General features: G+C 30.3%; 3 protein-coding genes across 6 annotated transcripts in view; 1 reads left to right on the plus strand and 2 right to left on the minus strand.

Annotated features, from left to right (window-relative positions):
- Nucleotides 1-282: 282 nt before the first annotated feature.
- On the minus strand, nucleotides 283-4,550 carry LOC109819201 (type IV inositol polyphosphate 5-phosphatase 9). Of its 3 annotated transcripts, none has more exons than XM_020384838.3 (8): nucleotides 4,222-4,549; nucleotides 3,958-4,103; nucleotides 3,721-3,828; nucleotides 2,874-3,216; nucleotides 2,583-2,767; nucleotides 2,121-2,229; nucleotides 1,472-1,623; nucleotides 283-927 (listed from the first exon to the last, which is right to left on the minus strand). In XM_020384838.3, exons 3-8 carry the CDS (start codon nucleotides 3,771-3,773, stop codon nucleotides 792-794), a joined length of 978 nt encoding a protein of 325 aa, XP_020240427.1. In that variant the 5' UTR covers nucleotides 3,774-3,828; nucleotides 3,958-4,103; nucleotides 4,222-4,549; the 3' UTR covers nucleotides 283-791. The 3 variants fall into 3 exon arrangements, with proteins under 3 accessions (XP_020240427.1, XP_020240428.1, XP_020240424.1); XM_020384839.3 differs by having other exon boundaries at nucleotides 4,218-4,549; XM_020384835.3 differs by having other exon boundaries at nucleotides 284-927; nucleotides 3,958-4,112; nucleotides 4,222-4,550.
- Nucleotides 4,551-10,360: 5,810 nt separating this feature from the next.
- On the minus strand, nucleotides 10,361-17,933 carry EDA7 (embryo sac development arrest 7). The gene is made up of 15 exons (XM_020384841.3): nucleotides 17,686-17,933; nucleotides 17,372-17,562; nucleotides 16,627-16,727; nucleotides 16,442-16,532; nucleotides 16,259-16,317; nucleotides 16,007-16,127; nucleotides 15,655-15,723; nucleotides 14,362-14,414; nucleotides 14,164-14,272; nucleotides 13,424-13,594; nucleotides 13,190-13,348; nucleotides 12,289-12,381; nucleotides 11,977-12,165; nucleotides 11,309-11,505; nucleotides 10,361-11,082 (listed from the first exon to the last, which is right to left on the minus strand). The coding sequence occupies exons 1-15, from the start codon at nucleotides 17,816-17,818 to the stop codon at nucleotides 10,737-10,739; spliced, it is 2,082 nt and encodes a 693-aa protein (XP_020240430.1). The 5' UTR covers nucleotides 17,819-17,933; the 3' UTR covers nucleotides 10,361-10,736.
- Nucleotides 17,934-65,774: 47,841 nt separating this feature from the next.
- The window catches only part of LOC109819196 (uncharacterized), an 11,773-nt gene continuing 5,458 nt past the window's right edge, over nucleotides 65,775-72,089 (plus strand). Inside the window, exons 1-5 of one of the 2 annotated variants that reach the window (XM_029269021.2) lie at nucleotides 65,775-67,172; nucleotides 67,290-67,366; nucleotides 67,900-67,945; nucleotides 68,265-68,409; nucleotides 68,633-70,948. In XM_029269021.2, coding sequence (XP_029124854.1) covers nucleotides 66,404-67,172; nucleotides 67,290-67,366; nucleotides 67,900-67,945; nucleotides 68,265-68,409; nucleotides 68,633-68,726 — 1,131 coding nt within the window. In that variant the 5' untranslated portion in view covers nucleotides 65,775-66,403 and the 3' untranslated portion in view covers nucleotides 68,727-70,948. Of the gene's footprint in view, nucleotides 67,173-67,289; nucleotides 67,367-67,899; nucleotides 67,946-68,264; nucleotides 68,410-68,632; nucleotides 70,949-72,089 lie in introns of those variants that run through there. The other variant, XM_020384829.3, reaches the window with a different exon arrangement.

Raw genomic sequence — 72,089 nt, forward strand, 5'->3', positions numbered from 1 at the left:
TTTAATTACTTTTGTCTCCTTAAATGATATTTTCTCTATTATAAGATTTTTTTTATAATAATTTTATAAACTATCTATGTGAAATGGCTCAAATGAAATCTATCTATGTGAATAAAATTATCCACATGTGAGATAATATTAATCACCATTAGATATTTCAATAATTACATGATATTATTAACTACTTGTGTTAAATATTTTAATAACCTTACAACCTCATTAACTACATATCAATAATTGCACACGATCACATTCTTTTATTTTTAACTACTTATGAGACCAATTCTCCGAGTTAACAATAACTTTATGGTAGTCACTCCTCTGTTTAAATTCAACTTTTTTTAAACAAAAATATATTTTTCATGAAATACTAAGTAGGATTCCATTACTTTGATGTGCTTTTTTTTAGCTCTGTTTTTGTTTTGTCATTACATTGGAAAATACCCTTTGTAAGTCCTAATACGAGTTTCTTATGAGTTCAAAATACATTTTAAGCAGTATCATAACATAGTAATACAGAATTTGAACAAATTGCTATGCTTCATCTCCAGGTCTCCATGTTCTCCCTTCAAAAAATATTGAGAACAACTCTTGCTGGGGCTTCCTATGAATTCTGACCAAAAATAAATTACAAATGCTTATCCCAATAGACAAATAATCACGTCACACAAAGAATGCAGCTACCATATGCATGTCTTCCTAGAATTCTAAAACCCCATTTGAGAAATGGTACCGTTAGAACTGAAATCTCTTGGACGAAATGCCTTTGTAAGATTTTGAATTATTTTGAGTCATATACAATTCTCTGAGACCTTAATGTCAGCTGTGAACATTGCTCGTACAGGCCTATGATCAGAAAGTCTTGATTCACTCCTGTTGTATTGGATTTGCTTCATTCCCTTCCCAAACCATATTATTCTATCACACCTGCACCACCATCTTGTGGTTAGAGTATCCCATGCTTGCTAAAACTTCATACTTCATATGAATGATTTTCAAGTGGAACTTTGGTTATCTCGTTTTCATAACATATCATCATATGTAAAAGTAATAACCTGTATCACCTACGAGGTGTTGGTAATCATGTTTTTTTAGGAATCATAAATATTGTGAATAATGATTTTTAAGAATGATTAAGATCTATTTATTTAGTCATACATATTTTTAGAAATATGTATATATGTTACATGAAAATCAAAATATTTGTATAAATAAAAGTAACTCAGAAATCTTAAAGTCTCATCTCATCTCATCTCCACATGAGAATAATTTTGTATAAATTTATATAAAAGACATTTCAAGGAAACAATGTCTTAAGAATGTTATCTTTTAAATAATAAATCAAATATGAGAAACTAATGTCTCATTGTACCAAATGTCTCTTAAAGGAAATTTGTTTCTTTTCTTTCTTATACACCATCATGTTCTTCGGGGAAATGAGACTGATCCAAATTGTTTAATATATGCTTACCATGCAGGAGAACGCCTCTTTTTGCTCGCATGCTGCTGATCACAAGCTTGGTAATCTTTAGAATTTGGCTGGTACTTGTATGTTGGTGGAAACTCTATAGCTCCCTCATGCCAACCTTGAAACACATGGCCCTCCATCAGCTCCATCTTGAGCTATATATAATTTGCATGGAGTTTGAAATCTTGATCTTAGAACACTATTGTAACTAAACTATTTGATAAAAAACTTTGCCATTCAAGAATTAACATAAAATGCCTTAAACCGGTTTTAAATCTTGAACTTCAAGAATTGTGGTAAGTAACACTTTGAATTTAGTCTTACGATCTAATTCAATTCCATAAAATCAATTTATAAAGTAATAATTGTTAAAGTCCTGCATGATTATATTAGTCATATATCTAGTTGGTGTGTGATCTAGACACACTTCCTTGTGCTTAATAACAAATTCAAAATAGACTCTAATACTAACTTAAAATTTGGGATTGAAATCTAATTGAATCCCACAAAATTGACTGATAAAGTAGATACCGTCAAAGCCTTATAAAAACTATTACTATATTAGATGTATCTCCGATTAATGTGAGATCTCAACATTAATTAATCCAAAATATTACCATGCAAGAACTAGAAATAACATGATGAGCCTTACCTGATCATGTTTCAACAATGTTTCCCACTCTCTTGTCTTGATCAATGATTGTGTTGCAGAGTCTTGCATATAGATCCTGTAGTTCAAGTCGCCTAGCCAGACTACTCGGCTGCATGAAACCAGGTACTTATTTTAGATGAAGTTCTATTAAATATGTTCAACTCATCTAAACTGATTATCCACCATACAGGTTTCAATCCCAGAAAAGCTCAGGTTTTTTTTATCAAGGATTTGTTATTACAGAAGATAATATTAATAGTGTCATGGTTTACAGATCCAAAATTAATTAAATGTTTCAAACCAAAAATCAATGTTTGAGGAAATTGGAAATAGTTACAGTTCTAATATATAATGATAGAATATCTTCATTGTTTTAAAAAAATGCCTTCTAGTTGATGACTTATTCCTTCAACTTGAATGATAGTTCCCGACAATAATATACAAAATTCAGAATATACTTACTCATGATCAATAATTTTTTGAGGCATATCATTCAAAGGACCAGAAGGGAAGATTGTTCTGGATAATATATCAGTTGCATTAATATTTCTTTGTCTTCGGTCTACTTCTTTCCCACCAGATGCTAGATGACTACATATAAAGCAGAAGCTTGTTTCATGCAAATAAAATCTAATTGATATTGAACCCTGTATTTTAAGAAAAATAAAAAAGAATTAAGAAATCATATTAATGTTTCCAAACTAGTATCTAAAATCTCAAACATGTATTTATTTGGTTAATGTCAAAACAGACCTTGTTTCCTAAGCAACCCAGGATTCCACAACCAACAGATGAGACACTCAAGTGTCTGATAGCTTGATAGAGGTCACATCTAACCCATATGGTAATGAACATTCCCACCATTTGCCTGCTTATGATGCACTGAAAATATTCTCGTCCATGTTCTCCCTCAGTGCAAATGTGTTCCCTCAACGGATATATCTTCTGAGGTTCAACTATTTTATCTTCTTGAACCACCTTTGTTGGTGTTCTATTGTTAAGGGCTGCCCCAATTAGAGAATTCCATTTACTAGGAACTTTTCTGTTTGGGGGACCTAATACATTTGTTGCATTTAGAGGTACAATTTCTTGGAACCTGGTATAACACACATAATGAAATGATAGGAATATAACTGTTTAGTCCATATGTAGTTTGATTCTCTCACATATGTCTTAAGAGACAAAGACTTAAATATATTTTTAATCTCTCAAATTTATAATAAATTTATTATTGATCTCTCAAATTTAAAATTGATCTTTTAAGTCCTTATAATTTCAAAAAAATTTATTTTAGTCTTAACACTAGCAAAATCACACACAGTAACAAATTAAGTCAATTGTGTAGCATCACTTGGATATAATATGATGCTTTTACAAAAAATGACCTCATAAAAAGAATTGTGTGACAGATTCAATAATACTTGGGTTTTATTTCACATATTCATTAATGATATTTGAACAAAAGAGCTAAAATAAGTTTTGTTTCTTTCAAGTTACTGGAACTAAAAATGTTAATTTTAAGTTTGAGGAACCAAAATCAAAATTATTTGATATTTAAGAGATTAAAGACATATCTAAACTAATAACATTAAAAAATTACCCCAGAACATAAATATCAGCTGAACTATTTTTTGTGTCAAGCCAGTCTTCCATGTCCAAGTTCTTGGGTGGTGTAATGCCTCCAATATTCCAAGAACCAACAAAGATCCTAGTGCACATTCATATTCAAATCAGAGTTGCATTCGAGGAAGTATAATATTATACTAAACAAAGCCAGAACAGGAATAAAGTAACATGGAACAATTGTTTAAGAATTTATACTATTATAACCTCATACTTTTTGGTTTGATGATAGAAACATCTTGATTTTGCTGTTGCTTGATTCAAACTACAACTTTCCTTTTTCGGATTTTTATTTTCTTGTTTGAAGTTATCAATGCTTAAGATCTTTCTCAGGATTTTTCTCTCCTTCAGCTTGAAGCCCTGCATGATCTTTGCATGAAATATATTATATACTCATCAAACATAAAGAAAGAACCAAATTGAAAGGAAAGAAGAGATACTAAAAGGGATCTAGGCAGAGAAAGAAAGAGATACCTACTTTTTGCACTCTTTTGTGTTATGTCTTTGCCAATGGTTTTTTACTACAATACTACCGAAGTATAGAAATGGCATATCAAACCAGAGTAAAGCCAGAAAAGAGAGACATGAGATATTAAGAGAAAGGGTTATGGGAGGAGGAAGGGAATTTATAGGGATGAAGAAATGATTGATATTTGGTTGAGGTCTCATGTGCATGTTTCCATGTGCTTGCTAATACTTGATTGCATATTGTTCCACTAGTATTGTTTCCAAGCATAAAATAAATCCAATGGCAAGTTCAATAGCATACTGCTATGTGAAAGTTAAAGTTTAGTTGCACCAATTTGCCTAGCACTTGTGGTACCTGACCTAGTAACATGGAAAAGTGATTGAGTAAAGTCATTCGAATTGAGACCCCACTTTGCTCCATGATTTTATTTAATTATTATTATTATTATTATTATTTTTAATCATAGTATAACCTATAGATACAACATATTTGTCGCTTGAAGTAATGATTAATATCTATTGAATATCATAAATGTATATAAGATGGATATTTCACTCTCAACATAATATATTTTATACTTTTTTTTTTAATATAATTTATTTATATTCAAAGTCACATATCAAATTCTGATCAATTTAATTATAGTTTGAATAAATATATGTTTGGGTTTCATATCAAGTTGTCAGTATTTTCATTGCACTCCTTTCGACCTGCCCATGTGCAACAATCAACATCCTATCCCTCAAAGTGAATTCATTGTAAGGGACAATCCCATTTGAATGATAGCTAACATAGGCTTAGCTAAAGTTATAGTTATGTTATGCCCAGAATTATCGTAGATTAAGCATTTTTGTTTTAAATTTGTCTAACAATGACATGACACTGCATGCGTCACAACTGATAAATTTTATTTGTTTAGGTACAAAATTCCAAATTCATTGAATGAAAGAAGGATATATAAGTAAATAGTTACTTTGTTCCCGAAAATGATAATGATGTTTCATTGGTCGCCTTAAACTAAAAAAGAAAATTAAATAAATTTTTAGCAGGTTAAATAAGCCTTTTAAATTTGTTTATTCATTGTCATTTGAGTTATATATATATATATATATATATATATATATATATATATGAGGAGGGTTCAAATTGAACAACTTGAAAGTAATCAAAGTGTTCATATTTTAGTATATTTTACAATGTATATGTTACGTCAATTTTGTTTTATGAGAATGAAGTATCAAATCATCTTAATAAATTAAATATAAAATTTGATATATATGATCTAAGAGATATGAACTTTCAATCTAACAGTTGAATTTTCAAAATTCATATTTAATATAAAGTTATTGAGGGGTGTAACACTTAGTAAAAGTTACACCGGTGTCGTTTGAATCCTCCTCTCTCTCTCTCTATATATATATATATAAGGAAGGATTCGTTTATTCCAAGAGTAAGTCTATCTAGGCTTACTCTGTTCAATAACTCATGGTTCTACATTAAATTTTAACGATTCAACTGTTGAATTTAAAGTCTTAAAACATAAATCAAATTTGCAAATTTTAAAAAAATTTGAAAGTCATTTGATATTTTGTTTCATAAATTTAAATCAATATATAAAATAATTTTATAATTATCTGTCGATTTGAATTAATAAAATAAAGTATCAAATGGTTTTTAAATTTTTTTTAAAATTTGTAGATTGAATTTATGCATTAAGAACTTTAAATTCACTAGTTGGACCATTGAATTTAATGTAGAACATGAGTTATTTAATGGAGTAAGTCTAGGTAGACTTACTCCTAAAGTAAACGAATCTCTTCTCTCTCTTTCTATCTATCTATATATATATATATATATATATATATATATATAGAGATGAAGGAGCAAATAACATGTGTAACTTTCACCAACTATTACATTACCTTATAACTTTATATTAAAATTGAATTTTGTCAATCCAACCATTAAATTATAATTTCACATTACCTTGTATATTTATGCTAAATTTTGTTAAAATTAAACAACAATTAAAATATAATCAAATTATTCATGTTTTAATATATTTTAAAATTTATATATTGCATTAATTTTGATCTGTATGAATGAGATATAAATCGTTTAGCATTATTATAAAATTTTGTATATATATATAATATAAAAATAATAAACTTTTAATTTAAAGATAAATTATTTTAAAAAATATTTAATATAAAATTATTAAGTAATATAGTCGATAATAAAAATTACACTAATATTATTTAATTTTATATATATATATATATATATATATATATATATATATATGTTAAATTTTCTATGAATTAGATCACGGGTTTCCATTTTTTTTAGACACAAGATGATGGCTTTGATGTGGAAAGTGTGACTCCATTCATGTTAGGAGTTGACTATTTTTCCAAATTTGGTAGTAAATTATTGCTCCCAATGAATGATTGTAGTAATATTATACTAAAAAATGTTACGAGATATACAAGTGTCAAATTCATAGCCCCAACACATGATATTTATATTAAACAAATCCAAGACATAATTGAACTATGGACCGACCATTTTCTTCTAAAATCTTAGAAAGACAAAAGGGGGAAAATGTTAAACCGTGAGGAATGGTATCATCACGCAAACCCTTTCCTAGGTTTGATATTGACATTCATTTAGGGTTCTCTATCGCAGTGCTAGTTTCTGTATTCCTCCTATACACCTTTCTTCATCATTTTATTATTATGACATGACATAGGAAAACAACCTTGTTATCGTCGGTTCATATCATATAACTTATTTTATTCTTCATATCAAACAAATTTTTACCAAGTTTAAGTCCAATAACATGATATAGAATTGTAGCTGTCTAAACATTCAAGAATGGTCATGTCATTTTTATCAAAAGTCAGCAATAATAATGCCGAACTTGAGGTGTGCACTAACCATACCAGCAATAGATATGACACATTTTTATATTATGTAGCCTCTAGCTAGGTTTCATCATATTCGGAAGTATTCATTCTCCAACACAAGTTGTGTACACTTCACATATATAGTCTCTCTTACATGACACATAACTGCCCATTGTGCCAGCATTAAATTATTAGATTAGCATATAACATAACAACTTTGGTATTGCACAAAACGTTTCTCATAAATTGTATACATATACGAACATTTCATAATCTATGATACAGTCCTATAGTTTCTTTTTTCTTTCCTCGTCTCATCAATGGTCTTTCTTCACCTTGTGGAGTATTTATTACAGACCCTTTGTGCAAAAAATAAAAATAAAAAAAAATAGAGAGAAAGAGAGATCATACATTCATGTTGTTTTCAAGTCATATAGCTGTGAATCACGTTACGCGCCAAATTAATACCTATATCCAAATTTCAATATGTTTTTAAGTTTATGGATTAAACAATTCGTTTGGTTAATTGTCATTTTATGATGGGACAATTTAAATTTTTAAGATATTGTTTAATTTAGTAAGATATTGTTTAATGTTTAGAATTAAAATATTTGTAATAATTTTAAGAATTTGTTTATCTTTTTTAAGACTAGACAATAAATAAAGACTCTTTAGATAAAAAAAATTACCTGATTTATAGAAGAAGTCATCTTAAATGAGATAAAAAAACTTATAAAGGAAAGTTTATCAAATTTTACTAGTAAACTTGTGAATGAGACATCAAATTTTATCAAAAAAATTTGTGAAAGAAGCTTTGCTAAATTTCTTTTGAATACCATAGTAACAAAATAATAACCCTCAACTAAAACAAGAGATGCAAAATCACAAGTAAAAATTAGAGAAATATTTTTGAGAAATTACAATTTCTCTCTAAATACAAGGAGAAAATAATAACACTCTCTCTTATAATAATATAATACACTCACTTTGACACACTCTAACTTCTAACTGAGGAAAAACAATTTTAGGATGGTAAAAATGAAACATGGGAGGTACTTTTTACAGGGACGGATGGAACATGACTATTAATGCATGGTACCTCCCAACAAGCTACTTATAGAAATTTTACAACATATCTCTTCTTTTTGTTGTCTCAAAATGACTCTACATTTATATGACTTCATAGTTTTGCCATAAATCTTTTGTGAAAACTTTTATTTATAAAACTTGTGAAGAAATTTTTTTAAATTTCATCCATAAAATTTAAAAGAAAGATTTTCAAAAAAAAATACACACACATAGATCATACATATACAAAATTTTATATTAATCGAAAATAATTTAATACTTCATTTCTATAGAACAAAATTAACGTAATATATACATTTTAAAATATAATAAAATACAAATACTTTAATTACTTTCAAATTGTTGTTTAATTTTAACAAAATTTGATAAAAATATATAAGATATTATGAATTTATAATTTAATGGTTGAACCGATAAAGTTCATATTTAATTAAAAGTTATTAAGTTGTGTAATATATATATATATATATAATATTTTAAGTTAATGAATATCTTTATGATCGTAAGTATGAGAAATTAAATTATGTTAAATAAATTTTATATAATCTTTTTTTTAATTTTTTTTAATTTTTTATGATATTTTTGTGTATTCTCTCTTAAAGAAAAAAATAATTTTATTTGTTCCCAACATTTTAAAGTTATGATCAAGGAAGACCCTTGCATTATTTGGGAAGCTACGTGAAGTTGAGAACCCAATTAAGGAAGTCGAAATCTGAAGAATTCAAGCTTCACGGTGATTGAGATGCCACCCATGTCTATTATATCATTGATTTTCTTATAAATATTTTATCTTATAAAATATACTTCATCGCAGGGAGTCAAATTCAAATACTATACTATTTCTCGATGATATTAATTATTCTAAAATGTGATGACATGCCAAGGTTATTTGTTTTCCTAATTTACACAGCTTAAGCAATAGCCTTGTGCACTCACAGTTTTAAAACTCAAACTTAAAATTACATATTAAATTAAAATAACTTTTTACAAGTTGATACACGTCTTCTCGTTATGAGTTTTGTTAAATGTGAATATATACAACTTGTTACTTTGTATTAGACTTTATTTGGTAGGAGAAGAAAAATATACCATTACTTAAGCGACTAAAATGTTGAATACAAATATACAATGCACAAAATAAGGAATGGAAGAAAACAATTAGCCAGACTCCTAAAATATCATTCTTTTTTATGAATCCCTATGTATAAAACGCAAATAGATATCTTACACGATAATCATTATAAAAAAAATCTCTTCAATGAAGAAATTTTTAGAGTTTTTTAATTTCATTTTTATTTATCGACCTTTATGTAAGCGAGAATGTTAAACGTGAGAATATTTTTAAAAAAATTTCTAATAGAAAAGAGTTTTTAAGTTTTTTTTTTAACTTATTTGATTCAATTTTTATTTATCGTAATTATTTATACATTAAATATTAATATTTTAAAATAAATTATTAATAAATAAAAAATAACTTTGTACTATAATATTATTTATTTATCTTAAATCTAAAATATAAGTTATATGTTTAAAATACTTATTTATATAAACTTAAACATGATGTATATATTCAAACAATATTTATGTGAAACATAATTTATTATAAATTTTTGTTATATATAATACATATTCAATCTGTACAATACACAAACTAAAATTTAATTTGTAAAAAAAGAGAATAAGACAAAATTAAATAAGTATAAAAACCAAAATATCTTTATTTTACATTTTTTTCATTTGCATATTTGTCATTCTATTTACAGATCTCTTTTTTCTTCTATTTTTTACATAACCAAATAACTTTAAAAATTACTTCATTTTTTTTTCTTTTCTAAACCAATTTCACCTTAGTAAATTTCTTCACCCCACTTTTACCCGCCAGATGTCACACTAGCATTAACCAACTACATAAATTCACATCCGAACCTACTCGATCACTTCAAGGCTATTAAAAAAACCACTTGGCTAACCCCATTATTTACAATATATACCAAAATTATATTATACACAAAAGAAAACTAAAATTACACATACTCCTACCCTTACTGAATAAATAATATCATAAACTTAAAAGCCTTTTCTATTCTCGCCGATAAGTTATATGTTGTGCCAGAATGTACGTAGTGGGTGATTTAATGCATCAATCCAAGTTTTGATGAAGATAACAAATTGTGTTATAATCTCATTTGAAGGGAGCTAAATCCCTATGATTAACATTTGATTACTCATACCTCTTCCCCTTTCCTTGTTTTTTGAAAAAACAAAACTGTAACAATTTAAGGTAGGTTCCACACAATAGTTAATGTTGACTGAGCATCCAAAAATAGGGGGGAAAGAACACAATTGTAAATAATAATTGAACAGTTTAAGATGCTAGGCTACACACGATGCATCAAAGATCACGAGGCCCTGCAGCCATGTCTTCCCTGGGCGCCTTCAGAGCCCACAGGACCATACATGGATGGAAAACTGAGCCATAAAGATCAAAGGAAGAATCTAATTCCAATTAGATTATGTAAATGGTCATTATCGACGTCCACGTCCCCTTCTTCCATTCCCACGTTTCCCTCTCCCTCCTCCTCTCCCTTGACCACGAAACACTGGTTTGTTAGGCTTAAGCCCCAAGGATTGAACTCCCCTCTTTTTCCTGGGTTCTTCCTCGTCTTCCTTGTACTTAGCTGAGCTTCTTGTGGTGAAAGTGATTTCCCGTGATCCTCCTGGACCCTGCTTAACACCATTTGGAACATGAGAAGATTGATGGTCATCTTTGAGAGCTGCCACTCTGTCTCCTATAGGAAGTGAGTCCTCCCCTGCAAGTGATTTTTGGCTCCAGAATGCTTCTGCATGCTGCTCATTCTTAATTTCATACATTCTGCATATTATGTAAAAATGCATCAGTAATTAATAATTAAAAGATATACAACAAAATAAACAACTCCATATTTCATACACATGCGACCAATATTTTATCAAATCTCATAAAGAAAATGTCATTGATTATAGAAATTTTGATAAAATGCTCCAAATCCTAACAGAGCACCCTATTTACCATCATAAAGAGAGAAACCAAACCTTAAAAAATGGTAACAGATTCTCACCTTGGAACCCGAGCTTTCTCTTTCATTCCATTCGTAAGTTCATCCTGAGAGGATGTTGATGCATCAGAATCACCTAGACTTTGATCATCATCTGACATGATAGGTTCAAAATGTTCCTTTAACAAGGAAGTTTGCTTCTTAGAACCCATGGGATGTAAGGCCAGATATTCTTGCGAAGAATCCTTAATCTCAAAATCCTGAAACCGAATAAGTTGTATAACTGTAAGAAAGAGAATATGTTTCATTTAAAGAAAAAGCAGTCATAACAATCAAATTACATGGATCCACAAAATTTCCCGTCATTTGCATTCAAATATATATTTATGCTGGAGTAGAATTTGAAATTTGTGATCAGCAGTTTTAGTATGAATAAATTTACATTGAGCATCCACAAGAAATTTAAAATGATATGCTCAACTGTGGGCTGAAAAGATCAGTCCAACAATGATATATATCTGGATGCCAAAATTTGGATACATCATTAATCACGATACGTGTGTGCTTTAAATCCAATTAAAGCCATTGAGGATGGTGGAAAGATAACATGTTTAAATGTAGCCAGCTTCCAGCTGTGAGAAGTATCTTGAAACTTGTTGAATAATAGGACCGACAAGATAGGATAAAGCCATTAAAAAGACAAACAAATAGCAGATTTCAGATTACAGTACCTTATTTGTAAATATCGCTTTAAATCGCTCATCTTGAAGATCTTGCATGCTAAGCCCTTTCTTTTTCTTAGATGCCTTTTTAGGTTCTTCTTCCTCATCATCATCACCTCTCTTCTCATTTTCAGCTTCTTCACTTTCTAGGAGGCGAGCTGCAAGAGCCCGATTAACTTTGGGCAATTTTTTCCTGACCTGCGAGGAGAATGATTCAGGCATTGCAATGGATTAATATTCCAACCAACATCATTCGATCACCCTTACCTATGTAAAATATGAAAAGAAAACAAAAATGATTAGTGAAGGAATAGATTCTACCGTGATTCGTGAGGCGCGCTCAGCTTCCATCTTTTCTCGTTTCTGCTGTTCAATATAAGCTTCATATTCAAAAGGATCTGCCAGCGCTTTCGCCTATAAAAAAATAGATGCATCAAGATACGATAAAAACGGAATCTAGGTAACATATATATATATATATATATATATATATATATATATATATATATATATGAGAAACAAAGAAAGTACAACTAAGCAGAGGATCAGATATCCTCCAAAACAGAAAAGGCAAAACACAACGAAGGAAAAAATCTAGATATCTAGTCTTTTTGCATACAAGAAAAGTAAACTTCCTTGAAACAGCTACGCGCAAAGCATCAGATAGAACTTAGAAGTCACAAACACAGCCCCATGCAAAATCAAATTTTAAGGGCAAAGAGACATTTTTGAAAATGTGAGCATCTCCCTCCAACCAATACACCATAGACATACCACACACCGACACAATTTGGCCTCCTTTTTCTACCGAAGGCATGGGACGAACCAAGAAAAACTGCTCCAATAAGGAAAGCACTCAATGTTCATCCAACATACCAAACATGTTATTCCAAAGGAAATTAGCCAGTTTACAATGTAAAATTATACATGGCTTACAGCAATAAATTAAAATGAGATATAGGCAAGTAAAGGATCACCATCATGAAGCTTGCTCCAGTTCTTAAATGTTTTGACACATAAGATGCCAATTACTCTGTGTCTTTTTCCACTAAGCTAGTAAATTAAACAGTTTTTCGTTTACTAATTTAACATGATCAAAAAATTCACCGAAAAACTAGAAATGTAAAACATTCAGTTAGGCTCTTGAGGGAAGAAAAGATATCAGCTTTTCAATAACTCAAGACATACATGTAAATAAGAAAATATGTCAAGGAGAACGAACCTTTTTGTATAATGCATGATTAATAAAGAACCCATGCATGTAGGCTCTAAGTAGATTGGTGCCAATCAGGTTGGTCAAATTTAACCTCTCAAGCTCCTCCTTTGTCAAAAATTTGTAGTGATCATAAATAGTTGTTTGTCCACTATTGTCTAGCTCCTCCTGTAAAAATAGTTATAATATCACAACAAAGATAACTAGACCAGAAATCTAATAATCAAAATAATAAGAACATACAGTGAAATTCTCTAGGGAAGAACACCACTTTGGAGCAGGTCCAAGCGAGGGTATGAAGTAAGATGGTATTTGGCTACAGTCCAAGGCCAGCAATATCAAGCCACTACCAGGAAATGTACACACATCATTTATTGTTCCTGTTGCTGGCTCAATGCTAGTCAAGCCTTCTCCCTGGAAACAGATTGATTAATCACACACCCACGCTGATGAAAAATACAATCTAAATGCAGTTATTACCAAAATGTTTAGGAACAAGAGATTCTGTTCTCATTGAAAAATAATATTAATATTTATGCACTTACAATTTAGTTTAGATATTGCAAAAGCATATTATCAAGAAAAGCTCTTTAGTGATGACTAACAAGTGAACAATAAGAAGGTAATAAATAGAATATTATTATAAATTTAAATCATTTTCAATTGGCAAAAATAAACTTTCGTATTTATCCAACCAATTAAAGATTGGAGAAATTTGCTGAAAAAACACCTTAAGATAATTTTGGTAAAGACTATCTCCAAAATATAGAACGTAGCTGTCCCAACATATCACAATTGAATTCTTGAAATCAATCAAGACACGCAATAAATATTATTGATCACTCTTTCTCCTATGCAAAACAGACACTACAAAGCACAATTTTAATGAATGAAAATAAACATGACGCGGGCGTACAGATCAATATGGAGAAAAACAGTTGAACTATTAATCTGAAATATGAGAGTAGGAGCCAATTCTCTACCGTTTCAGGATCCCATATCCTAACAACATGATTATCACTGGTAATCAGCATTGGTTGTTCATAGTTAAGAGTACGATGCCACTTAATATCCAATATTGAACTGCCATACCTGTAAGACAATTTTTAACCCACCAATAATTAAAGATATATGTATTTTTAATACAAACATAAATTTTTCAAATGAGGATGTCAACTTACATATGATCCTGTATTCGTATGGGATGTGACGAGCGCAGATCATAGATGAGGACCTGCATATGCAATATTAAATGTATAAATATCCAGGTTCAAGGGGAAACATACACATGAAAATTTTGTTAAAAAAGTAAAATTGTGTTCCACCAGGACTCAAGGAGAGCCTCTTTTCTGCTAAAAGTGATAAAGATTTGCCTTATAATTAGCATTTAGAAAAAAATACAGAAAACTACTCTGTCCTCTATGCTGCCACAAGCAGTATGTCCTACCTACATTTTGTATTTACTTTTTAAATCAGCTACCTACCCTCTGAGGTTTAGTCATTTTCATACAAGTAGTATGTCCTACCTACATTTTGTATAAATATCCAGGTTCAAGGGGGAACATACACATGGAAATTTTGTTAAGAAAGTAAAATTGTGTTCCCACCAGGATTCAAGGAGAGCCTTTTCTGCTAGAAGTGATAAAGATTTGCCTTATAAATAGCATTTAGAAAAAAATACAGAAAACTACTACCTCTTCTATGCTGCCACAAGAAGTATGTCCTACCTACAATTTGTGTTTACTTTTTAAACCAGCTAATACCCTCTGAGGTTTAGTCATTAGCATATAAATAAACTAGGGATCATGTAAAAGGCAATAGCTTATCTTCTGTCACTTTAAAATCCAACTACTCTTTGGGCCCAGTAATAAACCTCCTGTTAAGTGATATCAAACCATTCTTGGACTTCCAATTAACAACTAAAGTTTTTATACGACTTAGTGCTTGACATGGTATCAAAATCAGAAAAGATGAAATTGTGAATATTTGATTTTTGGTGCCCCTTATTGCTCATTACAAAATCAAATTTCAGCACTAGGTATAGTAGGCCTACACATTATCCACACCTCAAACTCAATAGGCCATTGCACATTACGAGGTAACTTCAAGCCACACACTTCGACTATTGGGGGTTTCTGTATGTCTATTTTATGTCACTGAAGAATGTATGGAGTATAATGTATGTTGTAGAATTCCTTGTCAAAGATATAAAACCATTCATGGAACTCCACTTGATAGATTCAGCTTTTGGAAGAGTTGGCCCATAAGCCCGGCTTGGTCTTAATTGTATACATCCACATTTGCAAAACTATATCATGGGATGAATACAAGCTTTCCTTACAATCTTATATATATATAGTCGAGACTATGTTCAACTCAATCACAAAGAGGGCAGTGAAAGTACTACAAAATTTGCCACAACTGTCCCAATAACGACACAAGTCATACAATCTATCAAGTAAGTAGCATCATACCTTTCCAGCACTACTTCCAACAGCCATTATGAAACCGCCGTCTCCCTCAAACTCCAATGCAGTGACCTCCTACAAATATGGAAAGATTAATAATAAAGATGTTAATTGCACAACAAAATTTACCAAGAAATCTATAACCTCAATTTTGATTATGATATGGAAACGAGGAAGGGATATTTTGTCCTGCCCATTTGAAACTTGTGTGCATAAATAGATGGGCAGCAGGTCACATACATGATTTTTCCCTTATAACAACAGCTCAAGCACATCAAATATAAAAAAAAATCTTAATCCATTCTCACAATATTCTAATGCCTTGAAATATGCTACTGTGAGAGAGAAGAAATGCTACCTGGTCAACATCACCACTAGGTCCAACAGCATCAATTCTACCAACTGAGGATCTCACACGCATGTCAAAGCATTCCACAGCACCATCTTCTCCACCACAGGCAACTAATCCATGAAGCTTACTAAAATTAAGACAAGATTCAATTCCAGTGCTTTAATACATAATTGCAAGGTACATAAACAAAATATGCTAAGCTTTAACAATTGAAGAAAATAAAGCAGGGTAAATCAATATTTAAGTTCCGGTAATTACCTTCGACATACTACATTCAATGCAGGGGACTGTGTGGTAAGTGAGGAGAGAAATCGCCCCTGACAAGTCAGAGAAAGCAGCTTTCCAGTTTACGTATTTTTTCCCCAAAACTCGACCAATATAAAAAAGGTATCTACACACTACTAAAAATGTTATCAAAACAGAAAGTTATAGGCTAAACACCTGCTCTAAATTAATTCTGTACAGATCTGGGGACGAAGCCGCACAAAGCAAGTCACAAGACCAGCAGTCATAAGCAATATCCCTCCCCATCCTACCAAATGACAACAATGAACAACCATTTTTCAGCACAAATCACGCATTAAACCCCAAGAGCAACCAATACACATAAAGCCTAGAGAAAAAACCTTGGAATCCGCAAACTGTAGTGCTTTCCATATTTTGCGTGCAGATTAACAGAGCGATCAGCACATAAAAATGCAATTTTCGAATAGTCATCTGACAGAACCTATACCAGCAAAATTAATAAGTTACCTCAACCAACCAATCCCTCTGTAAAAGATTGCTTACAGCTCACAAAGACAACAAAAACATTAAGCAGGGTAAAGTTGTAAACATAAACAAAAGGAAGCACAAAAATCATGGGAAAATAAACCTATCTCTTCCACAATCCTATTTCAATTAAAGCTACACAGTTACCTCAAACAACCAAACCCTTGGTAAAAGATCGCTTACAAGTTACACGCAAAGAAAACATTCTAATGTAAACAAACAAAATGAAGCACAACAATTATTGAAATTATGGAATATAAACCTAACTTTCTATTTCAATTGAAGCTATGCGGTTGCAGCTACCTCAACCTCAACCAAGCAATCCCTCTTTAATAGACCGCTTACAATTTACAAACCGAAAGACACTATCAATGAATGTAAACATAAATATAACGAAGCACAACAACTACTGGAACTGTTATATAATAAACCTAACATTTAATTTGAATTGAAGCTACGCAGTTCCTCTGTAACTATAAAATAGCTTAGAATTTACAAACGCAGAGAAAATATGAACGAATGTAGATATAGATAAAGTGAGGCTTAGCAACAAGCGGAACATATAAACCTAAATTTTTATCGAGGTTAGTTATGGAGTACCTGAAAATCAACAATCTCGGAATCCAAGTGGCGTTCGAACTTCAAGCCTAGCTCCCTGACCTCGTAGACCTTGACTTGCGGCGGGTAAATGCCGGAAGCTATGATATACTCGGCGTTGGGAGTGGCCTTGATTTTGGTGGCGGCGGTGGTGAAGCGCAAGTCCTCGAGAAGTTGAAGGTTCTGCGTGTAACCTGAAAGGAGAAGGAGGAAGCGTGTGAGAGAAGACGAAGAAGAAGAAAAATGAATGAATGAATGAATGAATGAATGAATGAATGAATGAATGAATGAATGAGAAGAGGTGAGAGGTTAGTTACTTTTGACGTTGCGATGAGATTGCTGCTTCTTAGAGGGGAGCCAGGAAGCGAGCGATGGTTGCTGCGACGCTATGGTGTACATCTTGACGCCGTTTATTAACGTCGACTTCATGCCGCCGTCACGCGTCGCCATTGTTAGTGAGTAGAGTGTCTGTGATTGCTATGGAACGGCCAAGAGGAGGTGGAGGCAGGGTTTCGGGTTTCGGGTTTCCTTGCAGTCGCTGCGATGCCCACTATTTTTTCTTCTTTGCTTTTTTCTCGCTCTTATATTTTTCGCTAAAATATATTTTATTTCCATATTTATTAATTTTTTTTAATAAAGATGTATAATTTCTTTTCATCAATCCTTATAGTCAAATATTTTATTTTTACAATAAAATATTTTTATATAATTAATAAATATAATAATAATCTTTTTACTATATTCTAACATTATGTTTTTTACGAAAAAGATACAAAGCAAATAACGGGAGACTATAATAATAGATGGGAAGACATAATTTTGTTGGCTTGTTTAGCAAGAGATAAATTAGAGAAAAATTTTTACATACATAAAACTTACGATTTTATATTTTTCTGCAAAAATGAGTGAAAATAGGAGGAGAGATTGAGGTTATTTTGTATTTACACTGCTATTCTTTAAAATGTGGATCCCTTTATTCAAATGTATGGTAATTTTTATTCAAATAATTTGTTTGGTATTTGAATAAGAGGATAATTTATTTAAATTTGGTGTTTTTATTTGAATATATTTATTTTATTTAAATGACTTACTTTATTGGAATGTGATTTGTTTGTTATTTGAATAAGTTCTTATATTTTGAAATTTTATTCGAATAAATGACTTGTTTGTTTGAATAAACCACTTCGAAAACATTGTTTTATTCAAATTAACATGTTGCTTATTAAAATAAACAATAATTTTATTGGATACATAACTTAAAGGTTGATATTGTTATTTAATTATAATTTTTTTATTTTTGTCATTCAAATCAAATATCTTTATAATATTATTTCTTTTTTATTTCTTACTTATTTCTCTCAAACCAAATAATTTTATTTTTATCATATTTCTTACCTATTTTTACTCACTTATTTCTCTCTTTTTTATTTTTTCACCATATTTCTCACTTATTTCTCTCATCACAACCAATTACAATGTAAGAGTAACTCTTACGAATATATGTTAATTTGAATTTGAATTAATGTATTAAATAATTTTAAAATTTTATAGAATTTTGAGGTCAAATATTTTTTATAGAAATTTGTAAACTTCATCAATTTGATAGGGACTTTTAACTTTTTTTTAAAGGAGAAACTTTCAACTTTATAAGTGTTGGATCATTCAAAATCAATGTAAACCATAAGTTATTTAATACTAAGAAGTGAATACCTATTATAGGAGTAACTCTTGATACTAAATAATTCATAGTTTACATTAACTTTCAACAATCAAACAGTTAAATTAAAAGTTTTTAATAAAATATACACATTTTTTCAAAGTTTAAAAGTTATATGATACTTTGTTACATAAATTTAAATTAATGGTTATTTCACAAAAATATATCATATATTAATTTAAATTTATGTAACAAAGTGTCAAATAGCTTTTAAACTTAGTAAAAATTTATAAACTTAATTTGTTATAACTGATTATATACCCATAATCAAATATGGTCCTTATCCAATCGAATAAACCACATGCACAATTGGTCAATCAAATACAATACATATAGAATCATATAAATCATATGCGCAATTGAATACGTTCGAAGGTAACACAACACCTCTCTTCAATTTCACATCTAAAAAGATGTGGGGTTCACAACTTAAAATTTCTCACTTGATAAAACTTGCTTGAACCAAATGACGATATTTATTTCGTGCCTCATATTTCTTGTCTCTCCTTCTTATTTTCACATTTTTTTCGTATCAAGAAAACTCAATGTGAGAAAAATATATCTCCTAATGAATGCCATCATGATGACATCATGCTAAGAGGCCAAGTCCTAAAAGAACTAAGAGAAATGGGTTAGATTTGAAGGAAGAAAGTCCAAGTTCTTATTGAACTTTTGGTCACTTTTAGTAGCTTACTTTTTCTTCTGTGTATATTTTTCTTTTAAATATTTTCTTAATTTTGACCTTGTAGTTTTAGGTCAAGTAGTATAAGTATTTATTTCTTTGTTATTAGTATTTTAACAGGTGTAACTAGAAATGAGATATGGAGTTATTGGATTTGAATGGCCCATGAGTACCTTCTTGGACACATGGTCCAAAGAGATGGTCATCCACTTGCTTGAGACAAGAAGGTTAGATGTTACTTTCATGGAGAGGACAAGGTGTCTCATGGTCCATTCAAGACACCTACAAACCACATGACATTGTCTTGTTACACCAAACATGTAAGTAGAGTTGGTTATCTTTAGTACAAGTTAACTAATCTTAATTGCACTTAACCAAGGCTAGTCTAACTTGCACATAAGTTAACCAAACTCTACATGTATCTTTCTCTCCTATGTATATGCCATTTTTGAGCATTTTATGAGAAATAACATTGAGTTTTCTTTTTCAAAAGTCTAGTTCTCTCTCTTGGAGAAATTCTCTCTTTATGAACTTTTATAAAAAAAAACCCTCCTTGTGGCAAGTTCTTCCTCTCTTGTTCATCTTCACTTTGAAGTGATGCACCTTAACCTCCTCCTCCTACACCATTTGCAAATTTATTTTTATGTTTAAAGATCCATGGAAGAATACTGGGAACACCTAGAAGCTAGTTGAAGAGAATCCACAATCATCTATAAATTGGTTTCATCATATTTGTTATCATGAGTTTTGGTTCTTCCTTAGAGATTTACTCTTAACATTTTCGTCTTGTTTTAGTCTTCTTTATATGTCTTGTAGTATGTTTGTTGTTTAGATCTAATTGTTTGAATGATATATGATAGATATAAAATGTCTTGACAAATTTTGGTTAAAATTTTTTTAGTATTAGTTTTTATGAACCAAATCTTTGTATATTACCTTAGGATTCTTGTTCTATAAGTTTTTCTCTTTTTTTTTTTGATGTCTAATATGGTGTATGAAACACGATGCTCTGTTCGTGTGATGTATGTGTCATGTTTCTTTTGAAATATATACAAATGCTTATGTTGTAGATGTCATGTTTAGTCATTATTTTGTCATCACTTCTAGTAGTCCTTTTTGTTTTTGAATCTTGCTAAACACATACTATATTGTGTTGACAAGCTTTTTTTGTTCTTTTTGGTTTATAGAGTTCTTGCATCTTATTAGATCATTAATATATGTTCTTAGTAGAGTTAGGTTTCCGCATGTCTTGTAATTTTCAGTATTTATTGTTTCCTTGAATTTTTTATGATTCAAATTGATTTCAAAATTTGGTGAAGCATTAAAACTCTTGAGGTTGTAGTAGTGTAACATTTAAACTCTCTTTTTGAAGTTCAAAAGTGTTGAAAATTGAAGGCCTAAGTAAAAACAAGAGTAATAACCAAATTGTCACCAATTTTTGGAGTTCTTTTGAATTTTCTCTACTAATTTTTTTGCAATTTTTGTATTCTTATTTTTGGAAGATTTTGTGACATATATACAATACCTAGAACAAAAAGAAAGTTGTCACAAAATAACTCCAAAAGAAATAAAAACAAAAGTGTAAAAAAAAATAGAAAAGAAATTACAAGAAAAAAGAAAAATATTTGTGATATAAAAAAATGTGGAACATTTTGTGAAAAGTTTTTAAAAACAATATTTATCACATTTCATTTCATGTAAATTTGCATTTAATTTGGAAATAGATTTAAGTCTTTCTTACTTTTGTAAGCCAAATTTAGAATCAATCTTAGGACTACTCTTTTGATGTTTTAGCTTCTAAATTGTACTTTAATTTTTGCTTGCCTAATTCTTACAAAGTTTGTCACGCCTACTTCCTAACTTTAACTATTTTTAATTGTACCTTTGTTGATTTTATTCTAAAATTTTCTCTAGTATTGTTTTGTTTTGCAAATTTCTTGCAAAGGTAATCAAGCTACTTGTCACAAGGTAACATCTTGGAATGTTGATAAAGGCCTAAGAGGGTTGACTCCTTGCGAGAAACTATCTTTTAGAAGAGCTTGAAGACCAAACACCCTGGAGAGGAGAGAAAATAATAGAAGATTCTTACACTCATGAGTTTATTCATTGTGCAGGAGAAGATTTAAAGACTTTGAAGACTTGTAGCCTTAATTTGTTTTTGGTTTTTAGCTTTTAATTCTTGTCTTTTAAAGGGTCTTTTATGTGGAAGTGATTTTGAAAGGTTTTAAGTATCTACGCAAAACTTTCAATTTGTTTGTATTTTTGCTTAGTAAATCTTTTAGTGCTTGTGAAAATGTGTTGGGAGACTCACAAGTGTTCACCCAAACTTTCACATAAGAACATGTCTAGTTTGCATTCTTTACTTTCTTTTATTTTTCTTGTCAAATATTAATGTTTAAGAGATTTCAAAACTTCTTTAAACATATTAGATTGCATGAATTATTTAGCTAAAAGATACAAGTTGCGACCAATTATGCTGATTAGTATTGGTAATTAAGATATTGTTTAGTTTGCTCATTTTTCTTATTCCATTTTTAGTAAAAATAAAAATACAAATTGAAAAAGCATATTTTGTTTGCTTGTATTGCGTTAAAGTTGCAGAAGTCATTGCTGCATAATTTATTGGAGTTTTTTATACGGTGATATTAATAATTATTTAAGGAATGTACATTCTAATAATCATATGAAATTTATCAAAAAAGAATGAGCTTCTGTTTTTCCGAATTAGTATCAATACGGTTATTACTACTTTTTTGTGTTTATGTGTATAGATTTTTTATTTTTTCATGGCTTGCTGCAGTAGGGTGAAAAATGTGCCGCAGAATTTGTGGCTCAACTTCTGTTTTAATTTTTTATTTTTCTATCTTGACTGAGGCGAGCGATGCGTTAATTTGATGTTGATTGTGAAAATTTCCCCTTTTTTCATATATTAATGGGAGGGATGCATTGGTTCGATCTTCATTGATTTGGATTCTTTCCCTTCTTCATTAACTGCATTTACATGTTTCAATTTACTAAACGAGTGTTAGGAAGAGTACTATTAACAATTTTCTTTTAAATTAACTTTTGTTTTCAACTAACATCAAGTTTATCCCTGCACAATCTTATGAGCTCATTGTTACATTTATTTGATGCATGTTTGTGAAACAATCATATTTCACCTATCCGTGAGTTTAAGTAATAAAACTGCTTATTTTTCATTCCTTTTAAAGAGAGCAGAGTTAGACTAACTTAAGCTCTAAGGTTTGCCTCTTCATAAAGTTATATATTGTGGTTTGAACTCAATTGTGACATTCTGTAATATATCAAGGCTTATTAAAAATGAGTCATGTTGATAGTCTAAAACAGTTAATTATTGTTCTGTTTTAGAAATAGATGAAGTGAGAGAGAACTAGGGATGGGCGTTGCATAGAAGCAAAAGGAATAAATCCTTGCTGGACATTAACAGTAGAGCCATTAAATATTTACTTAAACTCTTGGGTTTGGATATTCTAAATACTAAATATGCAGTCATAATACTGAGCAACCCAAGTCATCATCTTTGTGCTGCTAAGCTATTGCTATCAATATGATCCTCTTATTAGAATTGGGCACAATTAAAATTTGATCATCATTCTGCACCAATCTATAGCAGCTCGTTCATCCTGAGCTTATTATGTACCATTGATCAAATGAATTGGGTATCCCTTTTTCTAAAGTTTTGATCAAGAATGTAATCTGATGTTAGATAACCATTTTTAAAAAATCTGCATCGCAGTAAAAGGTCTTGTTGAATCACCCTTATTATTGCTAAAAAAAATATTATGTAGTTTGAGATTTGAAGAGTCTATGAATTTATTTGGATACTACCTTAAAAGTACTTTTGAGAATTTTTTTTACTGAAAAATACTAATTATTTTCGGAAGAGAAACTCCCAAAAATGCTTTTGACTAGACTTTCTATCGATTTATAACTTCTTGTTAAAAAATATCACGTGTGGGTCATAATTATTTTATTGCAGTTATCTGTGCTCAGTGGATATATGTATGGAGGATAATTATGTGTTCTGGATGGAGGATCATATTTATTTAACTAAGAGTGCAGACTGAATTAGCTTCTTGAAGTTGTTCTTGATGCTCAAGGAAACCTTTGCTGTGAACTCTTTAAGGTTGTTTCCTGTGATTTTTTCCTTAGATTCTGATGCAACGCTTACTTGACGCCAAAGGCACTTATCCTAATTGCCTAACATGAAAATTACTGAATAACTAAATCTGAATGTTCTTACAATCTCTCTGCTATGGCTTGTGTAGTAATTTCACCTTTTAACAATATCAGAAACTCTAGTGACCAAGTTATTACAGCTATGCAATACTACTACAACTTTAAAATTTGAATCATTCCACAGAAATGTCATGCTTGAAAATGACTTGGCCTTTAGCCATATTCATATTCTATGTTCTTTGCATTTTCTTTTATTTTAAGGAGGATCTCTTTTCTCTAATCCTACCAACTCGTTGTAATCACCTTCTCTCTGTCTAAATATTTTAAAAATAACTTCTGATTAGGGAAACGTGTTCTGTTTTGCTGTGATAGCAATTAGCATCAAGCAATTGTCCTAACCAGAAGATATCTTTAAGAGTTTGATGCCTTTTTCTAACAAGTATCTCTTCTCAAATCCAAACTTTGCTTAATACCTTATATGCTAGTTCTACATGTTTTTCTTTAGCATCACTCTTATTTCAGGCAGCAGAATTTCCTGTATTTGTGTAATGTTTCCGAGTGAAATTAAACTCCTGGACTTACGACATAAAACAGTAACTTCTAGAGCAACTATGCTAGTAATATTGTATTTCCAAATTATATATAACATTTGATCTAAGCATAAGCTTGTATGTTTTGAAATTCTAAGCATAGTCATAAACATTCAATTCTAGATTATGCTTTTCTTTTTCACTTTCTTCTTCACTCGATCAATTTTGTTTTGATGCTTATGTTCCCCTTTTCAAAAATAATACTAATAAACAGTATATGCTTTCGATCTGATTAAATGTAAAGGTTATTCCCATAGTAATTTTCTTGCAGAATCAATTGCGAAGTTGTTGAATGAGCATTTAGTGATCAAGATTCAAGAAGGGTTGAGTGACATGATACTTCCATGCCCTTTTACTCTCTGCGTATACCAATTGTATTTGATAATTGATAATATGACATACTGCTTTACTTCTTTTTGACTTTAATAAGATGCTCTATCATTTCAGAAATAGTCACTAACCGAGTCTAATGTATATTGTATAACCCTTTTTTGGTTTAACCTAATCCATTCTTGTTCACAATCCAAGTTCATTATAAGAAAATTGGAACTTTTCATAATCTTGGAGTTCATTTGATATTCGACAATTCTTTTCATGTATGATAATTATAAATCACGAGAATTATGATTTTTAACATTCTTGCAATACTGTTTAGTTGATTATAAATGTTTTTTTTTTTTTTTGTAATGTTTACAAATCTTATCTGAGAATTAAATTTTTTTTACTTTATTAAATAGGCAAATAAAATTAGCATGACATTTTTATCACATTAAAATTTTATTTTTACTTTGAAAAAGTTAATTTCTCACTTTTCAATGAGAATATTTTTGTAAGAAATTTATGTTTCTTATAAATGTTATTAATTCCAAGTTGTTGAGTACAGAAGTGTATTATTATACATGATTCATTTTCATAATGGACAAACAAATGTTAGAATAGAGTAGATTGAATTTTGATCATCTATTTAATGGGTTACAAACTAATTGGGTTGGGGTATAAATTTATCTTTTCACATTTTATACATAAAATTTTTTGTAACTAATTTTAAGGATGAATAAGTGAAATGCAACTACATACCTCTATTCTTATAATTATTTTTAAATAATAAATTAAACATGGGAAATTAATATTTTTATGTAAAATTCTTGAAGACGTACCAAAATTTGAAAGGTGAACTTTTATTCTAATAAATGAAAACAGTGCCCTGTCAATGAAATTCACTCCAAAATTAATGAAAAGGTTATATAACCACATCCACAAAGGTACATGTGATGATTTGATGTTGCATCCCCAAGCACATTTTATAAAGAAAACAGTATGTAATATAATTGCCCTAGAAATAGGATTGAAGAATCTATTTATCATAGTGTACCGGAATAAGATTAATATGATGTTCCCACTCCAAGGGAAAAGAATAAAGCATGCGTGTAGGACTATATTATATTATTAAATAAAAGAAATTAAATATATAACGAAACGTGATCTATCTGCAATAAATTATAAGGTGACACATCATTAATGAAATAAATTGAGACTAAATAGTAAATAACTAAAACATTTTGTCTTTTTGGAACCATACAACTTACTATGCCAAAAACCAAAAAAGGTAAAGGCAATATGTTAATGTAAGGTCGTTGAAGAAGAATACACAGCACTAGAGGTATTACTGAGTTACGTCGATCTGAGGAACCTGGCCAAACTAGAAGAACAAGTTGAATTGGGTTGACGAATCTGATTGATTTAAAAAAGTGTGAATACGAAATAATTGAGTTAGATATTGGATTTTGTAAATTTCATGATCCATTTAATCCAATTATATTAAAAATAGGGAAAAGAGTAATTATTTATCCTAAGTTTTATTTTACTTTTTATGAATAGACACCATGATTAAACTTTTATTTTATCTTAATTAATCTTTAAATTTATCTAATTTATAAACAAACATCGTGACTTTTAATTTTGTTTCAATTAATCATTAAATTTTACTTCTTTTACAAATAAATACTCTCAACTTTAATTTCATTCTAATTAATTTTGAAATTTGATAATTTATTATTTTTATACAAATTTTATATTATCAATTTAGAGTTAAATTATTTATCTTAAATATTGATCATTTACTAATTTTTTATTTTTGTTACAATTTTTTTTCCAAAATATAATGAAAATATGAGTTTAGAAAAATATATTTATTTAGTTTTAACTTTCTTTTAATATTACAAAATTTGGAAACGACAGAAGAGATTTTAAAATATTTTTAATATAATGTTTAAAATATTTATTTATGTTTTTAAGAAAAGGAATTTCTTATAGAGGTTGGTGGTTGATTTTGACCTTTTATGAAGTCATGTCTTATTCTAGTATATGTGATATTCTTTGCCCCTCATATATAAATTTAATAATATAAAAAAAATATTCTGAAAAACTTCATTAATTAAACATAAAATTAAAGATAAATGTATCACATTCAAATCTCTAAAATAACAAGACTAAAACTAAAAGAAATTAAAAAAATATCAACTAATGTGAAAATGTCTTTTAAGTAAAAAAACTAAGTTCCTAATGCAATAACAATGAAAAATAATCTGTAACTAATTTCCTAATATTACATCCTATTAAAGCATTTCTAGCATAAAACATAAACTCTTCCACAATTAAATTCACTTGCACATACACAACAAAACAAAATAACAAAAGAAAAGGAGAGTAAGAAACATTTCACTTCGGCTATCAATGTAGGAAATGGTCGAGTAGTCACACACATACAATGAACAAAATGTTGAACATACATATGATTTATCAGCAATTATTCCATCCATAACTTATAGTAATCAAGGTAATATTCACCAAGTCACATTCTATAGAATTATCATGCATCACATCTTAGTATATATCAATTTCATAATTCAACATAATGAGTATCCTATGTTCATGTAAGGGTAAGACTCCCTTAAACTATATGCAAGTGGTACCAGCAAAATCACTTTATCTTTGCCTGAAGGTTAAATAACCTAAGAGATCATGTTAGATCAAGCCATCATAACACTTTACATTAGGAAAAAATGCATCAGTAGTGCATTAGGATAACTATGCTGGTCAAGTTTCACCCCATGCACACAACATGACGGGACTTAGGCTCCCAAACCTAGTTATCTCCAAGGTCATGAATCTCTAAACTTTTACATAGAGGGAACTTTCCTGACAACGTATTTCAAATCGTACCTATCACAAAAACATAATGCAAATGATACATGTCATATTGACTCTATGCATGGTCACACAATTCACATTCACAACTCTCATTTACACCGTTTGGTATTACATGAGTCACATCACTATTAGGTCATTCATCCAAACTTTCACATTACTAAGATATATTTAGGCTTAGTTACAAAACCACTTACACTTTTGTCACATATCACATATCTCACAATTTCATAAACTCACACTAACATCATATACTTTCTCAATTTTTCACACTACACACATAATTCACTTATCTCAATCAATTAACCCATATGGCTTGTTAATTAAGGCTATCTCACCAATTAATCAGTTTCACACCTTTTAGTCACAAGCATAAAAAAACACCTGACATGGGGTGACCTATGACAAGTGCGATCGAGTCCAAGAGCCTTTGAAAAAATCACGCATGGTATGACTTTCCTAGCACTTGACGAATTTTACATAGGGAGCCTTAAAGCTCCTACGCCTAACATAACCAAGCTCATGTCCGACGCCCACAACCCTGCGAGCATTATGTTGCTCTCATGCTTGGTGTGCACCTCCCCACGCCCGTCGTGATCATCATAGAGGCTCCTCTATTGCTTCGCACTCAACAACCTCATGTGGCACTCAACGCGGTATCAAAGTAGTCTTTTTTGGCATAATTACAAATCACACTCACCTTAAATCTCACAAATTACACAAATTCATTATAGAAATTTGGGTGTGTATAGTCTAATTAATTCGTTCTATTATAACTGTCTCCTTATCATAATTATTCCTCTAATTATTAATTAATTCTAAATCTTAGGGTTTCTTAGAAAACTCACAAACACTTATAGATTCACATACAGAGTCAAACTTATAAATCAACAACATAATTGCCACATAACAACATATTTAGAAATTAAGGAGACAACAAATACACATTACAATTACAAACAAGATTTAGGTTTAATACCTCATGCATTCAAACACAAACAATGGGGTTGGGTTCAGTCCTGCTACCTATAGCAGATAACCTACACTCAAAGCAAGGTTTTCGCTCCCCTCTTACCTTGATGAATCTCAAAGTCTTGATTGGAATCTCCAAGGTCTTCTCCCGATGTTGCCAATTCTCATTTCTCTTTAAATCACAAAATGCCTGTGTTAAAAGTGTTTTATGAGACAAGTCCTATCCTTATATTAACGTATTTATATAAAAATACTAACCTTATCTCATTAATACTTACTATTAAAAAAATCATTTAATTAATAATTACTATTAAAAATAATTAAGTAATATAATAATAATGTATTATTTATGAAATATCACTCATTATATAATATATAACCTTAATTAATTAATTAAAAATCTTCAATTAATTTATTCTAAAAAGATAGATGTTACATATAAACTTTTATGTTACAAAAAAAATTAAAATTATAAAGATAAAAAACAATTGACTTTTTTAGGGAGACTCTCATAAATGACATCATAAAATTGTCTTGAATCTCAGTTTGTCAGATATTTCCCAAGTTTTATAAGGAGTCATTTCTTCATTATAGCAGCTATCATCAATAATAACTACAAACATCTCTACACGAAGGGCAATATTTAGATTCAATTTCATACACCTAAGTTGAAATTATATTTATAATTAGCTATAAAAAAATAAGTCCAATTATTAATGTGTATATATTTTTAAATTATATATATATATATATATATATATATAGAAACATGTCTAATTATTAGTGTGCATATATTTTTGAATTAACTATATAAAAAAAAGTCATTACAGTAACCGATTATATTTATAATCAGTGTTTTAAAACCCGGACCGACCCGGCCGGTCGGACCGGTTGGACCGGGAACCGGTGGTCCAGCCGGTCCGAATCTGAAGTTAGATCGGTTATGCAGTCGACCCGTTTCAAACCGGATTGAACCGGTCAATTTTCCGGTTCAACCGGTGAACCGGTGGGTCAAACCGGTTCAACCACTTTTTTTTCTTTTTCTTTTTAAATTTTTTTTAAGGGACCATAAATCACAAAAATAATAATGAAAATTGAATCTTTTAATGAAAAAGCAAGGAGTCTTATTAAATATAACAATGACTACTTGTTCTAATATATTTGTTTGCAATATATACAACTTAAATAACTTTTATAATATATTATTAATTTTAAATTATATATTTAATAATGCAGTATCTATGTAAATATTACATATATTATTTTGTGATATTAATTGCAAGTATATTATATATTTACATATTATTTATATTTTTAATTTGTATTAATATACCGTTTAACATGTAATTTTTTTATGTATTTTTTTACAAAATAAAAATAAAAATAATTTTAAATAAGATAGAAAAATTGAAATTTAAAATAAGATATGAATTTATTAAAATTTATAAATATAAAATATATTTAATATGAATATTTTTTTAATAAAAATAAATAAAAATCGAGTCATGCGGTTCAACTAGTGACCCACCGGTTCAACCTTTGACCCACTGACCCAGTACCTTAACCGGTTCGATGACCGGTCCGGTTTTTAAAACTATGTTTATAATCACTTAATATTAAAAAAAAAATCTTCAATTATTAGTGGGTATATATATGTATATATAAATTAAATAATATCAATATAATTTTTATCAACTATTACATTACTCAAAAATTTTATATTAAAAATATTTATTATTAATTTGATACAATTCTGTTAAACATTTTAAATTCTTTGAAAGAAATAAAAAAGGCTAAGAAAATTATTTTGCCGAACATTCTAGGTTTTAACATGCACTTAATATTTGATCAAAGAAAAAAAATGCACTTTTATTTTCGCTGATAAGAAATTTACACTTAGCTAGTATTATTCTTTAGTTCTCCTAATAATATACTCTTTTCGAATAATTTCTTTTTCAAATTTATGTGTTAGCACAATGCAAAATATTATTTATTTGAACTATTATAATGATCTAGTAGTGGAAGGTTAAAATAATATACCTAAAATCTTATGTTTGAGTTTTTCACCGTTACTGTAATTCCTATATTATTTGATTATTGATAAGATGAAAAAGGATACATGCATGAAAAGTAAAGAATAATTTTGGGATTAGGTTAGATTGCGTATGCTCAACTAAATCCATGCATTCATGCAATATTGCAATGCAATTTCTCAATCTATCCAATCCCAGCAATTTCAGAGACGTGAAAGCTAGCTGTGTGACAACTTCTAGAAATGGTACTTGTTAGTGTATATGGGTTACAACAAAAAGGGAATATTTGTTTGTTTGTGCTTTTTGCTTTTTGCATTCTGTGATATCTTTAGGATATTTTCAGAATCTTTTTAGTGGACAACTGTCCTGTCACCTCTCAAATTTTTCTCTCTCTGCTGGTTGCTTTTACAACTGTTTTCTCTCTTTCTCTCACTGTTGTATTTAGAAAAGGTTCCCTATATATTCAGCTCTCCTTGTATTCCTTCGTAAGCATCAATGATAATAAAACTTCACTATTACATTTTACCTCTCTTGATTTTATCTAACATGGTATCAAGAGCCTTCTGATCCTGTACCCGGATCTTAATTTTTCTTCCTCATCTCTTCTATGGCAACTTCAAATAATCCCTCTCCTTTTTCACAATTTTTCTCCAACTCCATAGCTGAAAAACTTGATGATTCGAATTATCTTCACTGGAGGCAACAGATCGAACCAGTCATCAAATCCCACAAACTTCAACGGTTTGTGGTTAATCCGCAAATTCCACCCCGGTATCTGACAGATGCTGATCGTGATTCTGATATTGTTAATCCAGCATATGAAACCTGGGAGGTCCAGGATCAAATGCTTCTCACATGGCTGCAATCGACGCTCTCGAAGTCTATCCTTTCCCGTGTCATTGGCTCCGTTCACTCTTATCAAGTGTGGGACAAGGTTCACGAGTATTTTCATACTCAAACTAAAGCTCGTGCTCGACAGCTCCGCACTGACCTGCGTTCCACCACTCTTGATGGTCAGTCTATGCGTGATTTTCTGACTCAAATTAAAACTATTGCTGATGAACTTGCTGGAGTTGGGAGTCCTGTGTCTCTTGAAGAATATGTTGATGCTGTTCTTGAAGGTCTGCCTCAGGAGTATGCACCTGTGGTCTCTGTTATTGAAAGCAAGTTTGTCACTCCTCCTATTGCTGAAGTGGAAGCTCTTCTTCTTGCTCATGAGTCAAGAGCTAACCGGTTTCGTAAGCAATCCTTTTCTCCTTCAATTAATTACACTCAGGGTTATTCTCGTGGCAGTGTTAGTGGTGGTCACAGTGGGCGTCGTGGTGGTCGAGGTTCGGGCAGAGGCCGTGGTGGTCGTTTTGCTAATTTCCAGTGCCAGATTTGCTTCAAGTATGGCCATACTGCCAATGTTTGTTTCTATAGAGTTGATGTTAATTATCAACCTGCAGAATCCCTTGTTCTGTATGATCCTACCACACTGCAGCCTGTGCAGGTCACTTCTTCTTCAAATCTTAAAGGCTCCAACACTTGGGTGAATCCTAATCCGAAACAGCCCAGCCAGGAGGCTCGTGTTAATGTCACACCAAGTGCTATGGTTGCTAATACTTCTCAACCAGGTGCTAACTCTTCATGGATTCCTGATTCTGGTGCTTCATTTCATGTTACTGGTGAGCCTCAGAACATTCATCAGCTTGAGCATTTTGATGGTCCAGACCAAATTTTCATAGGAAATGGTCAAGGTTTGCAAATCAATGGTTCTGGTACTTCCATTTTTGTTTCTCCTATCAACTCTCAATTTAAGTTTCACCTGAATAATCTTCTCCATGTTCCTCTTATCACCAAAAATCTGTTGAGTGTCAGTAAGTTTGCTAAAGACAATTGTGTTTTCTTTGAGTTTCATGCTAATCATTGTCTTGTCAAATCTCAGGAAACCAATGAGGTTCTTCTTCAAGGTGTTGTTGGTGCTGATGGGCTTTATTCTTTTCCTAATCTAAAGCTCCAAGGTCCCTCGGCATTGGTCTCTTCTTCAGCTCAAATACCCTCTCAGTCTGCTGTCTCACCTTCTGCAGTCTTAGATAGTTTCAATTTCAATAAAAATTCTGATGTATCTAGTTCTTCCACTATGTGGCATACTAGACTTGGTCATCCTAATTCTCATGTTCTTAAGCTTGTTCTTACACAATGTAACCTTCTCTCATCAAATACACATGTTACTGAATTTTGTTCATCTTGTTGTGTTGGAAAATCTCGTAGACTTCCTTCTTCTGCATCTCAAACTATATATTCTGCCCCCTTGGATGTAATTTTCACTGATTTATGGGGACCATCTCACATTACATCTTTTTCTGGTTATCTTTACTATGTTGCCTTTATTGATGCATTCTTTAAATACACCTGGATATATCCCTTAAAATCAAAGGCTGAAACTCTATCTGTTTTTCAACAATTTAAGGCTATGGCTGAATTACAATTCAACACCAAAATTAAAAGTGTTCAATCTGATTGGGGAGGGGAATACCGAGCCTTTACTTCGTTTCTTGCCACAAATGGAATCCAACATAGAGTGATTTGTCCCCACACACATCATCAAAATGGTGTGGTTGAAAGGAAACATAGACATATTGTTGAAATTGGTCTCACCCTTCTTCATCATGCCTCCTTACCTCTAAAATTTTGGGATTTTGCTTTTACCACTGCTGTTTATCTTATCAATAGATTGCCTTCTGCTGCATTAAACTTTAATGTTCCTTTCACTACTTTATTCAACAAATCACCAGATTACAAATTCTTAAGAACTTTTGGTTGTGCTTGTTTTCCTTTCTTAAGACCATATACCAGTCATAAACTTAATTTCAGATCCCATGAGTGTGTTTTTCTGGGATACTCAAACTCTCACAAAGGGTATAAATGTCTCTCTTCTTTTGGCCGAATTTACATTTCAAAGGATGTCATCTTTAATGAACATAGGTTTCCTTACACAGATTTGTTTCAGCCAAGCCTTACACAAAATGTCTCTCCATGTCAATATTTCAATCTCAATCCAGATTTGTCTCCTCCTTGCACCACTTCAACTGTTCTCTCCCAGCAGCCTCCTTTGCCTTCTCAAATTGGTGATTCAAGTGTATCAATCATTCCTTCCGTGTCTTCTTCCCAAAATGTATCTCCTTCATCTCTTGAGTCTTCCTCACAAAATGTCTCTTCTCCTACCTCTTCCACTGCCACTGCCAGTATACCAAGAACCATTAATAACCATCCTATGCAAACTAGGTCTAAATCTGGCTTTCATAATCCTCGGATACATCCATCCCTGTTCTTAGCTCACAGTGAACCTAAAACTGTTAAGCAAGCTCTTGCTGATCCTAACTGGTTCTCTGCTATGCAACAAGAGTACAATGCCTTAATGCTCAATCATACTTGGGATTTAGTTTCTCTGCCATCTGATCGCAAAGCAGTTGGATGTAAATGGGTTTTCAGAGTCAAGGAAAATGCTGATGGCTCTATAGATAAGCTCAAAGCTCGGCTAGTTGCAAAGGGTTTTCATCAAGTGCATGGTTTTGATTTTCATGAGACTTTCTCCCCTGTTATTAAACCTATAACTATTCGCATTATTCTTACTCTTGCTCTCACCAATAATTGGAATCTATTTCAGCTTGATGTAAATAATGCTTTTCTGAATGGCACTTTGGAAGAAACTATTTACATGGTGCAGCCTCCTGGATTTGAAGCTGGGGATAAGAGTCTGGTTTGCAAGCTAAACAAGGCCCTCTATGGCTTGAAACAAGCTCCTCGTCAATGGTTTAACAAATTAAAATTGACTCTAACTAGGTTTGGCTTTCAAGCTAGCAAATGTGATCCATCTCTGTTTCAGTACCAACATCAAACTCATACCATTTTTATTCTAGTTTATGTGGACGACATCATTATCACTGGCAGCTCTTCTTTGCTCATTCAACAAATCACCAACCAACTTGACTCAATTTTCTCTTTAAAGCAATTGGGAAGCTTGGATTACTTTCTAGGTATTGAGGTTAAACACTTGCCTGACAAGTCTCTGGTTCTGACTCAAAGCAAGTACATTCGAGACCTTCTTTTTAAAACTAATTTGGCTGAAGCTCATGGTGCTCCTTCTCCTATATTCTCTAACTCCAAATTGTCCAAGTCTGGGAATGACTTCTTTCATGATCCCACTCTTTTTCGATCTGTTGTTGGTGCCTTACAGTATGCTACACTTACAAGACCTGAAATCAGTTTTGCTGTTAACAAAGTTTGTCAATTTATGGCTACTCCTCTTGACTCTCACTGGGTGGCTGTCAAACGTATCCTCAAGTATTTAAAAGGCACACTCTCTTATGGTCTTCATATGCAACCTGCTGCTGTAAACGGCCCCATCTCTCTCACTGCCTTTTGTGATGCTGATTGGGCCTCTAATATTGATGACAGGAGGTCCACTTCTGGTTCTGCTATCTTTTTTGGACCCAATTTGATATCTTGGTGGTCCAGGAAACAGCGTGTTATTGCTCGGTCCAGCACAGAAGCTGAATATCGCAGTATAGCCCAAGCCTCTGCTGAATTAACTTGGATTCAAGCCCTTCTGCAGGAACTTAAGGTTCCCTTTTCTACACCTACTTTACTCTGTGACAATCAAAGCGCGGTGGCCATTGCTCACAATCCTGTTTTCCACAGCAAAACAAAGCACATGGAGATTGATGTGTTCTTTGTTCGTGACAAAGTCCTATCCAAGCAACTTCTGGTTTATCACATACCAGCTCTTGATCAATGGGCTAATCTTCTTACTAAGCCTTTGTCTGCTGCTCGGTTTGAAGTTCTTAGGAACAAACTCAAAGTGCAAAGTTTTTGTGTCAAAACTTCACCTTGAGTTTGAGGGGGGCTGTTAGTGTATATGGGTTACAACAAAAAGGGAATATTTGTTTGTTTGTGCTTTTTGCTTTTTGCATTCTGTGATATCTTTAGGATATCTTCAGAATCTTTTTAGTGGACAGCTGTCCTGCCACCTCTCAAATTTTTCTCTCTCTGCTGGTTGCTTTTACAACCGTTTTCTCTCTTTCTCTCACTGTTGTATTTAGAAAAGGTTCCCTATATATTCAGCTCTCCTTGTATTCCTTCGTAAGCATCAATGATAATAAAACTTCACTATTACATTTTACCTCTCTTGATTTTATCTAACAGTACTTCATAGTTGTTATTTTTTATTTATTTATTAATTTCATCTATAATTAAATTTTATCAGAGAATTTGGTTAATTGTTTTTTCTACGAATTTTTTTCTTAAACTTATTTTTTATTTATAAAACTCGATTTAAAAATCTTATTTACAAAAGTTGAACAAATTTTGACTCGAACCATAATGGTAATAATTGATCTAATATTATTATTTCCACCCAAATTAAAATTTTAACGAATTTAATTTTTAGATATCAGATATGATAAAATTTAAATATGAATTCGAATTATATTTTGAAGTTATTTTAATCTCATCCAATGGTTGATACTAGAAAATTTATATTTTTTTTTATAGTAATTATGTATTAAAAATAAGATTTATTGACTTATAAATAATATTTTATATATCATTATTTTATATTTATATTAATATTATTTATTTTAGGATATTGATTATTAAATTTACCATTATTATTCTAGTTTTATATTTGTAATTCTACAATTTAATTATATATAAATTTTAAAATTGATATATTATATTTGTGACAATTTTTAATCTTTTAAATATGAGATAAATTTGTTTGTCTCTCAAATTTAAAATTAATATTTTTAATTCTTATATCTTAAAAAATATTATTTTAGTCTTTATATTCAAATTTTATTAGTGAATATGTTAAAAAAATTCACTTATTATTAAATTTTTCACATAAATTAATGTCCTTTTTAATAAAAACATTACATTTAATTCAAATGATATTACACAATTGACTTAACTTATTTATGTATGAGAGAGAAATTTCAATTTGTGACATAACATGTGTTTCTGCCTGTTTTATGATTCTTTAGTTCTCTAATTGATAATGTTAATATGTATGTATGTTTAATTTTATGCAATTACCTACTCTTGTGAATCTTAGATTGATCATGGGTTCATTTGGGAACCTTCGGGGACGAATATATTGGGTTAATAAGAGATAATTGAGATGTGCATGTGAGAATGTGAAATTGATATTGGATTTGAGTAATTGATGATATAATAGAGTAGTATTAAACTTTAATCATGTTTTTTATCGATTGGTTTGAAGTCTTAGGGTCTTGGGTTTGTAATCTACAATATTTGCACATCTTATAGGTTTCTCGTGAATTGGTATCGTGTCAGATGTCAAATATGCCTCTCGTAGGTACTATTTGATGTTGTTCTTGCGAAGTTTCATGTCGAGCGTAACCTGAACCACACTAGGCACAAGTGCTCTAGGGAGGGTTTTGTCATCTCCATGTCAGGTGCAAAAAATGTCACGTTGGGCATGATAACGTCACAATGAGGTTTTGTGATCTTCATAAGTATTGTAACCCCAAATATTAGCTTTCAAATGTCATTGTAATCACCTAAAAATAAGGTTTAGAACTCAAGTTATGATCAAATTAGTGAACGAAGGTCAAACTGTCATATTTAGGTTAAAATTTATGATTTTGTAATTTTTAAAAATAGATGGAATAATTAACTCTTGAGATAAACATATTAGTTATAGATAATTGTCCCATTTTTCTAACAAAATTAAGATGAACTTGATAATATGTATATAGCTTTAGATATCGTGTTTAAATCACACGAGGTCATAAAAGATTAAGTTATGAAAATACAGTTGTGAGTGATGATAGTGAATGACTTTACCTTTTAAGTATATGATCTTATGAATGAGTTGATGTACTTATATCAATGTTTAGGAAAGAAAAATTATGGAAGAGGACAATTGTGAATAAGTTATAATATGAGTTGATTGTTAACGACTTGAGTTATTTTGGTGATAGCGATGCTTAAAGAATTGATGTGTGATATCAATAATATTGTGAAACTAGTTAAATGATTAATCTAAAAACTTAGTTTGATGATGATCTCTTAGTGACTATGGTTGAGGTATTAACGTATGATTAGATGATTTCATAATGATCCTATCTTGAAATGTTTCAGATGATGTTCTGTAATTGTTGTATTTGAATTACAAGCATATGAATCTTGTACTAATTGATGTGAATAACTGAATATGATATGTGAGTATGTTACTAATATAAATATATTTATGGGTGAATTAAATGATGTTGAATTAATATTGGTATATTGATGTGAATATATCCTATGAGAGTCATACAACAGGAAGTCTAAGTTTAGGCTTAGTCACGATGTGAATATGTGATGATTATGAATGGATGTACAATTGTGAATGTTTATTGTGATAACATGATATTGCATCGAGTCTTTTATGACATGCATCATATGCATAACTGTTTTGACACGTACAATACAAAATACACGGCTAGGGAAGATCGCATTGTGTAAAAGCTTGTAGATTCATGACCTTGGGGATAGTTGGATTTGGGAATCCCAATTTCACCCATTTGTGTGCATGGGGTGTAACTTCTGTGACACTACTATCTCAATGCGCCCTGGTGTATCTTGTAGGCTACTCTTGTGTGCCTAATGGCAATGCACCACAATGTGATTTTAATTGTGCCACATACATGTATTGCAAAGTTTATGTCCACTGCATTATGTGGGTGAAATGAAATTGTGTAATGAATATTTGGTATCTTCGTGATTGAACATGTTACATTACCTTATTGTTTTGTGTCTCATTATTGCCTTCACTTGTCAATACTATGCCTTGTTATTACTATATCCTACCCGTTGTTTTATATTGTTGTGTGTTTGACTCCGATTATATTCTATGTTGTGAGTCAGAGTGAGATGTTACTTATCTCCTGTTTCTTGTGTTATGTTGAGTGTATGTTGTTACAGGTGAGGTCTATCATGATATTGATGATGTTGGAGGCAAAACTTAGACATTGTGTTAGATTCATGCTATAATAAGATATGACATCAAGGTTTAGTTAGGGTTTTAATTCTGTTATTTATTTATGTTTAGGTGATTGTTAGTTTCCATCGTTGTTTTTCATTAAACACTTATGTTGGTACCTTGTTTTTGTTAGTACGCTATGTGATATTTTTTTATGGACTTACATTGTTTTCAATAGTTAAGAATTCCATTTCTTTCAATTTCAAATATTATGCTCAATATAACATGTGTGGTAGAAGGTGTCACACACATCCCCCTTATTAACTTGATTTGATTTCATGTAACGTACATATTAATAAGGCCAAACTCAAATACAAGTAAATAATCTTATTGAAATTTCATATCAAACAAAAATTAAGATAAATTTGTTCTACTATTCATCCTACAAATATCTTTTAACTAGGGCTAGCTCTAGCGCTTAGAGTTGTGATTGTTTCAAGTCCTTCATTAAAAAGAGTCCATTTTTTTTACAAAGAATTATATAATTATGAGATGAATTTTTATATGTTAAACTTAAATATGTTTTTAGTTTCTATAAAATGAGCATCTTTTGGGTTTTAGTCTTTATAATTTTTTTTATCTTTCTAAAATTTATAAACATTATTTTTTATCCTTGTAAAATGAATAACTTTTAGTTTTGGATCCTATAAAACATTTTTATTTAATTTTCATCCTTTTAAAATCTAAATTCATTATTTTTGTACCTAATGATCATTTTAAAATAGATAAATAATATTTATTTTAAAAATTTATAATTTTTTTTAAGAAAATAACACATTAACATAATATTATATATAATTATAGTACCACTTGAAATAGTCACTTTAACTTCTTTAATATTTTTTTTTGTCTCCTGTAATCCATGGGAGGAGGTCCCTTGTAGCCTCCACCAAGTTGTTAATTAAGCAAACATAAAGTGAAAAATGAGATTAAAAAAAAGAATCATAATCTTAAAATGTTTGATGCAGTGGCAGGACAAAGCAAAAGGTGCCGGTTATATTCATTGATAAAGGTGAAAGACTAGTTCAGATTGAGGCCCTGCCCTACTAGACTTTTTTTCTATTAATTGGTGTCAAAAGGATGTTGGAATTGAGAAGAGAAAAAGGAATTGCATGCTTTTTTTTTTTTTTTCTCTTTATCTTTTTCAAGTTTTCAATCATAGTGCAATTGATTGCAAAATCATTTCTCACTACACCAGTTCTCTCTTCCTTGCTTTGAAATTCGGACCCTCTTTCTCCTCTGGCCAGTGGCCCCTCTCCATAGCTGTATAAGTTTCAGCAGTACCAAACACCACTATTTGCATTTTGACTAGTGTTTTCCTAAGGAGCATAGTAATAATGTTATATTTAGAGTTACCTTATTTATTTCTAACTTAATTTTTCCTTATAAGTACAAGTTAGGCTAAATACACTTATATAAAAGTTTTTAAAAAATTAATTAGCTTAATTATAATTTGTAAAAAATAATAAAATAAGGAATTTTTTGAAAAAGACTGACACAGAATAGTTGAGGAACTAAAAACAGTCACCAAAATAATATTGATGGACTAAAAAAGAATTTCACAAAAGTTTAGGGAGTAAAACATAATTTACCAAATTTTATACACATGATTGTCATGTGGATTCCACATCACAAATTAATAATGATACTTGATAGTGGAGAAAAAAAAAAATAAAAAGTACGAAGATTAAAGACTAATGCCGATCGAATTTTTTTTAGGTAATAAAAGTAAAATTCACAAAAAAATTTACGAACCAAATCTTTTAAACCCAAAACATACCAAATGTAGTTTAATTAATTAATTTAAACCCAGGAACAATTGAACAACTTTTGGGATTCACACTTTCAAGAGAGTGCAGTCCTTCCCATATCACCCTCTCACATATAATTGTTCTTTGTATGTACGGTCATCCTCTTTTATGAATTCTATCTCTTTCTCCATAACTGTACTGTTAATTTCACTGTGCTATCTAGATTAACCCATGAGCTGTGGAAGAGCCAAGTTTAGTTGAAGGGAAGAAAAAATAGTGGATAAATTGATAGTAGAGTAATATTGATGTTCTTACAATAGACTACAAACATTCTTCTCCTTCAAGTAAAACAGTTAGCCATGAAGATGCCAACAAGCCATGAAGATGCTGGAGTTGTTGGTTAATTCTACAATGTTTTGATTATGTATCTCATTGTGTGTTTGTTCTATTATAACTAATGGACTATTAGATGGTACTGAGTTGTTATTTGTATCTAAATTGTTATTCATTTTTTGGAGCTCTTAGTTACAAAATAATTTCATATTCACAAATTAAATTATCTTTATGTAGGGGTGATTAAATCTTCTAATTATCTAATGTATATGGATTTTGGTACTCTTATACTATCATATATATTTATATAATATTTGTTGGTTGATAAATTTTTTTTTAAATATTAATATTGCTCTTTAACTAAAGTTTTAATCAATCCCTTTATATCAGATCAATCATTAAACTAATTTAGACACTAATTTAAAGTTTAATGATTGAATTGTGATTAAATCAATATTAATAAAATAAATATTATTGTTAATACAAAAATAAAATTAGATAAATATAATATCATAATTTATAATACTAAAAATTAAAATAAAAAATTATTTATAATTTTTTAGTATTTAATGTGTACATAAAATTCTAAATTAAATATAATATAATATTTAAGTTTAAATTGTAATAAAATATAATAATATCAATTAATAATAACAAGTTTACAATAAAAATATCAAATTAATATGATATAAATTATATAAAATAAAGATATTAAATATTATAAATTAACATAAATGAATAAATTATATTTATGAGACAAATATTAAAAATAGTTTATAATTTTTTTATTATATATGTATTTTTAATTAAAATATTTAAAATTAAATTTTAAAATATTTTTTTTAATTGGACTGGTTCAAATTAATTTAATTGGTTTTGTTGCAAAATAATTTTATAGACTAGTCAAATCGACGAACTGATCAAATTGATTAAAGATTGATTTCCGATACGATCAAATTGATTAAAAATTAATTTCTAGTATATCAAATCAGTCAATCCAATTTTGATAACTATGATTTTAATAAGGTTTGTGACTCTCATGTTAGGGTTTAGAAAATGAATTTTATTTCATCCTTTATGATTTTATTTACATGTTTCTCATATTAATTATTGAAATTGTATGTTTCCCTCTTATTATTACTTCCTATTTGAAAGAATATCGTACATTTTTTATTCCTCTAAGTAATAAATATTGTATGTTTTTCACCTCCTATATGAATAAATGTCATATGTTTCCCTACTTCCATATATGTTGTAAATGTTATATGCTTTCTCATTGTGTATGAATGATCAATTAGCATATATATTTACTCTCACATGTGACAATTATCTATATGTCCATGTTTAAATGAAACATGATGAGCATCTCGATATGTGAAGGAAGTATGATATATATTATTGCACATGAGTCAAATTGTGACACCCTTACAACCTTAACTCATATATTGTAATAATGTAAATAAACTAAGGAAATAAAATTTTCATCATAGGTAAAAGGGTTCACATAAAAACCTTTAGAAACATTCTTCAATATTCAAAATATTTTGAAAATGAAACTTGGAAAATAAAACATAAGAGGTTACAAAATTTTTTCAAAATAATAGGTTCAACTCCATATACAAATACAATTCATGTCCTAGAAATCTTCTGCCCCGATGTCACAATATTAGAACATACCTATAAATCAACTGTTGGCATTCTAGATACCACTCGAAGCTAGATCTTCCTCACCTAAAACATCCACAAATTATATGGTAAGAAATGAAAACATCTATATGTAAAGCACATACCAACACACCACAATGTAATCTCATCATAACTCATTATATAATGAAATATTTACAATCATTTCTACATATCATAATTCTATCAATCATGCATCAACTCAATTTCACATCAATCTATCACAAATCTTGCAATTAACACTATGCCAAGGTCACACCAGTAGCATTTCTTGTCCAAGGTCGTGCCACCCCCGACATAAGTATTAATTGTCTCATACATCCCACCCTATGCCAAGGTCACGCCTGTAGCATCTCTTGCCCAAGGTCGTGCCACCCCCGACATAAGCATGAGAAATCACACATGCTACATTATGCCAAGGTCACGCTTGTGACATCTCTTATCCAAGGTCGTGCCACCCCTGGTCACTAGCGTGAGGAACCACAATCACATTCACACATCCTACACTATACCAAGGTCACGCCTGTGACATCTCTTGTCCAAGGTCGTGCCACCCCTGGTCACTAGCGTGAGGAATCATAATCACATTCACACATCCTACACTATACCAAGGTCACGCCTGTGACATCTCTTGTCCAAGGTCGTGCCACCCCTGGTCACTAGTGTTAGGAATCACAATCACATCATATTCATATTCAATACAACATTTCATCTCATAACTCAATTCCATATCACATACACTCAATAGATGAGTCTAACAAAATAGGTGGTTCACATATCCCTTAAGCAATTCACCATGAATTCACATCTAGATCATCCAATTTTTTACCATATAATATAGCAATAACATTTATAAATTATTATAATAGTCAATTGAATCATCAATTTAATAGAATCTTAACTTAAATAGTAAAACTTCCAATTTTTCCAAAACCTAACTCACAGACACTTTTCTACAATTTCGTTCTCTCTCCCATATCATCATTTTTACAAATTAATTATATATTCATAATCTTTAACACGTATAGAATCTAATAATACCAATTATTATTCAAATAGAAATAATTATAAAATTATTAAAATTTCCACAGGAACTCTTCTCCACCCATTCCCTCACGTGACTCTACACATAAATTTTCCCTTTTTCCCCCGTACGTGGATAAATAGTAGTTGAAACTAAAACAGAGATCTCCTTGGTCTCCTCCTCTAAGTGCCCCTCGGTCTTCAGAGGTGTACAAGGAAAAGAAGAGAATGTAGGAGAAAGGAGTCAGAATTGAAAGGTGTGCTTTTTGAGAGTGCCATAGCTCTCTATTTATAGGCATCAGGCGTCGCTGGAATGGCCCGTTTCAAATCTGGAACGGCCCGTTCTGAACTCTGATGGCATGTGTACAATTCACATCCAGAACGGCCTGTTCTCAAACTAGAACGGCCCGTTCTGGGGTTGCACTTAACCCACAACGGCCATATCTGGAACGGCCCGTTCGCAATTAGGGTTATAAGCATTTTTGGTGATTTGGAACGCCCCGTTCCAATTTGGGAACGTCTCGTTCCCATCTAAAATTTGTAGACAATTTTGTATTTTGGAATAGCCCGTTCCAGTTTGGGAACGACTCATTCTGAACTACAAAATCACTCTCGTTTTAGTAGTTTGGAATGACCCATTTCAATTTGGGAACGGCCCGTTCTGGGCTACTAAATCACCCCTATTGGGCCTTTGGGCCCTCAAATAATCTGTGAAAATCGGGCTGTTACAATTATCCCCTCCTTTAAGAAATTTTGTCCCCGAAATTCACCTGAAAACAGAAATTGGTAGGCTCCTCGCATCTTGCTTTCTAATTCCCATGCAACCTCACTACCTTACTCATGTACAAGTCTAACAATCTCACCAAGGAATATCTATTATCAATGAGGGTAAGGCATATAAACTTGGTGAGTCCAACCACTGTAACCCAAAAAGAATCAAATTTCGTAATCATCTTAGGCAAGCCTACAACCAAGGTTTATCTACACACCATCTCACTTCCAAAATGGGACGTCTAAAGGCTGCAAAAGTCCTAAAGACTTCTAGCATACTAAACACGACTACACAATTTTCTCTACTCCTCTCTTCACCTTAGGCCACTACGCTTCCGCTACGCCACTCTAATACATCTTAGTAGCTCCTAAATGAATGTTAAGAGTACTCTTATGTCCTTCCTCTAAGATCATCTTCCTTAATTTGAAATTACTAGGCACCCAAGTTTTGTTCTCGCACCTCAAAACAACGTTGATTCCTACTTAGAAAAGGTTATTTATACTCCTACCAATCTTCTCCACTTGGTTCACTAAGAAAAGATTTAACTCTTGGACTACTCTAATCTGATCCATTAATTCACTAGTCACTTTCGACATACCCAATCCAATGCTCTTAAGGGTGAGCTTACACATCACACTTAAGTCTCTAACCTCCTCAATCAAATCCAACCCTTACATCATCAAAAACGATAGATAAATGATCATCCTACTCAAGGCATCTGTCACAATATTAGCTTTACTTCTGTGATCCTCTCCAAAGATCAAACACCTAAGCATAAGTTCACTAGATACACATACCAGATCTCTAATTTCACCACTCCATCTATACCCAAGTCAAACTCTTATCCATCACCTTATCCTATAGCCTCATGTCTTGTCACCAAAATGAATCAACTAATTCTGCCTCTCCAATTTCCTTCAACAATTCACTCGTTACTCGAGTCATACCTAGTTTTACACTACTAGGAGTAATCTCACAAGTCAAACTTAAATCCCTAATTTGAGCCCAAAGATCCTTCTCTCTAATCATAAAGGAAGATAAATATAAAGGTTTCCTACTCAAAACATCGGTCACCACAATGGCTTTGGCCAAATAACAAATAAGATCAAAATCTTATTCCTTAATAGTGTGTTTGGATGAAGAATTTTACAAATTCAAGGAATTTTAAATTCTTGGTATTTGAATTACTTTGATTTCAATTTCTATCATTCTTAAAATATTTTATTTGGATGAGTCAATTCAAATTTCTTAAATTTTAAATAGTTAGGTTGAATATGATAATTTGATTTCATCATAGTAAAATTGATTTTAAAAATATATTTATATGTTGAGATTTTTAAATTAAATTTTATAAAAATAAATATTAATCCATTTTTAAATATTTAATAATTTTAAAAATTAATATTAGATAATATTTAACAATTTTAAAAATTAATATAATATAATATTTAATAATTTTAAAAATATTTTTGAATATCCAATAATTAAAAGAATGAAGAGATAAGATAAAATATATAGGTGAAATAAGAAAAACAAATATGAGGAATTTCAAATTCTCCCATTTTTTGGAGAATTTGAAATTCTACTATTTTAAAGAATTTCACAAATGCTTGGATTTCAAATTCTTTGTAAATTCCTCATCCAAACAAAGCATTTCATCTCAAGAAATTTGAAATTCTTCAAATAAATGAATTACCCTATATAAATTCCTCATCCAAACACACCATAAGAAATTCCAACTATCTCTTTTGTCTCATATTCAACTCCTTCGGGTCAAACGAATATTTAAGGTTCTTATGATCACTAAATACCTCAAGCTTAAAATCATATTGGTAGTGTCTCCAAATCTCAGTGTAAATATTACAACTGCTAATTTAAGGTCATGGGTAAGATAATTCCTCTCATGAATTCTCAATTTCCTAGAAGCATAAGCTACTACTGTTCCTTCTTGCATCAACACTCTATCCAAACCTATCTTAGAAGCATAACTATATACCACAAAAGACTTACTAAAATCTAGTAGTATTAACACTAGTCAATCTTTCGTTAAGAATTTGGAAACTATTCTCGTACTTACTATCTCCCACAAGGGCAACACTCTCCTTAGTCAATCTGCTCAAAGGTAATGCTATCTTAGAAATTTACTCAATAAATCTCTAATAACAAGAAAACTCCTAACTTCACTAACTAACTTAGGTATCTCCCACTTAAGCACAAATTCTACCTTAAATAGATCTATATTATACCTCCGCTAGAAATTACAAGACCTATAAAATTCACTTCATACAATCAAAAATCACACTTAGATAAATTAGCGTAAAGCTGTCTTGGATATATTCTCACACTCAATTCCAATATGATGATATCACACCCTAAGGTCAATCTTACTAAACACATAAACACTCGCTAATTGATCCATAAGGTCAACTATCCTCATATCAACATACATGCATATCAAATCATATTAGAATACCTACTTTAAACCTTCATATATACCATCCCTAAGCATGTACGAATCAATCACCGATTACACCGTATAGCATGTACATGAACCAACCTTACCACATAGCATCATACCATCTTAAACAACCTCTCAATGACAACACCTCAAAACGTCATATCCAAATCAGTTTTTATCCATGTTATGCCGAACAACTCAAAAACATCATGACAGCATATACCTCCCTTCAACAACTGTCAAAACAAATGATACCTAGAGAGTTATACTCATCCAAATGATCTCAAACCTATCTCAAAAGAAAGCTAAGAGAATAAGTTACAACTCTTATGAAGACATGAGATTCTAAAAAAATATTATCTTCTTAGCTAAAAAATTCAAAAACCACAACAGATATATTCAGCGCTTATAGCTAGACTTCTGATTACCAAAACAACTATAACTGAAGTTCTAAACCTTCATTTTACCTGATTCCAGTGCCATTGAAAAGATAACATCCAAGGTTACAACTTTCATGCAGACCGCAAAATCTAACTCTATCAATACTATACTGATACTGGCACAACAAAACTGCAATGAAAATATCCCCTACACCATACAGCAATAGTGTACTAACATCCCACAAAATACCTCAACCATTCCAAACTCACTTCTTTCCACCTTAAATTCATATCCAAGCTTTTCACTACAATTCTAAACCAAAACAACTCCCACATTCAGCACAAAAGACTTATAACTGAAATAAAATCCTCATGCAACCTAACCCCTAACTAGGTTAGTATGCAAGTATCAAAACTTAAGGAAATCACTAACACTTTGACCTTTCATCAAGAATGCTCAAAGCTCTAATGCTCAACACATAACCTCTTGGATTCAATCATTACAACTATAGCTTTCAGAAACTTCACCAATCGTAAACTCTTAATACACTCGACAAATCAATGTCTTACCCACATCCAAGGTTCTAATAGTTCTAGTTGGTTAGCACAAGGCTTCATATCCACTATTATTGGCACATATGCTCGCAACACAAGCGATACCACTCAACGACTACTTCTTACGTAAGCAAGAAGTATCAAAACAAATAAGCAATCATGAATAGCATCAACAAAGCTATATCATGTCTTTCAACCAAACTATGAGAAAACAATATAAGTGTAAGCACAATACTAACAACACAAGGGAAACATCATTATCAATATCATTATCTTCATCATAAAGCAAAACATTGTTAAAGTACACACAATTAAATAAACAACAAACATAGTTGTTCATCATTAGCACATCAATAAGTTCCACAATTCATTTCATCATTCATATACCAAACAAGCATAGTAGACTCATAACTCACGGCCGATTAGATTGAACTGCTCTGATACCACTAAATATGACACCCTTACTACCCTAACTCATATATTGTAATAATGTAAATAAACTAAGGAAATAAAATTTTCATCATAGGTAAAAGGGTTCACATAAAAACCTTTAGAAACATTCTTCAATATCCAAAATATTTTGAAAATGAAACTTGGAAAATAAAACATAAGAGGTTACAAAATATTTTCAAAATAATAGGTTCAACTCCATATACAAATACAATTCATGTCCTAGAAATCCTCTGCCCCAATGTCACAATATCAGAGCATACCCATAAATCAATTGTTGGCATTCTAGATGCCACTCGAAGCCAGATCTTCCTCACCTAAAACATCCACAAATTATACGGTGAGAAAAGAAAACATCTATATGTAAAGCACATACCAACACACCACAATGTAATCTCATCATAACTCATTATATAATGAAATATTTACAATCATTTCTACATATCATAATTCTATCAATCATGCATCAACTTCACATCACAATTTCACACCAATCCATCACAAATCTTGCAATTAACACTATGCCAAGGTCACGCCTGTAGCATTTCTTGTCCAAGGTCGTGCCACCCCCGACATAAGTATTACTTGCCTCATACATCCCACCCTATGTCAAGGTCACGCCTGTAGCATCTCTTGCCCAAGGTCGTGCCACCCCTGACATAAGCATGAGAAATCACACATCCTACATTATGCCAAGGTCACGCTTGTGACATCTCTTGTCCAAGGTCGTGCCACCCCTGGTCACTAGCGTGAGGAACCACAATCACACTCACACATCCTACACTTTACCAAGGTCACACCTGTGACATCTCTTGTCCAAGGTCGTGCCACCCCTAGTCACTAGTGTGAGGAATCATAATCACATTCACAAATCCTACACTATACCAAGGTCACGCTTGTGACATCTCTTGTCCAAGGTCATGCCACTCCTGGTCACTAGTGTGAGGAATCACAATCACATCATATTCATATTCAATACAACATTTCATCTCATCACTCAATTCTATATCACATACACTCAATAGATGAGTTTAACAAAATAGTGGTTCACATACCCCTCAAGCAATTCACCATGAATTCACATCTAGATCATCCAATTTTTTTACCAAATAATGTAGCAATAACATTTATAAATTATTATAACACTCAATTGAATCATCAATTTAATAGAATCTTAACTTAAATAGTAAAATCCCCAATTTTTCCAAAACCTAACTCACAGGCACTTTTCTACAATTTCGTTCTCTCTCCCAGATCATCATTTTTACAAATTAATTATGTATTCATATCTTTAACACATATAGAATCTAATAATACCAATAATTCTTCAAACAAAAATAATTATAAAATTATTAAAATTTCCACAGGAACTCTTCTCCACCTATTCCCTCACGTGACTCTACACATAAATTTTCCCTTTTCCCCCGTACCTGGATAAACAGTAGCTGAAACTAAAACAAAGATCTCCTTGGTCTCCTTCTCTGAGAGCCCCTCGGTCTTCAGAGAGTGTAGAAGGAAAAGAAGAGTATGTAGAAGAAAGAAGTCAGAACTGAAAGGTGTGCTTTTTGGGAGTGTCAGACCTAGGGGTGGGTAGATGGACCCGGGTCCGTGGACCGGTCCGTAAGCCCGCGGATTTCGCGGATAACGGGCCCGTTTTTTTCAAATCCGTATGATTATGTCTAATTTTTGAGCCCGGCCCGTTAAGTCCGCGGACTTGGCGGATTTAATCCGCGGGCTCGCGGGCTAGTCCGCGGACTTCACATTTAATATTTTTAAATATTATGATTTTAATATTAAGTTGTATATTTAATTTTTTAAAATTATTATGATATTAAAATTATGTTTAGTTGGTATATATTTGTCATTTGAATTATTTTTATGACATTTTGATGCTTTTATTATTGAAAGTTTGGTATTATTATTTAAGTATTTGTAATTATTTTTATTTTAATATTTAGTATTTTAAACCATTTTAACTATTGATAAATTTTAGTATGATAAAATTTAGCTTATAAGTAAAAAATATTTTTTTTTCTTCTAATTTTATGTATTTTTATTTTTAAAAAATTTATTTTTTTGAACCATTATTTAGGCCCGCGGACCGGTCCGTTATCCGCGGATTTTGGCGGGCTGGATACGGACTTAAAAAATAAGTCCATTTATTTTACGGACCGGACTTATCCGGCCCGTATAAAACGCGGGTTTTACGGACCGAGCCTTAAACGGGCCGGACCGGTCCGTATGCCCACCCCTAGTCAGAGCTCTCTATTTATAGGCATCAGGGGTCGCCGGAACGGCCCGTTTCAAATCCGAAACGGCCCGTTCTGGACTCTGCCGACATGTGTAAAATTCATATCTAGAACGGTCTGTTCTCAAACTAGAACGGCCCGTTCTAGGGTTGCACTTAACCCACAATGGCCATATCTGGAACGACTCGTTCTCAATTAGGGTTATAGGCATTTTTGGTGATTTGGAACGCCCCGTTCCCATCTAAAATTTATAGACAATTTTTGTATTTTGGAACGGCCCGTTCCAGTTTGGGAATGGCCCGTTCTGAACTACAAAATCACTCTCGTTTTAGTAGTTTGGAACGACCCGTTCTAATTTGGGAATGACCCGTTCTAGGCTACTAAATTACCCCTATTGGGCCTTTGGACTCTCAAACAATCTGTGAAAATTGGGCTGTTACACAAATGTGATATCTTTGTCTATGTATGAAATTTATGAATGAAATGTTATGCTTTTTTATCTATGTTTAAAGGAGGAAAGATCTTTTTTATAAGAAAATGATCGTAAAATTTTGGTCCCAAAAGATGACTAAAAGTTAAAAGTTTAAAGAAAAAAATTAAGACATAACATTTTTGATAAGGTCAAAAGAATATTTATCTCATTTTTCTCGATTTTCAAAAGGTAGTGTCAATATCCAATAAAAAGATATTTTATGACGATATAATAATGATACTACAAAAAATGTTATATATAGTGACATACAAAAAGTGTCACTATAAGTACAATATATGTAGTTATATGTTTATTTGACATATAGTTACACACAATTTTAGTGTTGATTTTGAATGAGAGTTAACAACATATTTTATGTGTCACTATAGCCTATATTTACACTTTTTAATAGTATATCAACATATATTATAATTATTTTATGTGTAAAAGTAATTTTTAATGACATGTATAATGTCACTATAGGGTGTATATCACTATATGACAATTTTCTTGTAGTGATACTTTGAGATATATCAAATTAGATTCTTTTTTATATATCAAACAATGATGGGTGTGTATCATCTTCATTAGTGTCTTTTTTCTGTTGATTCTCATAAGAGCAATGTTATATGTTTAAAAAAATTGTACAATATTACTTTTGTATTTATCTTTTTTTTTTTTATCATTTTGTTTATTATTGATAGAAATATATATTGGTTAATAACGAAAAGAAACAGGTAAAAAAATGATAGTTATTTGTATATCATTACTCTATCATACATAGCATATTATTAGTCTTGACTTGTACAAGTAGGTGAGAAAGGTCGTGTGAGGATGACAGAAGAAAACGCAGAAATGCTAGACAAGTTGTTGGGGGATTAGAAAGGAATATTTGGAAGGATGAAAAGGAATTAAGAAACATACAAAGGAATTTGAAATTATAGGGCTTACAATGACAAATATATGGAAGCAAACAAACAACCCTTTAGGCCCTTTAGTGTCCCTTCACACATTCAGGTCAATGGGTCCATACACAATTCAAGATTGCTTAATCCCACTATTGCAACCACCATTCATTTATTGCCAATGATAAAATTACCTAATATTGCTATATAACTTTCATGACTCTGCTGGCATATATACTACACACGTGTTAACCATATGATAATTAAATTTTTCTTTTTAACTTAGATTGCATAGGCAAACCATATATGGGTTAAAAGAAATTTCACTGCATCAAAGTTAATTTTTTTGTAGTTATTGTTTTGTTCTTTAGATCATATAAATGATTATTATTATTTTTTACCAGTAATTAAATAATAATTGTACTAATATTATTACAAATATTTATATAAAATATTGATAAAGATTTATTAAATTATAAAAAAAATTAATTATATAAATTAATAACTAATAAATAATAAAACTTCAGATGTGTAGTTCAGCAGTAGGGGTTGATCTATGCTTAAGCAAGGTCAGGGGCTTGAATCATGTCTTGTGTATGCAGCCGCGTTAAATCTTGGGAGCAGTTATCCCACCTTTTGAAATGTCTCTAACCTAGCGAGGAGATTAGTCACTGCTATCGGCGGTGGATACTCCAGGGACAAAAAAGAAAAACTAAATAGATAATAAATTTTAACGGCTGTGTTAGTTGTGATCGATTTAGTGAGAATTATAATTTTCACTACAAAATTGTGATTAAAGTTATTTTTTGTGAGTGTTTTTTAAATTAGAATTTATGCTTGCGTGTGCTAAGTAGTGCAAGCATTAAAGTGGAGGAGAGTTTAAGATATGAGAATTACGTCTTGTTGTAACCTACTTAGACCACAAAATTCATAATTGTGAAAAGACTAACTAAACCCTTATATCGTCATTTCAATAACTCAAGGTCAATATTTTGCATTTTACGATATAAATTCAGACAGATAGGATCTATATTTTCTTTCCCATGAATTAAAGCAAGATATGTCAGAATTAATACGGTATCTGTTGTGGCTAGAATGCGTGTGATAAATAAAATTTCCTTTTTCATCAAAAAAAAAAAAATTCCTTATTCTTTTTCAGGAGAGAATTTTATTTGAGATGGTGTGGAATGTTAAGAGTCAGCTTATTTGTATTTGTACTTTTTTTATATATATTTTTATATATTTTTAATTAATCATCGTTAAGTTAATATTTTTTTTTGTTAATTTTTAATTAGTTGGGCCTATGAATTAAAAAGTTTTAATTTAGTCCTTTGTGTTTTTTATATTCTCACAATTTAATCTTCAAGTTAGAATTTCTTTCACAATTTGTAAAATTTTATAAAATATTATTTATATTACCTAAACAATCACATCAAATTATTATTATAACACTCTTCATATTTGACCTCTCAGTGGCTCTAGTACACGGTATTTTATAAGATGACACTTCACGCAATTCTAAATTGGTCAGAACCCTCCGTGGATAGCCCTTTCTAAGATGTTCGTTCGCTTTTAGGATCAACGATTGATCCCACAAACCAACACAAGACTTTTCAACATACTTTGTCCTCACTCGTACACTTTCTAGGAAACTTCCTAAAAGATCACTCATCCCTAAATTACTCAAAGTCAAGCATGCTTAACTCTGAAGTTCTTATAGAATAAGCTATTCAAAAGTAGATGCATCTTATTGGTATAGGTAATACAAATTAAATCTTTTAAGTCATCCTCAACTATACAATCTCACACTTGTACAATCATTGGATCTCTCTCATTCCGGTGTGTTTGGGCTGTTACAAGTACACCAACTTTTGCTTGGTTCGTCCCCAAACCACATTGTACAATCTTTGGATCTCTCTTATTTCGATGTATTCAAGGTATTACAAGCCCACCAGCTTCCACTTGGTTCATCCCCGAATCACATCGTACTAGAGGGAAGACCTTCTCTGATATCATTTAATGTGACACTCATTCTACCTCAACATGTAATACAATTAAGAAATAAATAATTTCAATAAATCCTCAGGTAAATTAGGTTCGCATATACACTATCTCTAACATCCAATCAATTCAAAAGAAAATTATAAAAAAAAATATAAGGTTTACAATTGTATTTAAACAAGGAAGAAATAGTAAATCAAGATAAGTTATAAACTCCTAATATAATCCCATTGCTCCGAAGTTACACTATTAGAGCAACCCATAACTTTAACTCTTTGCACCTTAAGTGCCACCCTCATCATGGTCATCATTACCTTAAACAAAACTACAAAGCATACAGGTGAGAAAAATAAGCATTCATATATAAAACAAGAAAGAATTTCACCCAATACAAAATCAGCCCATATATAATTAACGCTAATAGCCAATCACAGTTTTTATTATCAATTCTCAAATCCATCAACTATTATCACCGCCACAACATTACACTACAGCTAGGCATCATGCTCATGCTCAAATCAATGCATATACAATGCAACCTCCTAAGAGGCATTGACTCAAAGCGCCACACAATGGGTGAACTGTATCAATCTTCTCAATCATCGTCACGCATGATCACACCATTTACATCTCTTATGATCGGTGTCACATTGTAAATCACCACTTAGGCCTCTGTACAAATAATGCATCCCCTATTAATCACCACACAGGCCAGGGTATAAATAATGTATCCCTTATTAATCACCACACAGGCCAGGGTATAAATAATGCATCCCTTGTTAATCACCATACTGGTTAGGGTAAATGCATATGCAACACGTACCAATACTCATGTCGGGTCACATCATACCCTCATCCTATCATGCCAATGCACAATTTATAATAAAATTTCATTCACCCACATTTGTATGTCAACTCATTCAAGTATACACCACTCATATTCAATCACACTCCTCCAAATACACAACATTCATACTCAATTATACTAAGCTAAATTACACACCATTTATATTTATTCATACAACAGTCATTAAGGACATCATACAACTCACAATCATCTTCAAACACATCAATACATATAACACACCAAAAATTCACATCCGGAAAAATTATAATTTTGCCCGGCGCTAAGGAACCATAGAGAGCACCAAGTTTCTCTTGCGCCCGACGCCATAAATCTTGACAACTTAACCTCTACTTACTATTTTGACCATAACTTGAGTTATACAAATCCTTTTTGAGTGATTCTAAAGCCATTGGAAAGCTAACATTAAATGCTATAACTTTCGTGAAGAACATGAAGCCTAAAAATTTCGTTAAGGTCACATCGTATGGCTGGAAACACAAAAATTAATATTTCACGCACTAAAATGGAGAATGAACTTATAACTCACATAACTTGATCAATTATTAACATTTTTTCATGATTCTAGAGTCTAAATTAAAGCCCCAAGTGTCTACTTTCTATCCCAACAAACAAAAAGTTATTTGGTTAATCACGCAGAAAGTTATTACAAAAATACTAAGATACATCCATAAGTAAAATATCACAATTACTCATTAATTCATATAATTAAGGGTGTTCATCAATCTACGAGAATCCTAACGTACTGAGCACATCCCAGTGAATTCTATTGTCATCTAGATCATCAATATATGTATATGTGTGTGTGTATATATATATATATATCCTAGTAGTATTCTGCACCGAGCTTCACCAAACTACGCCCAGCTTTAAGCCACAATAGTTAACACACACAATTTCATGCCCAATGCTAAGGAGCCACAGAGAGCTCACCATGTTATCATGCCCGGCATGATGCATCTCATGCCTAATGTGATTCTGCATGGGCTTCACATTCATTAGTATGAATGCAAGCTCGGAGCCAAGGACTCAAGCCTGACGCCAACGCGTTTCCCAGAAAATGCAGTACGAACAGAACGTCATCAAGACTCATGATCAAACATGCACACATCCTTTTATTAATCCAATAAGTCAGAAACATTTATTTTTATCCAAAAACACATTATACGTCCTTAATTCATGAAAACACACGTCAATTAACAATATCCCAAATTCTCCCACTACCCATTCTCATTTGCAATCCCACGTATGAATCACTCATTTCCCTCCCCCGTACCTTATTGTGACGATAAGAGCAGTTTAAGGCAATATGAGCATTTCTTCTCAAAGCTACTTCCTTCTCTCCATTCTCACTCTCAGTCCTTCCAGAATGCCAAAATGAGGCAGATCACCATAACTTTGCCTAACCCATTTCTTAAAAGCTCACTGAACTGAGTCAACCTGACTCGTTTCCTTTCTCCCATTAAATTAAATAAATAAATATAATTCAATAAAATTGCCTTATTATTATTTAATAAAAAAATTTCACATTTAATTTCAAATAATAATTCTGAATATGATCTAATAATATTTAATTACCAAATTACTTATTATTTAATAATATTTATTTTTAGAAAAATCAAGATGTTACAATTATCCTATGTCATCATTCATATATTTTTTTTAGTTCCTACCTATACGAATGCTCTCGTAATCTCCTTAATCATAAAAATAGACTTAAAATTAATTTTGGTGCATTTTATAGGGACAATATATATATATATATATATATATATATATATATATATATATATATATATATATATATATATATATTAGAAGGGTGTAAAAAAATTCATGATAATAGAAATAGTTTAAATATATAAATTATCAAGTAATAGAAAATTTTAATAGATAGAATTTAAAATTTGAAACACATGATAATGATATAGAACAATAATATAATTTAGTTGTTCAAGTACGATAATATAAAAATATTTTGTGAAATTTTATGGGCTGTACATGAATTTCTAAGTCTAGAGACTAAATTACAAAAATATATATAAAAAAAACCAAAGACTTACTTACAAATTTTATGGACTATTGATTTTATGATAAATGTTTATTATAAGATTATGTTGTTGAGTTGTTAATTGTTGTTGAGAACTCTAAAATAAAAAAGATTTTGAGAGTAAGTTGGTCTTTAGATAGTTGAATCAATGATAATAGTAGGATCAACTTAGGAAAAAGTATATAAGGGTTTCCTTTAGAAGTGACATCATAATTTAAATTGTCAGAAACTGTAGAAAGAGGTTATAGAGAGATTCTTTGAACCAAATCTTCTTCTCCCATTTCTTTTGAAAACTCTCATCTTCTCCCTTCTTGCAGTTGATTCATAGTTGCTGAACTTGAAATCTAAGCTTGAGGAGCTGAAGATTTTGAAGTTGGAGTCATATGGAATGGTTCTTCTCTTCCTTTTTTTGATTCGATTCTTCAAGATGTAACAAAAGCTAGTGTTGAATTTCTTGATGATGCGTGAGTATGTTGCTTGTAGTTGTTTAATTGTTTTGATGTTGGAGTTAAAATCGTGTGATGATTGTGAGTATGGTGTGGGTTTTTTTTGAAGTTGTTCATAAGTTGAAAAATATAATGATTCTTGGTTGGGATGGGTGCATGTTGATTATGAGGGTGTGAATGTATTGTATGTGATGTATAAATGTTGTATATTGCAATGCATGTTGCTAGGTTGCTAATTTCAAGTGACTAATACATGTGTAATACATGGTAATCAATCAAATTTACAACTAAATTAAACAACAGAATATTTTCATAAATTGAGTATTGGTTTGTAAAATAAATATAAAAAAATTATGCAAAAGAAAATAAAACTCTTTTTTGGTATTTAATCAAATAGTTAAAAGGTGAATTAGATTAGAAAATGATATGGAATGTCAATGTTGGCATTAGACTTCACCGAACCTCACTCTCATGCATGTAATCACTCAATCTTTTTTCACATTTAAAGTTAATGTCAACCCACTAGTTTACTAAAATGCTAATTCCTTAGAAAATATAGCCTAAGTTCCTTTATTAAACATCAATCCTTTGAGTACTTAATAAACAAACTTGCATTTATAGCAAGGGTTTAAGAAAACTAATGGGTCAAGTTCTATCTCTAGATACAAGTTTTATTAGATAATATGTTTCATATCAAGATTACAAAAGATATTTTTCCAATACCTAATGAACCAAATATCAAGTTATGATTGACCACTCCACAAAAAACATTAAGAGAAGAAATAAAATACTAACATTGAAATGGATATATATATATATATATATATATATATATATATATATATATAATACAAATTACATGACATTTCAAATGGTTACATCTAACCCCAACAAAACGGATTTAGCCCCTCATTGTTATGAAGAACACAAAAAGAAAATAAGATGTATGGTGGAAGATAGAGAGCCAAGGAGAGGATTAGAGGTCTTCAAGTAAGCCCCAATAGCACCCAAAGAGCCCTCAAACTCATCTCAATAGTGACCCAGTCAAAGAATGCCTCTCATCCCCCAAAGAGAGGGAAAAAGTGAGTCAAAACTGTCACATGAGTAGAACAACGCCAGACACTGATGTTTGAGTGACTCTCTGTCAAGACCGTGCCTGATGCAAGTAGAGTGGCATCCGACGTTGAAGAATATGGTACTTTTTGTCTCGATAGCACCATTCACAAGTAGAGTGGCGCTCGGCACTAGAAGCCCTCACTTGTTCTTCAACTTCTCTTCTTTCTTTCTTCCATGCACTTTCTCTCACTTGGCTTACTTCTCTAGCTTCTTGATCATATGTTAGACAAAAAATTAGGAATTACTGGTATAATTAAATGATAGTAATTAGTATCCAATTAATTAAAAAAATCATAAAAAATGACTAAACTTGTTATTAAAAGATAGAGAAAAGTTGATTTTGTTAATCCAAATGGTTAATCATTCTAAGTGAAAATTAACATTATCAACACGCCTTTAGGGCATCACGCATGGTTTCAACCAAGGGGTTATATCTCGTTCATGTTAGGCACAAGGTTGGTAGCGCTAGGCATGAGAGAGAATAATCTCAGGTTGGAATCACACCAAACGTATTTTAAATGGTGTCGGATATGAGGAGAGAGACTTGTCTCTGCCTGGATCCACGTTGAGTGCTAGTAGAGTGGTATTAGGTGTGAGTTAGGTAGAGGCTCTTTGCCTGATTAGGTTTGAGCGCGAGTTTTGTCACGCTAGGTGCAAGAAAGTTAGAAACTCTCTACCTCAACCACGTCATAAGTGGGTAGTTTGTTGTCGAGCGTGGGAGAGACAAAGTCCTCTATCTCATTGAGCGTCCTATGAGTGATGTTGAGCATGAGTTGCATGATGAAAGTTGATCGTTCAAATTGTTTATAATTGAATGATGAGTGATGATGAAGTTATAAGTTCTAAAATGTTGTGTACATGGAATGTTGATGATATACATGTATGTTGATACGTTGTAAGTCGAATAGATTATAAAGTTGTGTGTTGTTGTAAGTTGTTCAAGCTAATAAGTTCAAAGTTGATAAAGTTGTATGGTGTTAAAGTTGTTATGTTGTTAAGCTATATGCATGTGATTTAGATACATGACTTAGCTATGATGCATAAAAACTAAAGAAGAGTAAGTTGTTTTCAAAATTACAATATCCCATTATTGTGCAGATATACATTGTTGTACTTTGAGAGCCTAGTTGAAACCTTTTAATAGGTAATTTGACCTCTGAATCAGTAAATTATTTTTTATATTTATATTTTATTCTTTGTATACATAATAATGCCACTAACCTAGGTGTTTGGATCTGCCATTATCAATAATCTGAATTTTGTTTTATTTTTTGTTTTATGATCCTCTTGTACAATCTAAAAGAGAAATTGCCTTTAAGCATATATATGCGAGTGAGCATTTAGCATTTTTTAAGAATTTTAAAATACAAGTATTATATATTATTCTTATTTCATATTTTTAAAAAATTGTTAGTGAATACTCTAATGGCATTCGTTAAGAACAATAAAAAATGATTTTTCTTGTAAAATACAAGTGGACATCACCCTAGAAAAACATTAAATATTTTGTAAATTAGTTATAATTAGTATTTTAAAATTTATAATAAATTATTTTTTTAGGACAACAAATTATATATACATAAATATTATATATTGCAATATATAAAATATTAATTTAAATTTATATAAATAAATATTTTTGAACATATAAAATCAACTCTTTAGGACTTTTCTTCAAAGAAATGGTTTGTAGGAATTTTTTTTTTTAATTTCTTATCTAATTTGATTTTTATTTATTATAATTATTTATAAATTAAATATTAATAATTTAAAAAGAAATTTTCAATACATAAATTAAATATTTATACATACTAATTTTAAATATAATTTATATATTTAAATATAGTATATATATATATATATATATATATATATATATAACTTATTATAAATTTAAATATAAATCTCCACAATGTTTTTAAGGATTTTTCTTTAACGAAATAATTTTTAAAATTTTCTTAATTTTTTTTTATCTAATTTAATTTTTATTTATCCTAATTATTTATGAGTTAAATTTTAATATTTTAAAAATAAATTATTAATAAATAAAAATAATACTATCTTATAATATAAATTATTTATCATAAGTCTTAAATATAATTTATATATTTAAAATTATCTATTTATAAAAATTTTAAATATAATTTATATATTCAAACATAATATTTACTTCTATATTTTATTTATTATAAAATTTATTACTTATAATAAATATTTATCATGTACATTACACAAACTAAAAATATTACTATATTTTATATTTATGAAAAATAATTTATTTTGTGATAAAAGATTATTTTTAATTATTGATAAATTTTTTTAAAATTATTGAATTAAAATTAAAAAATATATATCATGAATACAAATTGAAATAAGCAATAATTAAAAAAAAACAAGAAATCTTCATATTGGATAAAATTTTATAAAAATATTACTTTTAAAATTTTTTTTAAAAACATTATTGAATAATATATCTATATTTAATATATAGGTTAATTTTATTTAGCGTAGCTATTGGGTGAGGATGAAATATAGTAGTAATTAGAAATACGGAAATTTAATTTCAATTCTCATTATAACCTTTTTTTTGTAATTGGTTGAATGTAGATTAGGTTACACATAGAAAGACTAGAACATTAACAAACGGGCATATATACATCAACATCAGAACTTCAACCTTAATGAATGCAATTCACTTGTCATAATTATTGTTCCAAGAGAAAATTGTAACTAGAAAACTCCATCTTGAATATTCAAAGATAACTGGGAGATCCAGAAGGAGATAAATAAGCACAAAGTCCAACTTATTTTATTTTATTTTTATTTTTAACGTTTATTTATAGTTGTAGAAAAAAACGTTTATTATTTATAGCACATCAACTTATTTTAACTTAATTAAAGTTAGGTTAAGTAATAACATATGCTACTAAATCCGTACAGCTCTGAATAAATAAATAAATAAATAATCGATATAACTAGATTTTTTTACGAACTATAAATATCTTTTATTTGATATAATTCTATTCGAATAAGGTATGATTACTATATATGTGCTAAATACATGTCAATTTCAAACATCCACACAATATGAGATAACGGACAAGTGCAAACTATATAAGCCTATTTATTTTCTATGCACTAACACCTAATTAAAAATCATGATATAAATTAATTTTAATATAACTAGGTAAAAAAGTATTTAATCTTCCTAACTTTCATCTCTTTTATAAATAAACACCACAAATTTTAAATTTATTCTAATTGATCCTTAAACTTTGTTTTTGTTAGAAAATAAACATCATAAACTTTAATTTTATTATAATTTATCTTTAAAGTTTACCATTTTTTAAAAATAAACACCTTGATAAAAATTTTATCTTAATTATTTTTTTTTTTGTATATTACAGTGAGATTATATTATTAAGATAAAAAAAATATCAATCATTTATTTATTTTAAATCACACTTATTTATTAATTTTTTGGTACATATATATTAGTTTTATTTTCATATATATTAAAATATTATATAATATAATTTAGAAGAAGAAAAAATCAAATAAAAACTTCTTTTTATTGTTTTTATCATTTTTTTAATTTTTTTAAACTTGTATTTTTGTTATATTTTGAAAAAAGAATAATTGTAACAAAAAAAATATTACTTATGATTGATATTTAAGATAAATAGTTTAACTCTAAATTGATAATATAAAAACTCTGCAAAAGCAATCAATTATTAAATGTCAAAATCAATTCAAATAAAATTAAAGTTAAAGGTGTTTATTTGTAAAAGAAGAAAAAATTTAAGGATTACTTGAAACAAAATTAAAATTTATGGTGTCTATTTATACAAATTGTGACACCCATTCTACTTCAACCAATAATATAATTAAATAAGGAAAAAATTTAACTATTCAGGTGAAATAGGTTCATATGTAATCCACTTTTAATCATCCAACAAAAAAATAATAATTATAAGATGTAAGGTTTTCAACAAGAAAAAAGTAAATCAATATGAAAGATAAAATCCTATTTTAATTCCATTGTCCCCATATCACATTATCAAAACAAATTCATCACTTCAACTCTCGGTACCTTCAGTACCAACCTCATCAATTATCTCATTACCTAAAATAAAACCACAATGTATATGAGTGAGAAAAACAATTATTCATATGTACGACACAAGAAAAGAATCTCATTCAAACATATAATCAACCCTCATACGATTCACAGAAATAACCAATCAAAATAATATTATTATCTCATATATACATGAATATCACCATTATTGCATCATCATACAACTCATGCATCATGCTTATGCTCACGCCAATGCATATGCAATGCAATCTTCTAAGAAGTATCAACTTGGAACGCCGCACAATGGGCAAACCTCATCAATCTCCTTAGGCATTGCCACACATGGCCACACTTTTTACATCAGTTATGACCGGTGTCACACTCTTAATCACTACTTATGCCCAGGTAAATGTGTGTGCAACATGCGCAAATGCTCATGTTATGTCACCTCATCCATTCATTATCTCTACACATGCCAATGCACAATTAAATATAAAGCCACATCCACTCACATTTGTACATCAACTCATCCAAATGCACACCATTCATATTTAATCGTACAATAGTCACCACTGGACATTATACCATTCACAACCATCATCAAAATTCATCAATATATATATCATATTCATAGTTTGTGCCAAACTTTACCAAGTCGTGCCCGGCTATAAGCCACAATAGAGAGCACACAACATTTTCACACTCGACTTAATTATAATTATGCTCGATGTTAAGAGTAAATAAATAGCACATAACATTTTCACGGTCAGCTTAATTATAATTACATCTGACGCTAAGAGCAAACAAAGAACATACAACACTTTTATGCTCGGTGTCAATGAGCCACGCCCAATGTTAAGACAAGGCAGAGACTCACTTAATTTGTCACGCCTGGCATGATACATCATAAATAGAACATCGCCAAAATTCCTAATCAAACATACAACATCCTTTTATCAATCTAATCAATCAAAAACACTTATTTTTAACCAAAAACATATTATATAATATTGATTTCATGAATTTTTATACCAATTATCAATACCCAAATTTCTCAAGAACCCTAACCTCTATAGATATTCCAATGAGTTCAATTATTCTTCAAATTATCAATTTTACCAAACAATACAATAAAACACATTCACAATTCAATATACAACCCAATTGAAAAGTCAATTGAGACATCATAACAAAAAAAGTTAAATCTAAGAAATTTAGGGGTTGTTCCCTCTACCCATCCTCTCTTGTAATCCCACATTAACTCATTTCCTTTCACGTACCTTATTGTGATGATGTGAAACAATTTGATGTAGTTTGAGACAATTTGAGTACTTATCCTTAAAGTTCATTCCTTTTCTTCCTTCTCTTTCAATCCTTTCATAATCTAAAATGACGCAGATTAGGATAACTTTGTCTAATCCCCCTCCTTAAAACTCACTAAATCGGATCAACTCGACCCATTTCTCTTCTACCATTAAATTAAATAAATTAATATAATTCAATATAACTGTCTTATTGTTATTTAATAAAATAATTCTGAATATAGTATAATAATATTTAATTACAAAATTACTCATTATTTAATAATATTTATTTTTAAAAAATCAAGATATTACACAAATTAGATAAAATTTAAGGATTGAATAAGATAAAATAAAAGTTTGTAGTGTTTATTTGTAAAAAAAAATAAAATTTAGGATATTTAATTCCTATTTTCCCATATAATTATTTTAAAAGTCAATAAAACTGTATATTTAACAACTTTTTATTGGTTAAATATGTAAAAATTCTTCACACTCTCGGTACATGTACCATATACACTTAATGTTTATTATTTATAGGCGAATTGAATTCTTTGGTAGAGGCCTTAAGTATCTTTCACTTAGGCATGACAACGGGGCGAGGTGGGGGCGGGTTTTATGTTCCCCGCCTCCGTTCCTGCAAATTTAAACCGCCCCCGCTCCCGCTCCCAATACCCGTCGGGGGTAAAATCTAGGTCTCCATCCTCGCTCCCAGCGGGGTTCGGGTTTTCCCGCCCCGCTCTTATTTTTTTTCTTTTTTTTTGTTTTAAATAAATATGAACAATTTTAAAAAAATAAAAATAAAAATAAAAATAAAAATAATATAAATTTTTACATATAAATATTTCTAATTTTGGTTTATATATATATATAAATAATTTTTTAATTATATTATTAAGCGGGGCGGAGGCGGGGGCGAGTATAGGGACGGGGGCGGGGTGGGTATTAACATTCCCGTCCCCGCCCCCGTCCCCGATTTTATCAATTAGGAAAAACTCGAACTCGATAAACACGAGTTTTTCCCGTCCAAATCAGGGCGAATTCGGGCCCCACGGAGGCGGATTAGATTGTCATCCCTCCTTTCACTAATCCTTACTTGAGTATAATAGAATCATGCAAAGTTATGGCTTCGAGTGTCATATATATTATCAGTCACAAATTTACATATAGTTAAGCAAGTGTAATTGTATTTCCTGATTTTAAGGATAATACATGTATATGATGCATGTGTCTTGATCAGTTGAGTTTTTTTTCCCTCTAAACTTATATTTTGAACTTATTGTTCCTAATTTCTTAATTGTTAATTTGTCTTTGATTGGCTAGTTTTTATTTATTTATTTATTTTGATTTCTTATTAGCTTGTTTTTCATTTCTAATTGACATTTTTATGTAGTATTTATGTCTTTATATATATATATATACATATATACTAATTTTTATTTATTTATTTATTAAATAAATTGTTCTCACTGTGACTCAAGATCCTAAGTTTGTTACTAACCTAAGTATATGCCATAGTATAAAAGTGCTACTTAAATTTGAGATTACTAACTAAACTCAAATAATTTCACACCGGATGGTTAGCTAGCAAACTTATATATATTTATATATCTAAATATATCCAATTAAAAAAAAGACTATAGCTAGTAACTTAACTATGACCTCATGGAAACTAAAAAATAAAGTCATACTTATTTGATATATATATATATATATATATATATATATATATATATATATATATATATATATATATATTGTTTGAGAAATTAGTTGTGTATTTATATATACATGTATCTACAATAATAAGATATTATCTATTTTAAATTAAAATTTTTATAATTTTTTAATCATTATTTAAAAGATCTATTTTTAATAAAAAAAATATTTATATAAATACATATCCACTCTTTTATTATAATAATGTGAGACTTTAATTCTACGTCAGTTTTAGTTAAAAGAATTATATGAGAATGATGATGAGATACAGTAGAAGTAGTAGGAGAAGAATATAGTATACTCCCTCTTTGATTACTCCCTTTAGCGTTTAATATATCTTCACAGCGTCGTCTAGGGAGAAAGAAAAATCAAACACACCAAAACTTGTCCCAACTTTGCACTTTGCAGTTTTTGCGTGTATTGACTACGCAGAAAAGCAGAGTTAATTATATAGAAAAAGAATGAAAGGAATTGTTAGAGTGTCACTTTCCTATATATACTCTCAACTCAAGTTAGCCAGGAAAAAAACTCACACTCATCTCTCTCTTTCTTCCCATTCCCTTTATATTTTTTTTTTGTTTATATTATATGCACCACCACACATCTTTCTCTTTCTCTCTCTCTTCTTAGTTTTGTGAAGCTGAGAAAGTGCCCTCTCTTTCAAAGAAGACATATTTCATATTCCCCCACTTTGCACCTCTCTACAATCAATCACCTTATTAACTAATTAATATTCCACCTTCTTCTTGTTTGTTTTGTTGCTTTTGTGGTTCTCTTTTATATATATCAAATCAAATTTCAATTTGAGTCCTTTGTTTGTGTCTGTTATTCTGGTTCTGAATTCTCCTTGTTGGTCTCTCAGGTTGAGTTGAGTGTTTTTCTTTTTCTTGTTCCGTTTCCTTTTAGTTTTGTTGCTTACTGTATCTAATTATACCATAGTATACTACTATAGCTTGAAATCATTTCTGGGAATATATCTAGGTAACACAAAAATGCCCCAGAATCCGATTCCTGATCTTTCCCTTCACATTAGCCTCCCAAACAGTGCTCCTTCTTCAATTTTCACCCAAGGGGATTCAGATTCACTCTTTGATATATGGCCACAGCAAGGAGATGATGCTGAAGGCCTCAAATCCCACAGTGATGGCTCAATCAAAGGTAGCCCTCACACAGACACACAACTTTCCTTAGCCAACCCCACAAGTACCACTCGCTCTGAGGCTGAAAGCACCTGGAGGAAGAGAAACTTTGTTAGAGTTCTCCATGGGGTTTCTGAGGCTGAAAAACTAAGACTCATCAATGGAATCTCTCTCTACAGTAACCTTCCTTCTTTGGACAACAGTACTAGTTTAACTATTCCCTCAATAGAGAGAATAAACTCCACCAATAAGCTATCTTCTCTATATGCAGTTCCACACCCTCCTTATTCCTCTAATTCAGCTCCTAATTACAATAATAATGGTATTATTGGGGGTGTAGCAGTGGAACAAATATCAAGGTTTCATGAGATAGCCTTGGAGAATCTAGGACCCCAACAGTTTCAGTACTTTGGTTATCCTCATCATCAACAGTATCAGCAGCATCAGTTTGGGAATAGTAATAATATTGGAGCTTCTTCTGATTTTTCAAATGGATTTGTGAAGTCAAGAATGTTGCCAAGGCAGCAAAGTAAGAGGAACATGAGGGCTCCAAGAATGCGTTGGACTAGCTCTCTTCATAATCGCTTTGTTCATGCTGTTGAGCTACTTGGTGGCCATGAAAGTGAATCTCTTTTCTCAATATTCTATCCCTTTTTGCATATATATGTCTTTGAGTTCTTCCCCTCTAGTTATGTAGGTTTTACCATGTTTTGAACTCTTTTGTTTTTGGATGGTTTAGGGGCTACTCCTAAGTCAGTTTTGGAGCTCATGGATGTCAAAGATTTAACACTAGCTCATGTCAAGAGCCATTTGCAGGTATATATGACTCACACTTGCTCTCTTTTCTTACCTATTTTCCTTCCCAGGTAAAACAAATTTCCAAAAAAGAAAAACTCTCTATTTCTCTTTCTTTCTCTGTGTGGACTAGGGTAGTGTGTAGACTTTGTCTAAGGTCCATCTAAGGGGCACAGGAACCAAGGCATGCAGTGAATGAATGAATGGTGAACAGTGGAATGTGTTGTTTGATACAAGAGGAACATGACAACTTCTACTTTTCATGAGAGAGAAAATAAAAGATGGACAGAGAAAGTAGGAAAAGTAGCCATCATTTATCAATAATAGAAGCAATTACTTACCTTACCAAACATCGACCTCGTGGTTATTAAACAAACCCACAAAAGAAGCATCTGATTTGATTATTTTCCCCCCTTTTTTATTCTCCCTCAAAATCTTCTTCTTCAAAGACAATTCAGATTTCCCATCTATGATCTATCGTTGTTGTTTATTTATTTTTATACTCATTTCTCTGTATTATATTCATCTTATTTGTCTTTTCTTGGTCACTGCAGATGTATAGGACTGTTAAGAACACTGACAAACCTGCAGCTTCTTCAGGTATATAATTCATGTATAATGTAAGCCGCTTGTAATATTTTAACTAATGCAATTTATACTAATCAATTCCCTGACCTCCGCTCCAAATTTTTTAGATCAATTTATTGAATTCCAATGAAGATTCCCTCACACCTCTTTATGACTCAGACACTCTTAATTTATCCATTAATTAATGTTTAGTTTCTTTACGTGTATATATTTAAAAGTTGTAAAGCTAACATGGACAACTCAGTAAAAAGAGAAGATTAGTGTATATATGTCTATAATGCTATGATTATGAATTTATATATATTAATGCTTTTATAATGCGATATAACAGATGGGGATGAGGATTTCATATCCCTAACAGTACCTAATAATCAAAATAAGAACTTTTTTCCCAATCAGAGAGGACCTCCAAATGCATCTATTGATAATGATATGGGCTACACTTGCAGCAATCTATGGGTTAATTCTTCTTCCAGGTAACCTCTTGCTCTTTCTCTCATCTGAATGAATGTTTGGTGTCATTATCTGCATGGGTGCATGGTTGGATTCACTATCTGTATAAGCATGAGTTAAATAATTGAAGTTTGGGAAAATCTCAAATCCAATGTCCACCCTTTTGTGAAACTCAAAAAGTGCTTCTTTCTGACAACTTTTTCTTTTCATTTACTTTCTCCACTTCTGCTTTCTTTCTTTCTGAAGATCAAAGCAGCGATTCCTCATTTGGTTGATACCTCTTTTTGATACAATCTCATTCAGCTTCTTTAAATGTTCAGAAAGCAATAAAGTTTCCTGAAACTCGATGAAATTTTAGTGGTTTTGTGCAATAAATACACAAGGAAGTAGCCATTCTCCACTGTTCAATATATACTTTTTATGGATTAACATTCTACTTTTAGAACAGCATACTTCTATGCTCTATATTGACTTATTTAGTTTCTTACTTCCATTGGCTGCTATCATTGCATGTCTTAATGGATTTGCTTTGATATCCCATTACCGTTATCCAATTTAAGGGCTTCATTTCAATCCCATTTTTCTTTTTCATGTGAAGTCGTACCATTTGGTATTTTAGCTTTATATCAAAGATTGATGCTTAATTGGTACTAGTTTCTAATTAAAATTTTGAGTCAACTAATACGACAAAAGAGGCTACGAACTTAGGTGTGGCAAACTCTTACTATGAGTACTAACCACAAAAAGGACATTTATACGGAGAATTGGAATTAGTAGGAAAAATTTTCTAGTAAAAGTAAAGGTACACATACACAATTTTGATAAACTAGATTGTCATTTGGTGATACAATATAATGTCCTTATACCTTCTTTTCTTGCGGCTAAAATGGCAAAGATTGAACCAGGAATTAATCCCATCAGCTTTGAGACTCAGAAAATCAAACAAATCTTATTAATATTATGATTTATGAGATTCAGATGGTCTTTCATTTTTTTATTTTTATAATTTGATAAATCTTTCATAAATACTTATTGAAAAAGAAAATAAAATTAACTTTTAGTATATCTTTACAAATTAATTTATATACAAGTTAATTTTACTTTATAAATAAGTTTATTTTATTTTATCCAAACAAATCTTCTGATAATAACTTATATACATAGTTTGAATGATGAGATAACATAACATAAAATCTTATATATTCCGTGACCGTGTTGATCACTTTAGCTTCCCTAAGTCCTGATAATGGTGGTCCAGAATTGAGTTGGCTTCTGATGAGTTTTGACTCGGATACAAAAGTTTGTCGGTCCTCACAATTGTACTGTAAAAAAGTTCCTTCAAGTCAGAAAGACAGGTAGTGAAGTTGAATGCGTTGTTTCTCTTTTCTCACAACTCAAAGAAAAATGCTAGTAGAATAATTTAATATATTAAAAAATGTAATTAATTTCTTAAATATTATGAGCCATATAGTTAAGTCTGTTTCTTATTTAGTAAGATTCAGAAGAAAAACATTATATAACAATGAAAAGATACCAGTAAATCAGTACATTAAAAATGCTTCATTTGTTACACAACTCATATGTTTAGAGGATAAATGTTTTATTAGTCACATTACATTACAGGATTCAGAGCAAACTTTCAGCTTCTTCATAAATGTGGATTCAAATCTTTCTAATGTCACTTTACCGCTTAACTGATAGACAACCTTACCAGTATTGAGATTGTCTTCTCTTCCTATTAACTTTTCAGAAAAAAAGTAAGTACCTAAATTTTTATTTAGAGATATAAAGATAAAATTGCTTAAGTAATAAAAATTAATAAAATATACTAGTAGTAGCATTCCCATGTTCAAAAAATAACTTATCAGATACACATCTTTAAATTCATTCGGACCTGGGAGCAGACCCATCAGTATACCCAATATAACAAAAGCAAACGTAAAATATTATAATTTAGTATTAGGTAACACTATAAGCATAAACAAAATTAATAGAAAAGACCATATATATATATATATATATATATATATATGAATGGAAGAAGAACAAATCTTAATCATATAATTATGTAACTTTTACATTATTAATTACTCTTATATTTTATCCTTTTTTAAATAAAGTTAAGAGAATATGACATTACTATAGAACCGAAGCATAAAACAATGTTTCTTAAGTATAAGGTAACAATTTGTAATAAATCTAGCTTTTATATTTTGTCCTTAATCATTTATTAAATATATATTTTAAAGTCACTTTTATAGTCTAAAAAAGTACTTTTTTATATTTTTATTTTAATGTGTGTGTAACAAAATTATTTTATATGAGTGAGAGAATTGAATGCAGATATCATTAAATTTTACACGAATGATTAAATTTAAAATATAAACTTATATGACTTGTTAAAAATAATTGTGTTCTTTAATTTATTTTTTAATTTTAATTATTTATGTACAATTAGTTATATATATTATTATCAACATGCGTGTAAAAGTTTTATATTTTCTAATTTAGATATAAAATATGTAAAGGAGTCATAATTATAAATATACAATTCATTAGATTCATCAATCTACCTGCCTTTTGTTGTTAAGTGTTCATAAGTTGAGTTAAATCAATCAATTTCTTAATTTCAAATCTAATTGAACGATAGTTTAAGTAACAAAATCCAACTTAACTATTATTTAACTAATGATCATATTATATATATATATATATATATATATATATATATATATGAGAGATTGAGTTTAGAGATTAAAATAAGATTATCTTAAATAAGACTATATACTTTGATCCATTTAAAATTTGATCTGATTGTTTTATTTAATAAAAAAAAATAGATTTATATTTTTAAAAAATTATTTATTTAAAAATGTTAAGGTTAGGGTTATTAAAAAATTTGTTAGACTTAATAAATCTGTCTATTTATCTATAAATATAATATATATATATATATATATATATATTATATAATTAATAATATAGTTAAATAAATAAACTTGAAATACAAAACATCAAATTAGCAATATTTTTCACCTTTTTACTACATTTAAATATTTTAGATTTCCTATCCATATGAAATCAATAAATCAAAAATAGAAATTCTAACATTGGTATTTTCACGTGCTCTTTTCCTTCATCTTATTGATTGATTATTTAAAATATTCTAAATAAAATATATTTTAAAAGTTTTTTTTTTAATAAAGTTATCTTATTTCATTACAATCTGTGTGAGAGTGTAGATTAGTATACAATAATATGTATGAGATGTCCTTTTTACTTTTGTTTTTATTTTTATTTTAAACTCTAAATTTTAATAAACAATAATAATAGAGTAAATTATTATTTTTATCATACAAATTAAAAAAAAAACTTATATACATATTTAAAAATAAATTTGTTGACTTATTTAAAATTAAATTTATTAACTTATTTAACATTACTAATATAAAATGAATTTTTAAATAAGTCAACATATCTGACTTTTGAAAATGTCAGACAGATTTATAAAAAAAAATTATAATAAATAATAAGTTGGAGCAAACCTATAAAAAATTTATAATAAATAATAAATTATGGTTAAACTTTAATTTTATAAAATAGATTTTAATTATATATTCAAAATCTAATATAATCTATTCTTATCTTTTTAAGTAAGAAATTAAAATTAATGTTGTTTTATATATGTATTTTAAAACAAATA

Source organism: Cajanus cajan, chromosome 1 (genome assembly GCF_000230855.2).
Source record: "Cajanus cajan strain Asha chromosome 1, NIPB_CcT2T_4, whole genome shotgun sequence".
NCBI lineage: Eukaryota > Viridiplantae > Streptophyta > Magnoliopsida > Fabales > Fabaceae > Cajanus > Cajanus cajan.

Coding starts and splice junctions, on each gene's coding strand:
- EDA7 (XM_020384841.3), bottom strand. CDS start 17,818: ATGGCGACGCGTGACGGCGGCATGAAGTCGACGTTAATAAACGGCGTC. Junction 13,595..14,163: donor GGATATGGGATCCTGAAACG/GTAGAGAATTGG, acceptor ATCTGTTTCCAG/GGAGAAGGCTTGACTAGCAT. Junction 11,506..11,976: donor AAGCGATATTTACAAATAAG/GTACTGTAATCT, acceptor ATTCGGTTTCAG/GATTTTGAGATTAAGGATTC.
- LOC109819201 (XM_020384835.3), bottom strand. CDS start 4,109: ATGCAGGGCTTCAAGCTGAAGGAGAGAAAAATCCTGAGAAAGATCTTA. Junction 2,230..2,582: donor CAAAAAATTATTGATCATGA/GTAAGTATATTC, acceptor GGTTTCATGCAG/CCGAGTAGTCTGGCTAGGCG. Junction 928..1,471: donor AAGAGGCGTTCTCCTGCATG/GTAAGCATATAT, acceptor ATGGTGGTGCAG/GTGTGATAGAATAATATGGT.